Source organism: Chrysemys picta, chromosome 12, assembly GCF_011386835.1.
Source record: "Chrysemys picta bellii isolate R12L10 chromosome 12, ASM1138683v2, whole genome shotgun sequence".
In the NCBI taxonomy this organism is placed as follows: Eukaryota; Metazoa; Chordata; order Testudines; family Emydidae; genus Chrysemys; species Chrysemys picta.
This window is the reverse complement of record NC_088802.1, coordinates 20,989,451-21,061,539: the sequence shown is the minus strand read 5'-3', so window position 1 is coordinate 21,061,539 and position 72,089 is coordinate 20,989,451. Positions and strand designations below refer to the sequence as shown.

The 72,089-nt window shown below is 42.2% G+C and overlaps 3 protein-coding genes, 1 long non-coding RNA gene and 1 pseudogene across 4 annotated transcripts; 4 read left to right on the top strand and 1 right to left on the bottom strand.

Moving 5' to 3' along the window:
• The first annotated feature begins 19,730 nt into the window (after nt 1–19,730).
• LOC103307098 (olfactory receptor 10A7-like) lies at nt 19,731–20,684 on the top strand. The gene has a single exon (XM_024113676.1). The coding sequence runs from the start codon at nt 19,731–19,733 to the stop codon at nt 20,682–20,684; it is 954 nt and encodes a 317-aa protein (XP_023969444.1).
• Nucleotides 20,685–29,968: 9,284 nt separating this feature from the next.
• On the top strand, nt 29,969–30,922 carry LOC135974738 (olfactory receptor 10A2-like). Its single transcript, XM_065563252.1, has one exon. The coding sequence runs from the start codon at nt 29,969–29,971 to the stop codon at nt 30,920–30,922; it is 954 nt and encodes a 317-aa protein (XP_065419324.1).
• Nucleotides 30,923–38,215: 7,293 nt separating this feature from the next.
• On the top strand, nt 38,216–39,352 carry LOC103307094 (olfactory receptor 10A2-like; annotated as a pseudogene).
• Nucleotides 39,353–52,238: 12,886 nt separating this feature from the next.
• LOC135974737 (uncharacterized) lies at nt 52,239–56,289 on the top strand. The gene is made up of 2 exons (XR_010591842.1): nt 52,239–52,400; nt 54,391–56,289. It is a non-coding gene; the product is annotated as an uncharacterized LOC135974737 (long non-coding RNA).
• A 12,895-nt stretch (nt 56,290–69,184) lies between these two features.
• Nucleotides 69,185–70,153, bottom strand: LOC112061097 (olfactory receptor 10A7-like). Its single transcript, XM_024113675.2, has one exon. The coding sequence runs from the start codon at nt 70,148–70,150 to the stop codon at nt 69,185–69,187; it is 966 nt and encodes a 321-aa protein (XP_023969443.2). The 5' UTR covers nt 70,151–70,153.
• Nucleotides 70,154–72,089: the final 1,936 nt, after the last annotated feature.

The following is a 72,089-nucleotide window of genomic DNA, read 5'->3' as shown; positions in this document are numbered from 1 at the left end:
GGAATGAAAGTGTTTAGCATCCCCGCGGGCAGCAGGGTCAGTAACCAGGAGAACTTGTTCTTGGGACAGTTACCCAAAATGCTTGTCCTAGGGTTTGTGGATAACGATGCCTTTAGCTTAAATTACGCTAAAAATCCCTTTCATTTTAAACATTACGATATTAATTTTGTGGCCTTGTATGTGGATGGTGAACAGATACCGACCAAGCCTCTGCAACCGGACTTCGAGGCAGGACGCTGCGTGAGAGAATAGATGAATTTGGTACAGAGAACTGGTAAACACATGAAAGATCGTTCTCTGTTAATCGACCGTGAGGAGTTTGCACAGGGTTACACCTTGTTTGCCTTTGACCTGTCTCCCGACCAGGAATGCGCTGATCACTATTCCCTGATTAAAACCGGAAACCTGAGAGCAGAAATACGTTTTGGGAAGGCTTTAACGGTTACCGTCAATATGATTGTGTATGGGGTTTTTGACAATGTCATAGAAATAAATCAGAGGAGAAACGTTCTGTTTGACTACATATGAACATGGACACCGTGCAGCTCTCACGTGTCTTATCAACGGACCCTTACACGAAAAAGAATTTCTTAGATGTGTTCCCTTGCGATTGGCTCCCAGGAGGCAAGCTGTCTCAGAGGCCCCTAGGCTTGGTGGTGAACACGCATCCACACAACCAACCGGGTGAACACTGGCTCGCCTTGTATCTGGCGGAGTGTAACCGTGGAGAGTTTTTTGACTCATATGGGCACCCCCCGAACAGTGTGTTATTTCCTAAAAGCATTATGAAATTTTTAAACAAAAATGCCACAGACATGGTGTTTCACAATAGACAATTACAAGACCCCCGCTCCGTCGCCTGCGGCTATCACTGCGTGTTTTTCTTACATCATCGTAGCAAGGGTTTATCTTTTGATCGGATTTTAAATTTGTATTCTAACGACTTAGTGCAAAACGACCGGATGGTGATGATGTTTGTAAAAAGGAAATTTAAATTCTTGGGCATGCCTAGGCTTGCTCAAACCATGTTTCAACAAGCCCAGACATGTGTATCTTGCAATGATTTTCATAGCTGTGTTACCCAAAAAAGCACCCCAGATGTGGGGTTTAAAGACAAATTATGTTTGGTGTGGTTTTAAAACAAACAAACAAACAAACAAAAAACACAAAAAAAAACAATTGAGGAAAAAGTACACAGATTTTTTTTAAAAATTTTAGAAATGTTTTATTTAAAGCAAAACATTACCAGTTTTTTAAATTAGAATGTGAAAAATGTTACACACTGAGCCATTCGGCTCTTTTAGCCAATTTTTGTTTTTTAGACGACAAAAAAGGGGTCACAGTTTCTCGATTCACCCCGGTGTCAGCAGTCGAGGCCTTGAGGCATTCCAAAAGATCTCTGTTGGCCGCATAGCCAACGACGGAAGATGGTACGTTCAGTTCCGCCATGGCATTCATAAACACATCCCATCCTTTAGGTACATGTTTGCTAGGAACAGAGCGAGTCTGGGTGACGGCCCTGACTAAGTTGAGCATGTTAGAACCATTAACCACAGAGCCTTTGTACACAAAAGACCCTTTATCGTTCCATGAAGAGATATTTTTATCCTGGCCCAGCTTATTTAGCAATACTATTGCATTTTTCTTATTTACGTTATCCAACACCTCCTGAGCAACAGAGTCTGAGTTCTTTGGTGTTTCTGGGGGTTTGGAAGTCACACTTTGTTCCTGTTCCGGTAGAAACAGACTTATTTTTCCTTTATCCGCATCACTCTGCTTCACGTACATTAGGTACCTTTGAACCATGGCGCTGTAAAGTTTAGCCTTTTTGTATTCGGCCAACTCAGTTCTTTGAAGAACAGACTTCATTTCAGCATCCAGTAAGCGAGTTGCGGTTGTTCTGATATTTTCCTCTGCCGGAGGGGGAGCCCTTAATTGCTCCAACTGGTGGCTGGGCACCAGGAACATTTTTTCTGCATACTCCATTATCGATTAGTTAAAAGCCCCATTATCAGAGGGATAGCAAAACTTAACAGAGGTCCGATAAACCCCCCAGACTGCTTCACCAGATGCTTTTTTCTTTTAATTGAAACCCTTTTATTACACAAAGTTTTTATAAGCGTGCGTTTCTTTTTCAGCACACGCACTTGATTCTGTGTTAAAGGTACATTTCCTTTTAAAGGTATTGAGTGCTATTTCTGAGATGGCCGCTACTAGATCGTCAGAGGCCGAACACAGTATAGCCCTCCTTTGCTGTGGGGACGATTTGCTAAGTAATTTTAAAAGGCCCAGGTTTCTCTTAACACAGCTAGACATGTTTTCGGTCAGCAGCCCTGGCTGTTAAAAAGGGGCCTGCCGATAAGTCATCTTTTTATACCCGGCTGTTCTTTTCAAAGTATAAGCCGCCGGCCAGTCTGGAGGGAAAAGACCAGTTCTTAGTCTAGAAGCTTCTGGTGTGGAAGCATTTAAATCCACCACCAGGTAGCCATAAGGTCTTTCGGTAGCATCCTCAAAAGCTTCTAGAAAGAATTGAGCTTTGCCGGGGTACATTTGCCGAGCGAGTGTAGCAATTTGTAATTTATCCCTGGGGTTTTTGAACAGAACCATGTACTTTGTGTTTAGGTTAATTGTGCGACTCTTTTTTCCCTGACAAAATACGTTTTGAACTATATACATAATGCTCAGGTTTCTGTGATGCACGTACTTGGTAAAGGCTTTCTCGATTTCATCGCTTTCACAAGCCGAGTTCATCAGATCGTCTATGATAATCATGTTTATTTTATTAGTAGCAAACAAACTGTCATCGTCAAAAGCATCAGGCAGACCCTCCACAAATTTGATAAAGGGATATTTACAAAGCAGTTCTTTATACAGAGGTTGCCAACAACTGTAACACCACACGATATTCTCAGGCATAACAGACAGTGTGTGTTTGGCATTATCCAACACATTTTTTATAAAGTAACTTTTCCCGCAGTCGCTAGGCCCCGCGAGAATTGCAGAAAAGGGATGTTTCCACCTCGTATCCATTTTTCAAAAACCGTAGGGCAGGGTTTTAAAACCTTCTCCTAGGACACTCTTGTTGTAAACCACTTTTTGTGTCTTTTTAAGGGTTTTTGTCTCTATTTGCCACTGGTTTTTGTTTCTTACGATAGAGGGCTGCTGCACCTCTATCTTTTTTGAGGTGATTTCTTGCAGACCCGTGCAATAGTCCAAAACTAGATCTTTCAAACTGTCGAAGTTGATCTTTTCGCAGTTTGCTACGTTTAGTGTAATACCTTTGACTTTCATACAGGCCTTTCCACCTGACAGCTTATACTCATAGGTTTTCGGGCCTGCCGACACAAACTCGGTGATGTGTTGATCTGGCGGGATCTCGCTCGTGAGGTCCCCTAAATAATCCCCCAGAGGGGGATTCCAGTCACCCTCCCTTTTCACAAATATCACCGAGTCAGTGTTGTGGTACAGGCACTGCTCTTGCAAACCGTCTAGGAGGCTGTATAATTCTAAGCGGGCATAAGCGGTGGTGAAACAGGCTATGAAAACATTTGTATTGCCAGAGACAGAGTACCGTTCTTTTGCGTGCTTCCACGACACGCATGCTGTTTCATCATCGATAAACTCGCAGGATGAAACCTCATAATTGGGGGAGAACAGGTACTGCAAGAGTTCGTCAGGGTCTCTCACGATGCTGGTGTTGGGTAGGTTGGATCTTTGGCCGAATTTACCCCACAGAGAATTTAAAAACAGTTTAGCGATTTGGCGTTTAGCAGTATTTGATCTGATCTCGTGTTGGAGTAAATGCACGCCTTCTTTCTGGTAGAAATCGCTAATGTACTTATTTTGTTTTTCCTCGTCTGTGCACCAACTGGGATACCCTGAAGCCTCTTGTTTCTGAGAGAGGTGTAATTTTATGTACTCTGAAAAGAGTTTATCAGATTTTTCATTAAAATGCCAGATTTCATAGATATTAGCCACCGCGTACCCCTTTGCTATGGCCACGTTCAATTCCACCGTGCACCAAGTCCCCAGGATGGCCCGCTCCTCGTCAGTATGGGTGCATGTCTCCCGCTGCTCGGTTTCCGCACAGGTTCGGCATAGCGGGAACATAAGCTTGCCACCCACTCTGACAGGTAACAATGGGAAAAAGAGGCCTCCTGGGGGGTACACTAACTTTTGCAATTCCAAAATAATTTGCAAGGGGCCCAAATTTGTCATAGACTATATCGGGGTGTCCGATAGGGTATTCTTTGGTTTTGTTTACGAAAGGGTACAGGCTGGTAAAATCATAATAGTGGATTTCTTCCCTGGGGTTAGGCTTGTAATATAGGCGGATAGCGTTTGTCCTCCCCCCAAAAAGAGCATCCCTAGGCACAAGAGGCTGGGGTAACTGGGCTCGGTTTAAAAAGTCTGCAAGCTCCCTGTCTGTTTCTTTCATCACCTCCCACTGGTGCTCCCAAAGAGTCCTCACTACAAAACCAAGTCGTTTCAGATAGTCTGTCTTGAGCTAAGTCTTGTAATAAAGAAACCCAAAAGATGTCCCCGTCATAGGATTTTGTGCTTTTTCACAATAACAGGTGACGCAGCCGTGGAAAAAACACCCGTTAAACTCAAAGGCTGTGCGTACCCCATCAACATTGGCATAACTGTCTAAAAAGTAGGGGCCTACCTGTAGTTCCCCACCCTGTAAAGCGTGCCGTATTTGTATATTTTCTTTGTGAGAGATATACAACAGCCACTGAATAGATTGGGTTGAATATCTCTTTGTCTGCCTGTGATAGTTGTCTGGAAGGAGAAAAGCTACCGTGTTAGGCTCCAAAAACATAAACCTGTACATAGCCATGCAGACAGATGCCAGTGTTATGTACTGGAATGGATCCATACACAGTTTTATCTCAGTGAATTTACCAGGTTCTCTCTCTACTACATCTCCCTTCTCCGTCATTTTCATAATCTCTTTTCTGTATAGGATACAGGCCTGTCTCAAAATTTTTACATCCTGCTGACAGTAATATGCGAGCTCTTTCTGCAAGTCAAATGCCTCAGAGCTGTGGTCCCGATACCAGTCGAGAAACTCTGCTTTTTCTCTGGGCATCATGCTTTCTACACCATAGTGCTCCATACCGGGCATAGGCCCCGCATAATTTTGATTTTCTAACGTGTTAAAAAAGTGTGGAAAATACCCTTTGCACCCCTTCAAACCCCATCGCCTGCGGTAGCTTGCTAAGCTTCATGGGCAAGAAGTTTAAAGAGTCTATAAAACGAATGCCCAGGGCCTTAACTTCCACGCAGATTAGTTTACTACCCTGAGTGATCAGTTCTAGGCCCATCTTTTCCTTGAGTAACTGTCTAACAATAAAGTATGCATCATAACCTTTAGAATTATGTGCTAGGAACGTGTAGTCCCGAAACTCTTTGTCAATAAAGGTCTTCACAAACACAGAAAGACACTCATCGCCCTTAAATTCCCAGGATTTTTCTGGCTTTAGGGACATAGCAAAAATGTAATTGGGAGTGTGCACCCCGGTCTCCTGCGTGCATTCGAAATCATAAAAAAATATACTTTTCTGAAGATTCGGGCTTTCTAAGGCTGTCCATAAAACAGAGGTGACCGTCTACATCACCAACGATCAAACCCTGACACTGCTTACACCGTCTCCCTTTACACCTATGCCACTTGTTCACGTAAGACTGACACTTCTCACACAAAGTTTTAGACAGGCATTCAACTTGGTTTTTTGCTGCCCAGTCAATATGTCTTTCTAAACACTCTTTGGACCGACAATACAGTCTACAGCTGGGACACCGCTGCTGCACGCCCACGCTGTCTGAGCACGTTACGCTCAGGCAGAGGCGGCAACGATACCTGCAAGAGTGGTTGTGGCTGTACACCATGTGGCAAAACTCACAAACAACTTTGTTACATCAAAACCCCATAGTAATGCTCATCGTGCAACAGGATAAAATAAGTCTTGGGGTACACTGTACCCCCCCCCGTTTTAAAAAAGCCCCAGCCGCCTTTCGCCGTATACAGCACCACCTGTATGTTAACTCCTAAATGCTGTTCAAAACTTTGCTACGTCGCTGAGCATAACCTTTTTTTGATCTGACCACCCCAGTTTCTCATGTAACTTTCTCGCCTCCGCTAACAATTCCGCGTCCGTAGGTTTACGATCGGACATGACGGCCAAGAGCCCACCCGCAAAACACAAACTGGTACCGGTGTAAGTCAGGTCTACTAAACACTGTCTCTTTTTATGCATAATTTGACTATTAAGGATAGTATTTAAAACTCTACGAGCGCCCCCACCCTTATTTTTTACAACCGTCACAACAAGGCACAACATCCCATCGAGATGCAACTCTCTATTGCTCTGTAGCAGTTTTGAGGTCTGATTTAAGAAATCCTCAGCAGACAGCTCATCCCTAGTTCTTTTGACCGAAAACAAAGAGTTAGTTAAATTACGGCTCTCTAAACGTAACTGAACATAATCATCAGGGCCTACCCTACCATTAATGTCATCGAGCACTAACTGTATTCCACGGTGTATGGCTTCAACAACCTGCTGAGCTGAATTTATTTGCTCAAGATTAACAAAACGAAATTCCTCACAATACACCGACCCCCCAAATCTGGATACTTCACGTTGCCAACTTCTCACTCTCTCCATATACACCTCGGCATTTTCGGGGTTACTTGGGGGTTCCTCTACGGGATCATTAGCGGCATCTTCTACATCAGATGCTATTTGAGAGTCAGACTCTGAGACACCTCCATGAGGGTCATTGGAAGTAGAACGGGACCCGTCTAGAGAGCCCTCTGGGGAATTTGCTAAACCAGAGTCTGATTCCGCCTTCCCATTTTCAGACAAGCCAGTTTGAGAGCCTCCAGTAGGGGGCATCTCTTTTTGTTTTTGTTTTTTTTCCTCATTACCTCTTTAGCCCTTTTAAAAATTTTTACAACAACCCGGGCCTGGAACTTTTTGGCAGCCATCTGTTTATCCCCCAAGCGCTGTCCCCCCTTTTGTTTACACATGAGCTGATGTGTACCCTGGAGGGTGCCCCTTTTACCCAGGCCCCTTTTCACAACTAGTCCTGCCTGCTCAGAGCCACCCTTTCCAACCCTTATGTTTTTCATCATGGCTCTGAACCAGGCATAATATTTTTCCCATTTCTTTCTAGAATCCCATTCTTTTAGACTACCCGAGGATACATCCTCCACCACTATTCTGAGGGAAGCCTCAACCCCTTCCCAACTACTAGAATATGGGGGAGCTGGGACAAGCTTATGGTTTTGGGAGAATGGTTTGTCAGTTTTTGGTTTTTTTATTCACAACCCCTAGAGCGCATGCTCCGGGTTTGTGAATGTGGGTGTTTTCGCTCACAGTTTCCTCAGAGCTTGGTGTGGTGGTGGCCGCTGAGGAACTAGAGTGCTGGTTGTGTGATTGCAATACCTCAACATTGCAGAAGCTTTTAAGCCATGTTTTTTTAAACGCAACCCTTAGAGCACATGCTCCGGGTTTGCGCACATTCAGAACCCCTAGAGTGCGTGCTCTGGGTTTGTGAATGTGGGTGTTTTCGCTCAGTTTCCTCAGGGCTTGGTGTGGTGGTGTTTTGTCCTTGGGTTTGACGTATATGAGGTTTGGACTGCCCGGATGTTTCAGCTGCACTCTTGTGCTGTTTTGCGTTGTTAGTTAAAGGTCTCAAAGCAGAATCCTGGTTCGTTGGCAGTTCTGGAGGAGATGTCCTTGTATCTCTGACTACCGCATTGTCAGAAGAGTTGCCCAGGCCTATGACAGGGGAAAAAACAACATTTTACAAAAAAAACCCTGAACTTTACCACCCTCTCTCACCCACACCCATGTATTTACTTAAAATACAAAACCTCATAGAATAACCAAACCAATAAGCAAAATATATTTACAGGGCTTCATCCATCCATCAGTCACTGATGCTGGTGAATTTTCCTTTTCAGCGGTTTCTTTCCTTTTTCTTTTCAGCTTGTTTTCCCTCTGGTCTAAGGATCTCTCATGTTTTCACTGTACTGTGGAGCAAACAACATTGTTATAAAACACATGAAACCCTCTTATAAACAGACATCGCACACACCTCATTAGGGTGTTTTTCTATTTAAAAAGTCATAGCTTTACAACAAAATAATCCATTTCAGGCTGTACAACAAACAGGTTTTTAAATTATACTGCAAAAATGAGATGTAAAACCAAAAACTGCTTTTAAAATCCATTTTGCAGAGAAACCCTTGTTAGTTTAAAATACACATACCACCAGTTTAAAACCCACAGTTTGCAGCCATATACTTTTCAAAAACCCGCATGCATTTTAAAAGCCACATGCTTCTTTTACCCCACAGCCATGTGCCTTTGGGTTTAATTAGTAGCATTCATCCCATTTTAAAAACCCCTCACATTATGCAGAGTAAAAAAAAAAACCCTGTGCCAAGTACTTTTAAAAAAATAAATAAATAAAGTTACCTTTCACTATGGGATAAAGTGTTGCAGGCACATGCTTGTTTTGTTCCCCCTCATGTGTGCTTGGGCCTTCAGGTTCAAGAACAAGCAAAAATGTTAGTTAGTATTACCACCAAAGCCCTATACAGCCTGTGTAATACTTTTTTTTTTTAATTCAATGGTATTAAGCACAACTATAGTTAAAATGGTTTTTACCTTGGCCTGGTGGTGAAATGCAGTTTAAAGTTACTGGTTCCATGCTAAACAGATCACACTGCAATAAACATAGGCACCATTATTTACTAAGACAGCATGGGCAAAGAGTGGCCTTATATAATATATAGTTTCAGAGTTAAAGACAGCAAGTCTTACCTCTTTTTGCAGTCTAGCAGCTATCCAAGAAAGTTTTCTGTTAAAAGGACAAACTGCAGCATACCTAAGGTTTTTATACCCTCTTAGCCCATTGTTTCAAACATAGTTGCTAACAGGTTAATTTAATCACCCCTCCCATAGCATTCCCTTTTGTGATCTGGGGTAGTGAAGCCATTTTGTCTGGGTGTGTGTGGTTAAAACCCCATTCAGTCCAACAGCCTAAGGATAGCTCAGTGGTTTAAGCATTGGCCTGTTAAGCCCAGGGTTGCAAGTTCAAGCCTTGAGAGGGCCACTTAGGGCTCTGGAGCAAAATCAATATTTGGCCCTGCTAATAAAGGCAGCTCTATGAGATAAGTATATCTCCATATTAACTCTCTTGTACTCAGACACATGTCTGAACTAGCCTTGGTTGTTTTATTGTAAGCACATTTTTAGGATTTTTTCCCCTTCCCCACCACAACATACATTTCAGCTTTTTGCTATACACACACACACACAAACACAAGAGCTAATTCTCACAAACAATTTATTTTTTTGTATTTAAAAACATACAGCTTCTTGAAAACAAAACCAAGATGCTTCATTAAAACTTTTTAGCTCACTTAAAGGCTAAAGGCCTTCTAACAAAACACAATAGTCACAAACCCCCCTTTTAAAAAATTTTACAGCTACCAAGTTTTATATCACATGTTTGTCCCCTCGCCATTCTCTAACTTAATCCTTTTAGATTTCTTACAAATAGTTTTTTTCTTAAGCATGGTTCTGTAACTCTTTGTGCGGACTAGACGGTCAAGATAATGCTCTAAGCAGGCATCTTCCGGTTTGGTCATTTTCCTTAGAACACGGTCAGGGTCTGCACTGAATTGCACAGCATTTATCAAGGTCACCCCTTGCGCTAAATGTTCTTGGGTTAGGCACAAACATTGCATACCATAACCTATGGCAACAACAGTGTTTAATAAGCTTTCCAAACACAGCTCAGCACACAGGCCCCGGAGCTTGCAGTTTATATCCACTGAAGTCCAAGTCACACAATCATGGTGCCTTTGGCCTGGCGCATCTATGATACAGCCCTCACAATCTTCAAAAAGCTTTTCCCTAAGGCAGTGTTTAAGGATAGCATAAACAGCAATGCGTACAATAGTCCGCATGAATTTTTTACGCTCATGACGTGGCACTGGCTCAGTTAGTTCTATGCCAAGACGCCTCCTAAACTCCTCATAGCCATCATCCTCAGAGTCCTCTTCAACAACTCATATTGGCGTTGAGAAAAACATGGTGGGGCCAGTTCATCTTCGCTGCTTGATGAATCACTGTCCGGGTCCTCTAGAAAGGCATCGTCGAGCTGTTGAGAAATTTTCAGAAAAGAAAACATGTAAGCAACCCTCACTGCTTGTTTTTTAATTTACGCAAGCCCCGGTTCCTACCCCATTACCCACCCCCGTCCTTGACCGACGCTTCGTAATCATTCATTTTACCTGAGCGCCGTCTTTTCCGTTCGCCTTGTCCTGTTTCCTCTCAGCAGCCTTTCCACACTTTCTATGCAAAGCCTCTTAAACTCCTCATAGCTATCATCCTAAGAGTTACCAACCCCTCCTCGACCATCGCTTCTTAAGCATTCATTTACCTGAGCGCCGTCTTTTCCGTTCACCTTGTCCGCCGGTGACTCCCCCGAGCCGCGATCACCTTCCACCTCTGAGGGGGTGGACAAAGAGAGGCCGTCATGCTCATCGGGGTGTCTCACAAGGGTTTCGGGTTGGGTTCCAGCATATCCAGCAACGGCTGGGCCAAAGGGCTCCCCTCGGTCGCTCCCTCCTCCTCCTCGGAACTGTCGCTGATGTAACGCTTTCTCCGCGGATGGTCAAAGACCCTCGGGGCTAAAACAAAGTCCGAAGTTCTCACGGGGGTGGTAAAGGAGTCCATGTTTCCTCTCAGCAGCCTTTCTGTGCTTTCGAAAACACGTGTCCTTGGTAAGAAATGGCGGCCTCCTCTGTCTGGCGCTGGGCTTTATGGGGGTAATGGTGCTGCACTCTGATTGGCGGAGGGCCTTGGGAGGCATTCTTAATGGGGTCACACGACTCCCTTCCGGAGGGGTCACCCCAACCCAGAAGTCACCCTGGTTGGTCAACATCTCCTCTCAGGGCGGTCCTGTCGGCACGAAACCCCTCCTGATTGATAGAGGGTGGTGGTGGGAGTTCGTAGAGGGGTCACACGACCCACTTCCGGATGGGTCACCCCAACCCCGGAAGTCACCTTAATTGGTCAAAATATCCTTTCGGGGCGGTCCTATTGGAACAAAGCCCCTCCTGATTGGTAGAGGGTGGTGGGGGGAGTTCTTAGAGGGGTCACATGTACTACCTCTGGGTGGGTCACCCCGCCCCAGAAGTCATACTAATTGGTCAAAATCTCCTCTCAGGGCGGTCATATCGGGAAAAAACTCCTCCTGATTGGTAGAGGGTTGTGGGGGGAGTTCTTAGAGGGGTCACCTGACAAACCTTGCTTCCGGTCTGGAATAACCCCATGAATGGGAATTCCGGTGTCAGGTGGGAGGGACCAAGTGGTCAAGGGGAGGGGCTTCAGGGGTCAAGGGGCGGGGTTAGGGTTTGATTGACGGTAGGGCCCTTATACTACTAACATATCTGGATTCCTTTTAAGTGTAATCTCAATTTCCTAGATTGGCAAAGCTTTTTTGGTGAGTGGAGGGTGGATAATTATAATATACCTGTGATATTTTTATATTGAAGTTGCTGATATATATTCTTAGTGCTAACTGAATATTAAGTTATTATTATTTCAAATATTTATTTTTGAAATAGTTAGAAAATCAGTACTATCACTCATATTTTTACCCTTTCAGAACCTTTATTCCGCTGGAAAAAAGAGTAATTTAAGCACTTATGGAAAGTGACAAAAAAACTCTTTTCTCTATTCACTTAGTTTTTCCCACTGGAAAAAAAATTGTGAAAAAAACAGAATAATGAAAGAAAAGGTGAAGGAAAATCAGAGGTGAAAGTAAGCCGGTCCGGTTTGGTCCGGTCCGGCGTACTGGCAAGAGCCAGTACGCTGTACTGCACTGAACTTTCTTCCGTGGCGGTGATTTAAAGGGCCCAGGGCTCCAGCCGCTGCGGGGAGCCCCGGGCGCTTTAAATCCCCACCGGAGCCCTGCCACCCCGCCTCTGCAGCTGGTAGTTCCAAGGTGATTTAAAGGCCCTTGGGCTCCCAGCCACAGCCAGAGGCTACTGCTCAGGACTCCAGCGTACTGGTAAGGCCTTTAAGTTACTTTCACCCCCAGGGAAAATACTTTACTTTTGTTTGCTTCTCTCTACAGGAAAGATGCAAAACAAGTTTTAAAATGGGAGGGGAAAGATTTTCAATGACAATTGAATGAGTCATTCATGGCAATGAGTTCCAACTTTGCTGGTGTTGCTTTTGTTGTGTTTTGGTTTTTGAAACATTTGGATATTTGGAAATTTGGAATTCTCGTGTGCCCCTCTTTGTGACCTTGAGCACAGACACACACATTTATTCTTTTCCTTTCTCCACCCTGTAACTTGTCAAAATGTTTCTCAATTTGGCAAAGTTCAGAGGGAGCACCGCAGGATGAGCTATGTCCAACACTAATTCAGCTTGCGGTGCCTCAAAGGGCCTTGTGCACAGGGCTAGCTTCACGCGCCCGCCAAAATGCAGCCGCCTCTGGGTGGAGAATGGCAGCTGTTCTGGGACTGGAGGGGAAGGAGAATCCTGTGGCTCACTTAACCATTTCCCTGCCATTCTGGGAGCCTCGGGCATTGGTGCATCTCAGTCCCTCCTGTCCGCTGTCTGTGGCACATCATAGTCTAGTCTCCTGTGGGCTGTGATACTTTGGTCTCATTTTGGTTGTTGGGGTTAGTGTGAGGGTGCTGGGTGGTGCTGGTGGCCTGTGCTACACGGGAGGTCAGACTAGATGATCTGGTTCCCTTCTTGGTTCAAATACTGTGGCTCTATGACTGAATCCAAATGAAAAGATGGAGAGAGGGGGAAAGGAGGAGGAAGTTGACAGATCTGGGATTTGGCCAGACTTGAAACCTTCAGTACCAAGGGACATTGACGGTGGTATTTTTAAAAGACCCTCATGCCTCTAGGTGTCCAACAACCATCCAATTTCAGTGGGATTTAGGTGCCTTTCAAAATCAAAGCCATAGAACTTACAAGCTGAAGGGCATCAATGTAATTTTTCAGCCAAAAGACGGTGCATCCTGCAGTTCATCATCCCCTTGCCAAATCCAAGGACATTGCTATCAACAGTAGCAAAGAGGGGAAAGCGCCCCCTAAGGATCCGCCACCCCGGTCCCTGCAGCACAGCATGCACTAGCGCTGCACTGGGGCACTGGGACTAGCACTGACTGCTGGGGGGAGTGCCCTCTACTGAGCCCCCACCGCGGTCCTAGCCGCATAGCTAGGCATTGTGCTCAGCACCCAGTGGGAGAGCAGCACACCCCCTGTTTTGTCACCCACACCCACACCACCTCCTATGGCACAGTGCCCTCCATTGTCACACTGAGGTGAAGGGCAAGGTAGTGCTCTCTCTACTGAGCTTCCCACTCTGTTCTTTCCCATTGCACAGCTCAGCTATGGTTCATCTTTTCTCCTTCTCTCTAACCTGCCTCTGGGTAGCTAAGCTGCAGGGCTGGTGGGCTTTGGCCTCCATCCCCACAGAGGAAAAGTGTGTGGGGTGATGCTAGTGAGGATTTCATCCCGCCCCCACCCCTCTGCCATGGAGAATTCTTTGCTGGTGAATGTTCTTCTGTACGTTTAAGCTTAGTTTTTACATAAACCTCTGTTTTGGAAGTAGTGGTTAAGCTTATGTTTATAAGTTGCCCCCATTAGCTGAACTGTTGCGCTGCCACCTATTCACTAATCACAGTAATTGCGGTGAGTACTTTATTCTATTTCATTGTCATTGTATCTCACTATATTACTTGTAAGTAAAGCTATTCCTCATGCCAACTTGGGTGTTAATGCTTTCTGTAGAGCACTAAGTATCATTTGCCCTTATCTGCGAGGCCTATTGCTGGTTTAGGCTGGAGTTGTAACTGGAAGCTACCAAGGTACCCTAAGAGGTGTACAATGGATATCCAGGAGGAGACACCACCAACTGTTGTTCTTCCTATGAGTAGAGAGATGCTGCAGATGGGTGGATAGAAGCTTCCCACCTATCCAATACCACCTTTGGGACCACCCCAGTATCTCCATTATCCACAGTAACACGGGGTATCCAGAGAAGAGAGGGTTACACATTAAAAAACAAAGAAAAACCTGACAAATATTTTTATTTGGGGCAATCCAAAATTTTCACCAAAAAAAAAGAACCAAAAAAACCTGTTTTCTGATGATTTATTGTTTGTTTCTGATAAAGAACTAGACTTTTGGGAGGAAAGCAGATGAAACCCAATTTTTTGTCAGAAAAAAAAATTAGACCATTTTTGACCTGCCCTAAGTGTGAGTTTAAAGTCCCAGGCTCTGCTTGCAAAGCCAGTGGAAGGGTGAGGAGCTAATGGGGTTTCTTAGTCTCTGAACATAGCAGCTCTGCACTGTGTGTGTAAACAATGAGAGTGAGTCACTAGAACCTGTAAAGAAACAGAGTCAAGCAGATGGACTCTTCTTAGGACAGTGCTAATGTTCCTGTTTTGGATTTCAGCCAATAGGAGCTGCCCACATGCAGTTTTCTCTGGGGATAAAAGGAATGGACTTTGCCCAGGAAATCTGCAAGGAAGTGCACAATGCTTCTGGGAGAGGGGTGGCCTGAAGTCAGCATCCCTGACTCAAGGCTGAAGGATCCCCACCATCATACCTCTGTATTCAATGGCCCTTAGGGGCTGGATTGCATATTCAGTTTATCAGTCCGTGTCATAATTTACAGCCATGATGTAGAGGGTAATTGCATCTTCATTTCTGGCGACTCTAGCAGTGCAATCCTCCGTGTTACCAAAATGTGCCCGTGTTCCAGACAACCCACAAAGGGCAAGAGCCAGAAGAACTGAGTGCTTGGATTACCTCTACCACGTGCCTCCACACCCATGGTACACCCAGCGCTCTAGGAGACTCTAGGGACTGCTGTAGCACAGCACCCCCAGCCGCACCCTACCATGGGGTTGGTTATAATGCTTTCACATTAATAGATTTATTCACAGAGACCAGAACTGGATACAAAGCAATTGCTACCCCCAAATTACATGCAAATGCTGCATCCCCCAAGTGGGCAGAGTTAAGGCTGTGTAGGAATACAGGCCTACATTAGGCCTGAGTCAACTGTGGTTTTAAAATGAGTTTGGATGTTCTCATGCACGATAGGCCCAAAAAGCATGTGACCAAAAAGACCTGAGATCATGAGAAAAGAAAAGGCTTGTTTGTGTTAAACTAGTCGTGACCCTTGAAATACAGCGGTATCTTATTTAAGGGTTGGGTTCAGGTCATCAAAATAAAGAAAAAATGGTTAATTGGGTACCTGCTGCAGTCAATAATTAATACTATATGGTTTGTTTAAAAAGAAATGCTTTATCCAGTTGCTGGGAAGAAATATGGCTAAATAAGATAAGAAGAAAACCTTGACAAGAGAAGCCCCATCATTAATCTTGTCTTGACTGGGTCAGAAGACAGGGTTCAGTCCTAAATTCTTTATTATAGTGTATAAAAGACGAGGTATGTAGAGGTTTCTTTGTCAGAGCTTTTTCTTACCCCTGTGGAGTCACATCATGATGGGAAAGTATCTCCCGAGCCTGATCCTCTTTTGGGAATTTGGCCAATGCTTATAACTGAATTATTGCTAGGAGGTCGAGTATAAGTGGGCATATGCTTGTATTTGTATTTGGGATGTAATCAACACCGAGTGACCTTTGGATCAATAAAGGAATACTTGTGTGGAAACTGAGTCATGGTAAACTTTAATAAATGTAATAAGAGATTTTTTTCCCAACAGGCTGCATTACGCTACATTGCATAGGAGAGCAGTGGAGTGTGCAACTTCATCATTTCCTGAATGTTAAGGGCCTAACTCTGCAATTTCCCACACTTGGGTAGTTTATCTTTTGTTGTGGAATTTACAGTTACATCATCAGATCACATCACCTTCCATAAGAGACTGAGATAAAAAAAAGTGAGCCCAGGTTCTTGTGATGGCCTTGTCCTGACCCCAATTCTCCTATGGCTAGAATGCAGCTGCATTTATACTTTGAATGCAAGAAAAAGAGAGATTATTGGCATTGCTGCCAACATTACATACCTCTCACAGGCAGATCTGGGTGTAGATATATGAGGGGGTAAACAATCTTATGTAGTTGCATAGCAGGTATACAGTGGTAGAGCTTCAAACAGAACCAAGGCCCCAAATGTCTTGACTCCAGTGTCCTACCCCTAGACCATGCTGCCTATCAATATTTTCCTGATGGCTAGCTAGGTAGATGCAGCATGTCTCATAGGTAGAACATATGGTTCTATTCTTGGCTCACCCACTCACCTGCTGGCTGACCTTGGAACAAGTCATTTCTCCTCTCTGGGCCTCTGTTTCTCCACCTCCCCTCTACCTGCCTCACCTTTGTCTGTCTTGCCTCTTTAGATTTTAAGCCTTTGATGACTGCAAGTGTCTCTTCCAGTGTGTCTGTACAGTACCTAGCACAATGGGACACTAATCTTGGAGCCCTTCAATCTTCATGCTCATGTAAATCAGGAGCAAAGGAGTTAATTAACTGTTCTACAGTATGTTAAATAAGGCTTATGAAAAGTCAAACCAACTTATCTTCAAATCTCCAAACTGACCAGCAGTGGGATTTTGGGTCTGTTCTTATCTCATTGTTAGCACTTCCCAGAAAACTAACTGAGTTCTGATCTCATTCATTTTGTAGCAATCAGTAATAGTTAATGATTAAAAGACAATTTGAATTAATAATAATATATAATAATATACGCATGCACTGTTGTGAGAGTTTCCTTGCATACTGAGTGCAAGGAGCTCCCTTGCATACTGAATCAAAACATTACTTATGTTGTAAGGTGTTTGGGGTAGTGACTGTCTTTTTGCTGTGCGTTTATAGTGTGTGTAGGACAATGGGGGCTTGATCCATGATTAGAGCTCTTAGGTGTTACTGCATTACAAATCATTATCATTATCATGGAGTAATTCAGACTACGAAATGGTCAGGAGATCAGCTCCCAATGGGGACAGTGCAGATAAATAATAAAAACTGCCATCCTGCCTGATGAAGCAATGCATCCATTGGAGTGTGTGAAGAGATCACCACCCTCTGTTCCAGAAGTGCATGAGGAAGTGGTCCTTGGTGCAGCTAGTTGGTGAGGACTGTACAGAAACGCTCCCGAATTTCAGTAAGTGCAAAACTCTCCAATTTTAAGTTCACACTCTTATTCCAACTGTTTAATGCCACTTACTTCTAGGAGCATTTAAGCGTCAAGCCCTGCAATCCCTTACTTCAGAGGGCAGTGCTTACTGCCACAAGAAGCCTGCAGTGAGATTATTCATTCACCCACTCCCATAAAGATTTACACAGTTGTGTACGGAGAGGGTTATTCTGGAATAGTTTTTCCTGATTAACTCCCAGTCTGGATGCTCTTCTTCGGGAATAAAAGTGTCTGTGTTTTTATCTAAATTTTCCTCAGGGGAAAAAAATCTTCATATTAGCTTTGATTTGGAGTATGATACGCTGTGTCCCTTTCTCATAATCATCTGCTCCGGACCCACGGCTCATTGGATAGGTGGCATGATGTTGTCTCTGCCTTTCTCCCAGAGTTTGGGAACAGTTTTTCCACCTTGCTTTTGATAGGATGCCTTTTATGGTTCTTGATAGTTTGCAGAATCTCTTGCTCTATCTCATATTTGGTGCATTGGAGATGAAAGTGTCTCTCCATCACAATCTCTCATTTGTCACATTGGCTGCATAATCACTGCCAGAGCTGGGTGAATTTTTTTTTGATGAAACTTCTTCCCACTAAAAACTGTGTGTTAAAGGTCAAACAAAACAGTTCATTAATTCATATTGAATTTAGCAAATTGTTGTAGCTGAAAAAAAATCCTGAAAAATTGAAAACATTCTGTTTTGACATTTTCTAAATAAAACATTTTGATTTTTCAATTTGGAATGTCTTTTAAAACGGTAAAGAAGACTCCTCAAAAATGAAGTGAAATATTTCATTTTGGGTGAAACTAAATGTTTTGTTTGACCTTAATGAACGTTTTTGACTTTTTAATTTCACTGAAAAAATGGATTTTTTTTGTTTTGCTTTGGGTCAATCCAATTCCCCCCCACACACACCTAATTTTTCATCACTACTCTCTGTGTTTAAACTTTTTTGTGCCTTCCAGTTTCCACTTCTAGTTTGTGATCCCCAATTCTGTATTTGCTGAGAAGTCTACCTTAGCTTTGCACATGTGACTGTGGTAAGGAGTTTGCAAATGTGATCATTCCATGCAGAGATCTGTAGGGATCTGGATTGTTTCTGTTTTTGAGTTGTTCCTCCAGTGATTCATATATTGGTAATTTTTTTGTGCACAGCACCAAGCATTTTCAAGCAAGGTTAATTTGGAAGTGAGCGCCAATGTATCTCATGAATCCCTTAACCAAATGACTCCAGTTTTAGAACACTATTTCTAACCTAATCCAAGCATTTGGTCCTTAACAAATACATATAAAAAGAATAAGAATGTCAGGTCATTTTCCATAACAAAATTGCTGCTTTTTCAATCACTTGAAGATAGAGGGCAGTTGCAAAATTTTGATCTTAACTTGGATTTGAATTTCAGACACCTCAAATATGGGGGTGGTACGAGCTCATGTATAGATTGGGACAGAATGAATTAGGAATCATTTCAAACACATCATATCTTGGGCTTTTTGCAATCCAGGGTTTGATTCACATCCTTTTCTATTCAGGTCAGTGGTAATTTCTCTTTACGATATATCAGTTACTATGCATTGTGCAATCCATGCTTTATGAGCCCTGACCCAAATTACCACAGATATTGAGTGCCTCCAATTTTGGATGACCAGCTTGGGACAACTTAGCTTGATTTTCAGAAATCCTATAGGTCTTGATTACTTGTACTCGACTACACCAATTTTAGGACCATTGTAGCTCCTTTGAAATTCAAGCGTGGTGTAAATCCACATAGCTCCATTAACTGATTTACACCAGATGATTCTGGCCCATTGGACCTACATGGGCATAATGCTATAGAAACTCAGTGGCGAATCAGACCCAATGCAATTACATTTGCATTGAGCTCGTGACAGTGTGAAGAATCACACAAAATCACTGGTCACTTTTACAGTTTTGGCCTTATGGGACTGCGCCAAAGTTAATATTACATAGAGCTGTTTGTTTAAAAGGTGAGTTTTCACACTGTCCAACTTCCACATGCATAGGCAGACCTACTTGAAAATTGGATGGACTAGGTTAGAAATAGTGTTCTAAATCTGGAGTCATTTGTTTAAGGGATTCATGAGATACATTCCTGCTGACTCCCAAATTAACCTTGTTTGAAAATTTGCTGGATCTCATTATACATTTTAGTCACAAAAGTGTGTGTGTGGGGGGAAGGATCCATGGGTAAAAGCCACATAAAACATCCATCACTGAACTGCTCTAAGATCCAGCACAGAGTACCCAGAAATTCAAACTTTATGAGATATTCATTCGCGTTCTAAGAAGTGTTGCACAGGACAGCTCTGAGCATTAGTGAATTAGAGACACAGGTTGCAGCAAATTGTAAAAAAGACAAAATTCTTAGCTTCCTAAAATTCACAGGAAGACTCAGATTATCTGGAGAAATTGTCTGACAGTGGAGGATGGCAGAGTGGGGGACAGTATTCTGTGCCAACTTATTGTTTCCTTTTCTTTTTCAGGATGAAAAATAGCCAAGAAACAGTGGGAAGAAACAGCACGAGAATCAATGGATTCATTCTCCTGGGCTTTTCTGACATTCCCAGCCTGCAGCATTTATTTTTTTCAGTGTTTCTGATGACCTACATAGTCACCTTGGCTGGAAACCTTCTAATCATTGTCCTCACATTGGTTGACCCAGCCCTTCACACCCCCATGTACTTCTTCCTAAGGAACCTGTCCTTCTTGGAGATGTGCTATACATCCGTCAATGGCCCCAAGATGCTTGGGAATCTGTTCTCTGGGGTAAAAAACATCTCTTTCATTGGCTGTGCTGTGCAAACCTATTTCTCTTATTTCCTTGGTGGGTCAGAGTGTTTTCTCTTGGCTTCCATGGCCTATGATCGCTATGTTGCAATATGCAAGCCTCTGCATTACCCCGTGGTTATGAACAGGAAGGTGTCCACTGGACTGGCTGCTGGATCCTGGCTCAGTGGTCTCCTCATGTCCTTCGGTCACACCAGCATGGTATTCACCCTACCCTTCTGCAGATCCCATGAGATTAATCATTTCTTCTGTGACATCCCTCCACTGCTGAAGCTGGCCTGTGGAGACACCTCCCACAATGAAATGGCTGTCTTCATGGTGGTTCTGTTCTTTGTCACCTTCCCCTTCGTATTGATCCTCATGTCCTATGTCTGCATCATTTCCACCATCCTGAGGATGCCCTCGGGGGAGGGCAGGAGGAAGTCCTTCTCCACCTGCTCCTCACACCTCATGGTGGTGACAGTGTTCTATGGCTCCGCTTGTGTTATGTATCTGAATCCCAATTCCTCCTACTCACCAGACACAGACAAGTTTCTCTCTCTGTCCTACACGGTCATCACACCCTTGCTAAACCCCATCATCTATAGCCTGAGGAACAAGGAGGTGAAGGGTGCATTCTGGAGAATGGTGCGGAGAAGAAGGTTCCATTGAATAAAGGAATTTGATTGACTGTAAATGTCTCCAGCTCAATTATTTTAAGGTCTTTATATATATGTTAGGCCCTTATCTGGCCCCATTACCATGGTAGCTGAGCACCTCACAATCTTTATAATACAGAACACCACTAGCTGTCACCTTCAGCCCCCAACTAAAACCTCTCCAGCGCATCATCAGAGATCTACAACCTATCCTGAAAGATGATCCTTTACTCTCACAGATCTTGGGAGACAGACCTGTCCTCGCTTACAGACAACCCCCCAACCTAAAGCAAATACTCACCAGCAACCACACATCACTGAACAAAACCACTAACCCAGGAACCTATCCTTGTAACAAACCCCGATGCCAACTCTGTCCACATATCTATTCAAGTGACATCATCATAGGACCTAATCACATCAGCCATACCATCAGGGGCTCGTTCACCTGCACATCTACCAATGTGATATATGCCATCATGTGCCAGCAATGCCCCTCTGCCATGTACATTGGCCAAACCGGACAGTCTCTACGCAAAAGAATTAATGGACACAAATCTGACATCAGGAATCAAAATACTCAAAAACCAGTGGGAGAACACTTTAACCTGTCTGGTCATTCAGTGACAGACCTGCGGGTGGCTATATTACAACAGAAAAACTTCAAAAACAGACTCCAACGAGAGACTGCTGAGCTAGAATTGATATGCAAACTAGACACAGTCAACTCCGGTTTGAATAAGGACTGGGAATGGCTGAGCCATTACAAACATTGATTCTATCTCCCCTTGTAAGTATGCTCACACTTCTTATCAAACTGTCTGTACTGGGCTATCTTGATTATCACTTCAAAAGTTTTTTTTCTCTTAATTAATTGGCCTCTCAGAGTTGGTAAGACAACTCCCACCTGTTTATGCTCTCTGTATGTGTGTATATATATCCCCTCAATATATGTTCCATTCTATATGCATCCGAAGAAGTGGGCTGTAGTCCACGAAAGCTTATGCTCTAATAAATTTGTTAGTCTCTAAGGTGCCACAAGTACTCCTGTTCTTCTTTTTGCGGATACAGACTAACACGGCTGCTACTCTGAAACCTGTCACAATCTTTAATGGATTTAACCTCACACTGCCTCTGTGCAGTAGGAAAATGCTATAATTTAAGTTTTAAAGATGGAGCTGTGACAGGTTGAATCACAGAAACTGCCATCTGATGTGCTGAGACTACCCCTGACCTTGTTTCCCCTGGCAGCTAAGGACTTCAGTGCCCTGCCAGGTTTGAGCCAGACATGCTTGCCTGCTGCAAACAGAGACCCAGGTCTGAATAATGTCCCCGAAAAGCAGGCTTAACTGAAAACAGCTTAAGAAGTGTTCCTGTCTCCAACACTCAGATGTCCAACTCCCAATGGGGTCCAAACCCTAAACAAATCCGTTTTACCCTGTATAAAGCTTATACTTTAAACTCATAAATTGTTCGCTCTCTATAGCACTGATAGAGAGATATGCACAGCTGTTTGCCCCCTCCCCCCGCTCCCCAGGTATTAATACATAATCTGGGTTAATTAACAAGTAAAAAGTGATTTATTAAATACAAAAGTAGGATTTAAGTGGTTCCAAGTAATAACAGACAGTGAGTGAATTACCAAGCAAAATAAAATAAAACACGCAAGTCTATGCCTAATATAGAAAGAAAATGATTTACAGATGAAATTTCACCTTCAGAGATGTTCCAGTAAGCTTCTTTTACAGACTAGTCTCCTTCTAGTCTGGGTCCAGAAATCACTCACACCCCTTGTGGTTACTGTCCTTTGTTCCAGTTTCTTTCAGGTATCCTTTGGGGGTGGAGAGGCTATCTCTTGAGCCAGCTGAAGACAAAATGGAGGAATTTCCAGGGGTTTAAATAGACTTTCTCTCATGGCTGGTCCCCCTCCTTTCTCCTATCCAGAATTCAGCTCCAAGATGGAGTTTTAGAGACACAGTGGCAAGTCACATATCCATGCATGACTCAGAACTTACAGGTAGCGACCTTTGTTCACATGCTACCTTGAATGTCTTTAGGTAGACTTCTTATGTGGATTGGAGCCTTCCAAGATCCATTGTCCATTAAGTGTTTCTTGATTGTTAACTTGCAAATTCCTTTCTAAAGAAGCTGTCCAAATGCCTTACTAAGGCTACTTAAAATCAAACAAGTACACAGCCAATATTTATAACTTTGAATACAAAAATGATACATGCATACAAATAGGATGAATATATTCAGTAGATTATAACCTTTGCAGAGATATGTTACATAGCATATGTAGCTTAAAACATATTCCAGTTATTTCATATATACATTCATAAGCATATTCCCATAAAGCGTTATGGGGTGCAACGTCCCAAGAGCAATGAGGTACAATGGCCAGATTAGAAAAGGTGTGTAGGTGCCCCAGTATGCAGATAGGTGCCTAATGGGACTTTCAGAAATGTTTAAGCAGTTTAGGCACCTAACTCCCATTGACCTAGCTACATTTGTGAATCCCAGTAGGCATCCATCTGCATCCTTAGGTACCTAAATAAATACCTTTACAAATCTGTCCCTAAGATTGTTAAAGGTATGGATGATGCTGTGGTCAGCCTAACTGATTTAGGAGTCTAAGTCTCATTTTCAAAATGGAGTAAGGCACTTAGGAGCCTAAATCCCTCTGACTGTAAATGAGATTTTCTCTCCTAAGTGCCTAAATCTCTTTTGAAAATGAGACTTAGAGTCCTAAATCAGTTAGGTGTTGCAATTCTGAACATGCAGTGCCTAAATACTTTTAAAAATTGGGGCCTGATGTCCTTTTAAAATTTTTCTCAAGGGTCAAAATTTTTAAAGGTATTTAGGTGCCTAGTGGGATTTTCAAAAGTCCTTGGGAACCTAAAATCCATTGATTTCAATATCTAAATACCTTTCAAAACCTGGGCCGATGTTATTTGCCCATGGTCACATGAGAAATCTGTGTCAGAACAGGGAGTTGAATGCAGGTCTTCCGAGTCCCAGGATAACACCATAACCATTGCACCACACTTCCTTTCTGGTCCATCTTCTGAGCTCATGTAGACTTGTATAATTCTGGAGTAAGGCCACTGAAGTCAATTAGTGAAAGCAACGTAAATCTGGTGTGACACCACAGCTGTTGATCTGAAAGCTGGATAGTGATGCAACCACATTAAAAAATAAGTTGTAGAGACAAAAAGAGGGAATGCATTAATTCTGGAGATGCAGCATTGTGCATACCACCAGAGGTCACTCCTTCCCATTAATATGTACTCCATTCCAAGATTCAAGGAGACCCTGTGGGGTGAAATTTGGCTGCACAGGTTTTGAGAGTTGGTCTGGGACCTAGAGAGCCTTAAAGAACCACAGGATCCGTGTCCAGCAGACACACTTAGTATTCAGTTTTATATCCATTACCCCTGATCCCTGTCTCTTCTCTACTTATCACTGAGTGCAGAGTTAAAGTTGCACAGAGTGCCTTGCCTAAGAAGTCAGAATTAAGGCTACATATTCCTTATCACATAAGGGATCCGCACTCTATCACACAAGGTGGCAGAGTTAAGGTTACACAAGATCTATCATAGAAAATTTCATCCAGTCCAGGTTTATATGTCTTTACATTATGTGCTTACCTTCTACCCAAACAAAGAACAAGCAACAGGAGAATCTCAGAAAGAGTAAATATCTCCCATAATTCCCTTTCCCAAACTATTCTCTAGAAACAATTTTTTATACATCCGGAGGAGCACATGGTCAAGGAAAGAAAAGGTAACAATCTGCTTCCTAGCAAAGAGGACATTTCTTCTACAGCTACATACAAAGGTCCCAATACTGCAAGAAACAGATTGTTCTGGCTTCCTATTGATCTAACTAGTCCTGGCCTTTGGTAGGTTGACCAAGATCCAAACCAAAACTCTAATATCTCACCATCCCTACACATTGTCTGCTGTTTTTTGAAGGCTTTTCTTATTTCATCCCCACAAGTTCACACACACAAAGACTAATTAATTTTAACTAAGTCAACTGAAGGCAATGGTCCCTGATTCTTTTTTCAGTTGCACTGGTTTTTAATTACTAAATCTGCTGAAGTTAGTGGCTTAGTTTATCTTATGTGTCCATACTGTGATGGGCATAGGAAGGAAAGATGGCTGCAAGATGCTTTTATGGCTATCTGTTCTCTGGGCCAATTTGAAGCCTTATTCAGGCCTTGTTTCCACTTGGAGTACCCTCTGGGCTTCCCTAAATTGCACCAACATGATTATGGTGTCAAGAGGCCCTTCCAACAACCAGGGATCATTGATGTAAGTAGTCCTGGCCTTTGGTAAGTTGACAAGATCCAAACCAAAACTCCAATATCTCAACATCCCTACAAGTTGTCTGCTTTGGAACTCTTTCCTGGGCTTCAAGCCACAATAGGTGAGGCAAGTGTTCTTCCTGCGTTCCTCAGAGTAGAGCTGAGGATCTGGCCCCAGCAAAATCTGCATTGTAAACCAAGGTAACTCTGCTGGGTTCAATGGAGCTAATTACCTCTCCTCATCCCAATGTGAATCAGGAGTAACTACAATGGAATCAGTGGACCTGATTCTTCTCACACTCAGTTGGGTGAGAATCAGGAATAGCTTAATTAAAATCAAAAGGAGTGTTGCTATGCTCATTCATCCGAAAGTAAATCAGCTCAAAAACTCAATCGAACGCAATGATCCTTATTCTTTTTTCAGTTACACTAGTTTTTAATTAGGCTAAATCTGCTGAAGTTAGTGGCCTAGTTTATCTCCATACATAGCACAGTAACTTGGTGGGAGGAAGGAAAGATCACTGCAAGCTGCTGCCAGATGCTTTTATGACTCTCTGTTCTCTAGGCCGATTTGAAGTCTTATTCACCTGGTTTCCACTTAGAGTACCCTCTGGGCTTCCCTAAATTGCACTAACGTGATTATGGTGTCAAGAGGCCCTTCCAACAACCAGGAATCATTGGGGGTAAAAAAACTCATGGCCAAGCCAGCTGTCTCTAGTTTCTTCTACACCCAGGTCTGGCATTCATCCTATGCTTGGGAAATACACAGTAGGCTGATTAAACTGGTTTAATGGACCCTTTTTACTGCTGGAGTGTTGAAAAAGTGTTGGAGTGGGGCTAAAATATGGCCAAATTGAGTTACTCTGATTTAAATCTGGTGTAAATGAGAGATGGCTCATGCCCAAAGAAAAGTAACCCCAAGTTTCCAACCTGACCTCAGTTTGAAGTGTTTTTTGCAGGCTTTTCTTATTTCATCCCTACGAGTTCACACACACAAACACAAGACTAATTAATTTTAGCTCTCATTCATCTTGTGAGGATTAGTAATAATTAATAATGAATTAAAATGCATGCTCTGCTACCAGATGACACCCACATACTGCATCAAAGCAGAATAATCACAGAGCTGCCTATTCCATCAATTACTAGTCACAATATGAAATGCTTCAGCGACTGTCTCCCAAGGGATACAATGCAGATAAATAAAACACTCTCATCCTATCAGATAGACACATGCACCCTTTGGAGTCAATGAAGACGTTCCAGATACAGATTTGGAATCTTGGATCTGCAGTGAAATTTGAAAGCATTCAATCTCTATGTGCCTATAACCTGATATTTCAGTAAGTACCACTCTGTAGTTAATTGCCTTCTTCACATTTGTTAATAGTGTGATCCTATTTCTAGGAACATTTGAAGGTTCCAATCCTGCAAACACTTTTTGGTGTGTTTATACTGCAGCAAGAAGTGAAATTTTGAACTTGGACAAATGTACCCGCTCTAGCTTTGATCAAGCTAGTGCACAAAAAATAGCAGTGTAGTGGCAGCTGCATGGTTGGCAGGATGGACTAACTTCCTGAATCCATACCTTGGTTTACAGATGGGATGGGACTCAGGATGGGTAGCTCGTCTCACTGTTTGTGCAGCTATGGCTAAAATGCTATTTACAAAATGTAACTTTCTAAACGTTACAGCGGGTATGTCTACCTGAGCTGGAAATTACTCCTCCAGCTCCAGTGTAGACATACCCCAGGTAAGCAAAATTAGGGGTGTTCCTAACTCAGGTAGGCTAAACCATGATCACTAACTTGGTTTAAAATAGCAGTGAAGACACAGCAACTGGGCATTTAACTCAGATTAGGAGCTTGAGTTATAGCCTATAAGTGAGCCTGGGGTTGGATTTGAATTGCTAACCTAAGTTAAAAGCTGAGTTGCCATATCTGCTACTTTAAATCAAGCTCACTAATAATGGTTAGCTAACCTGAGTTAAGAACACATTTTGAGCATGTGTTTGTGTTTTTAACAATCCCATTATGTGACAACGTTCAAAGATTCTAAGTTTGTGTTCAGAACTGGAATAAAAACTAAATCTTTCCAACGTTTTCACAAAAGGAAGGAACAATCTGTTGCACACATACAAGATGGGAAATGACTGCCTAGGAAGGAGTACTGCAGAAAGGAATCTGGGGATCTGCAGTTATAGTGGATCACAAGCTAAATATGAGTCAACTGTGTAACTCTGTTGCAAAAAAATCAAACATCATTCTGGGATGTATTAGCAGGAGGTTGTAAACAAGACACAAGAAGTAATTCTTCTGCTCTACTCTGTGCTGATTAGACCTCAACTGGAGTATTGTGGCCAGTTCTGGGTGCCACATTTCAGGAAAGATGTGGACAAATTGGAGAAAGTCCAGAGAAGAGCAACAAAAATCATTAAAGGTCTAGAAAACATGGCCTATGAGGGAAGATTGAAAAAATGGGTTTGTTTAGTCTGGGGAAGAGAAGACAGCGGGGGGGACACAATAACAGTTTTCAAGTACATAAAACATTGTTAGAAGAAGGAGGAAGATAAATTGTTCTCACTAACCTGTAATGATAGGACAAGAAGGAATGGGCTTAAGTTGCATCAAGGGCGGTTTAGTTTGGACATTAGCGAAAATCTTCCTGTCAGGGTAGTTAAGCGCTGGAATAAATTTCCTATGGAGATTGTGGAATCTCTGTCATTGGAGATTTTTAAGAGCAGATTAGAGAAGCACCCATCAGGGATGGTCTAGATTATACTTAGTCCTGCCATGAGTGCATGGGACTGGACTTGATGACCTCTCGAGGTCCCTTCCAGTTCTACAATTCTATGAAAATGGAATTGTGTTGAAATGGCTGGTTTCAGATTGAAAAGGTCAGAGTTTGAATTCTGGTCTCTCTCTCTCTCTCTGGTACCAGAAGTGACCAGAGAGCTCTGTTCCTCAAAATCCTTTGTGATGAAAACTCTGTCAACTGCCCTTGCAAACTGGTTTTGAGAAAACACCAGATTTTGACAACATTTCATTTACTAACAACTGCCCCGAATAGTTTGTCAGATTGTGCCCCATAAATGTAAAGTTACTCACAAGCATAAATGGTGTCAGAACAGGGCTCAAAAGCTGGGCCATAGCATGGCATTATTAATTATTATTATTATTTATCCGGTATGAGTGAGAAGCAGTAATTTTCTCATTGAAATCATTGGCAGAGATCTGCTAAAAACAGATTCTCTGCTGGAAACAACTTAAGCCATCCACTCTGAAAACATTTACCTATGTAGTTTAATTCATATTAGCAGCCTTTGGAAACCAGGGCCAGATTTTTAAAGATATTTAGGCACCTAAAGGTGCAGATAGGCACCCAGATACATCAGATAACCAGTTTAAGTACAATTACTTAAGTGTTTGCAGGAATAAGGATATGAATAAGAACCTGATTAGTGTATGGCATCTACACTGGAGAGTTAAAGTTGTTTGGTTGCTCTAATTGAATTTCCATGCCTTAGGATATCTTTTTAAGTGTAATCTCAGTTTCCTAGGTTTGCAATTCTTTTTTGCGGGGGAGGGTGGATAATTATAATATACCTGTGGTGTTTTTTATGCTTAAGTTGTTGATATATATTCTTAGTGGTAACTGCATATTAAGTTATTATTATTTCAAATATTTGATTTTGAAATAGTGAGAAAATTTGCACTATCATTCATATTTTTACCCTTTCACCACCTTTTATTCCACTGGAAAAAGGAGGGGAATTTAAGCACTTATGAAAAGTGACAAAAAAACCACAACCTTTTCTCTATTCACTTACTTTTTCCCATTAGAAAAAAAACTTGGGGAAAAAATAGAATAATGAAAGAAAAGATGAGGGAAAATAGTTTACTTTTGTTTGCTTCTCTCTACAGGAAAGTTGTGAATCAAGTTTTAAAATGGAAGGGAAAATATTTTTCCCTATCACTTTCTCTATTTTCAATTTCCCTCAGATTCCTAACTGGAAAAAAAGGTGAAAAAATATATTGGAAAAGGGGTGAAAAAATTGGAAATTTGAAATGAACATTTTTCCATCGAAAAACAGGATAGGTGAAGAATTTTGAATGAAGTGAAAATGGCTCATTTTATTTCTTATTTATTTGGAGAGAATATACATAAATAAATAAATAAATAAGTGAACCCCCAATGGAATCCACACTTTTTTTTACCAGCATTTTTTATACATCTCCTTGAATATTTGGAAGATTCTCTCTCTCTTTCTCCCTCTATTTGGTGTTCCAAATAGCATGTCACCATGTGTAGGATTCTGGAAAGAATTAACCCTCTGATTTCACATTACTGAATGTCTTCACATACATACTTTTACCATGAGAGGTTAAAATTTACTATTATTAATTATTATTATTATTAAATATTGTTATTGTTATTGCTATTGGTGTTGATTTCATTATAATACAATATTAATAACTATAATATCCTCAGAGCATAAATTGTCCCAGGACCTTTACAAGACATAAAAGGAACAGAGGGTCATCTCCTCAGTCGGTGTAAATTGGAATCAATAAGCCACGTCCTCACCTGGTGCAAAACCAGCCATCTCTCCACTGGAATCAATGGGTCAGATCCCCAGCTGGTGTAAGTCAGCCATAGCTCCATTGGAGTCAATGGGGCCAGATCTGCTGCTGATGTAAATCGGCTGTAGCTCCTTTCAAGTGAATGAGAGAGATGACCAGTTGCTGTACATCAGCCAGCTGGCAGTCTGGCCTCATTCAATTGCTTTCACACTAGTTGAGTATCTGGGCCAATTAAAAGAATGCAGAGTTCCTTACCTAGTTAGTAGTAAAGGGGAGTCAGGAAGAACCTGAATCAAAACCAAGGATTCAAACTTTGGAATGTTTAAAATCCAAACCAGAATTCAGATCAGTATTTTTTAACCTTTTGCCCTATTGGGGTTGTTTCCTCCCTTTTTCTGCAGGATGGAGTATGGGAAAGGAATGGCAGGAGGAAACCACACAGTACAGACCAAATTCATTCTCCTGGGATTTTCCACCCTTCCCAAACTGCAACACTTGCTATTCTCCGTGTTTTTATTGAGCTACTTGATCACCGTGACTGGAAATCTCCTCATCATTCTCCTCACATTGGCTGACCCTGCCCTTCACACCCCCATGTACTTCTTCCTCAGGAACCTCTCCTTCCTGGAGATCTGCTACACATCAGTTACCATCCCTAAAATGTTGGCCAACCTCCTCTCGGAAGATAAGACCATCTCTTTCATTGGCTGTGCGGTGCAAACCTATTTCTCTTTTTTCCTTGGTGGGTCAGAGTGTTTTCTCCTAGTGTCTATGGCCTACGATCGCTATGTTGCAATATGCAAGCCTCTGCATTACTCTGTGGTTATGAACAGGAAGGTGTCCACTGGACTGGCTGCTGGATGCTGGCTCACTGGTCTCCTCTTGTCCTTCAGTCACACCAGCGTGGTATTCACCCTACCCTTCTGCAGATCCCATGAGATTAATCATTTCTTCTGTGACATCCCTCCACTGCTGAAGCTGGCCTGTGGAGACACCTCCCGCAATGAAATTGCTGTCTTCATGGTGGCTCTGTTCTTTGTCTCCTTCCCCTTTGTGCTAATCCTCATGTCCTACATCAGCATAATCTCCACCATCTTGAAGATGCCCTCACGGGTGGGCAGGAGGAAGTCCTTTTCCACCTGCTCCTCGCACCTCATGGTGGTGATGCTGTTCTATGGCTCTGGTGCCATTATGTATCTGAAGCCTAATTCCTCCTACTCACCAGACACAGACAAGTTTCTCTCTCTGTCCTACACGGTCCTCACACCCATGCTAAACCCCATTATCTATAGTCTGAGGAACAAGGAGGTGAAGGGCGCCTTCTGGAGAATCATGGGGAGAAAAAGGTTTTCTTGAATTATAGAAATGTCGGCCTGGAATGGACATTGACAGGACATCCAGTCCAGTCTCCTGCATTGGGGCAGGATTAAGTATTCTCTAGATTATCCCTGACACATGTTTGTCTAACCTGTTCTCAACCCCCTTACCTCACCATGACAGAGAGTCCACAACCTCCCTAGATAATTTGTTCCAGTGCCTAACTACTCTTACAGTTAGGATGTTTTTCCTAATGTCCAACCTAAATCTCCCTTGCTATAATTTACGCCATTACTTCTTGTTTTGTCCTCAGTGATTAAGGAGAACAATTTATCACCCTCCTCTTTATAACAACTTTTTACATACTTGAAGACTGTTATCATGTCCCCACTCCATCTTCTCTTCTCCAGACTAATCAAACACAGTTTTTTCAATCTTTTCTTTCAGGCTGTGTTTTCTAGACTTTTAATCATTTTTGTTGCTTTCCTCTGGACTTTCTCCAATTTGTCCACATCTTTCTTGACATGCGGTGTCCAGAATTGGACACAATACTCCAGCTAAGGCCTTATCAGTGCTGAGTAGAATGGAATAATTAATTCTTGCGTCTTGCTTACAATACTCTTGCTAATACATCCGAGAATGGTGTTCACTTTTTTTGCAGCAGTATTACATAAATTGATTTATTGTAAATATGTCTGGCTCAATTCTTTCTCTTCAGCAATGAAACTCATTTAGGTTCAGCTTCTGATCATATGTATATGAGTTTAATTCTGGAGTAATACAGTATCACCAAAGTTAATGTAGTTACTAGAGCAGGGTAGGAAATGCTTTTCCCATTCCACAAAATTATTTGAAATTTAAAAAAAAAATCCATCCTGAAACAGAATGAAAAGTTGAAACCTCAAAAATTTTGTGAACTACTACTACTACTACTACTACTAAATAATAATAAAAATAAAATTGATTGTGTTATTTGAAACATTTCATTTTGATAACTTCAAAAATATTTTGATATTGACATTTTTTATGTTTGTAACTGTTATTTTTGTATGGATTAACTAAAGTTTCTAAATAAAAAGAAGAAGTATTTTTGAAGCAGAAAATTAAGTTTTCATTTAAAAAATGTCAAAATGGGACATTCTGACATTTTTAAAACTTTTCTTTCAAGTTTGTTTGAATCAGGAGTTCTGTCAAAACTACCCCTTCCCTGAAAACAGTTTTGGTTTTAACAAATAGGCATCTTCTGACAGAAAGTTTTGTTGTCAGATTCCTGTCCATCTCTAGGAGATACACTGGGGTAAATCTGGAGGGACAGTAGTAACAAGAATGCACTCGAAAGTCTTCCCACAGGCTTTAGCTCTTTGATGCAGATGGAAGTTCAACAGCTAAAGGCTGTGGGGATACTTGAGGTGCATTATTGTAACAATAAAATAGGTTGAGTCTTCTAAGTAATTAAGGGAGGGAATGTTTAAGTATTGGTGTTGCATTGGTTAGTAATTTAATTGATTATTAGAGCTGGGCAATTTTGGGGGGACAAATAGTTTATTTGCCAAAACATGAAGCTTCAGTCAACCAGAAACTAGTCGTGAATTTGACAAAATACTTGAATAGTCATTGGGTGATGGGGATGCTATTGCCTGGTGGTTAAGCTTGGGAGCTGGGAAAGTCAAGTCAAGTCCATGTCCCTGCTTCAAGGGCTCTTTATTTATTTATACATTTTGGAACAGCATCAACATGAGAGATTGAAAGGCCCTGTTTTATGGATATTGAACATAAAGGCCCAAAGAGCTAACCGTGTTTATAAATTCTTTCACTGTCCAACATTAAACAGTAATAGACAGATTCAGGGTTATTTTTAAATAGAAGCCTTGGTTTTACTTCATTACATGGCAAACACCCAAAAGCATTCATTCAAACTGAAAGTTTATTGATTAAATATGAGAAAGAACAAGAAATTATTACTAGCCTTCATATTAAAACTGCGGTTGAGTGATTATGCAAAACAAACTTGGTCAAACCTGATCAAAGTCTCTCTCCTTATGAAGTCAAAATATCAGAGTTCCTTATTTTCAGAACAACCTTTCTTTGATAAAAAGGAAAAGGTTAATTTTACTCTCAGTCCTGATGGGAATGGCATTCCCTTATCCTATTCTTAGCAAACAGACAGACACAAGGTGGAGGAGAGATGGGATAGAAAAGATGAGTAAAATATGGCTTTTGTTGATGTTTTTGGAACCCTGGACCTCTGGTTAGTTACTAGTGGGTGCTTTGACTGACAAGCTGACCAGGACACCTGATGCTTGGACCCTGGTTAGTTACGATCTAGTCTGGGCCATCATCTGGTTGGATCCTTTCTCTTTAGACCAGGCAGGTTTGGATAGATGCAATATGATTGACTTCAGGATTCAATTACAAGCCAAGAGAATGAGACAGGATAGGAGGAAAGAAACAGTGGGCAGAAAAGAACTCAAGGGAAGGGAACATAATACAGGATCTTATATGCCTTTGTGGTGCTGGTAATTAGATATCCACACTGGCGGGCTGGAGACTGGATGTCATGATAATGTGCTGACTTTCAGCACACACAGATGAGAAACAAGTTCTTTAAACAAGAACAAGACCAACCGGCCTTCCTCTCAGGAAGAAAGTCTTTTAGATGAGTCAAGATGAGATGAGACGAGACGAGCTGGAAACCCCCACAGGGGGGGAATGGGTGGCATAGTTCACCCCCCCCTCATTATTTTGTCCACCAGTTTTGGTCTATGAGCTTCTGGTTCCACATTTTCTGTTTTTAACAAATATAATTTCAACAGCTCTTCGATTATATCAACATGGCCTTTTTGGTTTAGACTAATCCAGTTTCTCTGTCTCATTCTCTTTCACCTGTTTATAACATACACAGTTTTCCATAGTTATTGTAACATCTTATGAACTTTCACATACTTTTTAACATTTGAAGTCACAATAGGGGTGCGCTTTATAGCCTAATAGTCACAACAGGCTCCACAGTAGTGTATCCTGTAGACCAGTGGCTAGGTCATTCTTCTAAGATCACCAAATTCAAATCCCTGGTCCCCATCGGGCAGAGGGGGAAATGAACACAAGTCTCTCATAGCTCAGGTGGGTGCACTAACCACTGGGATAAAAATTAAGCACTTGGCATGCTCTATCCATTTTGTGAATCTAGCCCTTCATTTCCTTTGCTTTTATGTGAAAAGATGCCCAAAAATACAATACAATATGTTTTTTTTTGGTTGAATGAAATAGTTTTCAAACTTTTGACACAAACCGATTTTAAAAAATGGAATTGCCAGTGAACAGAAAAATCAGTTATTCATCCTGCTGTTTTCATGTTGTTATTTTCGTTTTGTTTCATTTGTCCTTCTTTCCTGCCTTCTTTTCCTTCTTAATCTTATCACTTCCTTTCCAGGAATATATCATTGCTTATCCTTATCTGTTAGTCCTTGATTTTCTGTAATGTCCTAGATGTCATAGGGGATGTATATTAGTTTATGTACCCAGTCACTAAGAGGCGGTATCCAGCACAAATAACCCAGACATCACTGGTCCTAAGGTGGTTCACTAAGCCCATAAAGAGGGAGGAATAAAGAACTCCACCACCCTTTGGGATCAGCTTGCTACAAGAAAGGTTACATTTTAATTTAGACAAAAAACTTTATTTTCCATCAAAAAAAAGTTTTCAGCTAGTCCTAATCAGGAGCCAAATTATCTTTGTGCATCCTCCAGTTTTTGACCAGTATAACTCCAATGACTCCTCTGGAGTTTCTAATGATATACATTATTGTAAAAGAGGAGACTCAAACCATATACCCCATTTGGGACCAGAACCTGAACTGGTAGAAATCAGTGTTGCTTCATTGGAGGCAATGACCCAGATCCCGAGATGGTATAAATGAGCCACAGCCCTACTGGAGTCAGAGGACTCAATCCCCAGTTGGTGTAAATTAGTGTAGCTCCATTATAGTGATTGAAGTTAGGCCAGTGTGCAACAGCTGAAAATCTAGCGCAGAATATTCAAACACACCACTAACACAACCTCTGCCCTCATCTGTCACTGATGGAAGAAACAAAGAAAGAATTTAGAAGGAAACAGAGGGAGGAAGAGAAGAGTCTTGTCAGTCATAATTCCCCTGATCAAAATGGCTTTATCACAGCAAACCAAACTCTGCTTGCAAATCCAGCAGGAACTCCATTCACTTCCGTAATGAAGTGTGATTGAGACCAAGTTTCCTTGATACTCTTAGGATAAGATTCTACCACATTGACTGGCTGAGTCAGATACCCAGGTGGAGTAAATCATTGTAGTCCCAGTGAAGTTAATGCATACACTTTTATTTCCACTAACTGTCTGGTCCAAAGGGGCTTCATGTGGAGTGTGGCAGTAGTCATTGTGAACAGAGCTAGTTGGGAAATTTTTTATACCTGTGCTAAACCTTGACAAAAACAAAAAAAGTATTTATTTTCAACAATTTTTTCTTCAAATGTCTCCATGCTCTTTGACCAAAATGTATTGGGTTTTGTGCTTTAATATATTTTTCATTATAAAAATCCCCGCAAAATCTCTGACAACAGACATTTTGCTCATTTTCATCTAAAAATGTTTCTAGCAAAAGATCTCCACCAACCAATAAAGGTTGAAAACTGGCCCATCAGGAAACCACCAGTTTTACACTGATGTAACTTCATTTATTTCAGTGGAGTAACTCCTGATTTATTCCCGTGAGTGCAGAATCTGTCTGATTCAAAGTAGGTCTAGAATTTTTCCTCTCTTATACTCATCTTACATAGGTGTGAATGTCTGTACTAGGTACTAGGGAGGAGACAGCCAGTGCTCATCCCCTCTCTTCTTCCACTGGAACACTTTGTATGAGCTGGGATTCGAGAAAGTGATTCTGCATACCCCACTTTGCCCATATGGATTATGGGGTTCAGTTCATCATGCAGGATAGCTCCTCCCTACAGCAGTCAAGAGACACCTGGGTTGCCTCTTTCCCTGTAAACCCCTCAGACCCCAAATAATATTTGACTAGAAATCCCATAGGCCAATTACATCTAGTTCTGTTCCCTTTCTTGTGAATGCTAAGATACATGCTGATAAACAAGAGAGAGAGACAGACAGACAGAGATGATGTATGGAGAGATAGACTAACCATCTGTATAACATACCAAGAAGCACATCCATGTTACTTTGTATTCTGTGCTTGGTTCATAGTTTGACATGCTAATGAGGTCTGTCATGAAAATACAGGGAAGGGTAGCCACTTCCTTACCTGTAAGGGTTTAAGTAGTTCAAATAGCCTAATTGGCACCTGACCAGAAGGACCAATGAGAAAAGAAGATACTTTCAAATCTGGGGTTGGGGGAGGGTTTGTTTGTTGTTCTCTTTTGTTGTTCCCTCTCCAGACAGAGGGAGAAACCAAGTAGGTACATCTCTTGAAAATATATGTGGAATAATCCATCTAAAACCACAAAAATTGTAAATAGGGCAAGGAAATGCGTTAGGTTATCTTTTGTTTTCGCTTGTGAATTTTCCTATGCTACAGAGGTAGTTGTATTCATATTTTTGTAAGTTTAAAGCTGAGCCCAGACGGGAATCCTCTGTGTTTTAAATGTTTTATTACCCTATAAAGTACCTTCCATCCTGATTTTGCAGGTGTGATTCTTTTATTTTTTTTTCTTTATAAATAAAGTTCTTCTTTTAAGGACCTGATTGATTTCAGTGTCCTGAAGACAAGGGGTCTGGTCTGTGCTCATATTGCTAAGGCAATTGATTGGGATATTATTCTCAAGCCTCTCCCGGAAAGGGGGTGAAGGGGCTTGGGAGGATATTTTGGGGGGTTAGGGATTCCAAGTGACCCTTCCCTGAATTTTTGTGTAAATCAATTGGTGGTGGCAGCAATACCATCCAAGGACAAGGAAAGGTATTTGTGCCTTGGGGAAGTTTTAACTTAAGTTGGTAAAATATAAACTTGAGGGGTCTTCCATGTGGGTTCCCACATCTGTACCCCAGAGTTCAGAATGTGGTGGGCAATCCTGACAAGGTCACAAGGGGGCACTGAATTTAAAAAAAAATCTGCTCATTCTGCACACAGACATTTATCCTCAAAGAGGCCAGTCCACATGCTCCAGAAGAAGGTGAGGCAGATCTGCATTTCAAGAGGGCTATGGACAATTCTAGTGCCAAGTTCCTTTCTTGTTGAAGTGAAAAGGAACATTCTTGGTGTGCCAAATTCTGTTCTGAGTTACACTGCTACAGCAGTGTAAATTTTTTGTATCTTCATAGACATTAGTACAGTTACTCCAGATGAACACTGCTATTACTCTGCTACCTTGAATACTCCTGATTTACACCATTGGAACTACATTCTCTTCAGTGGACTGATTTTTTCCCCAGACAGAAGTTAGCATCTCTTGCAGTCATTGAGAAGCCCACAGTTGCAGTCACTAGCCCATGCAAAAGGAGCAAGGAAGAGACCATATTTTGAAGAAAGTCTTAGGCCGCTCATTCTATTGAGTTTATCAAAATGTGACTTGATCATAGTCTACAAGTCTACTCGGTGTACAGGGGGAGAAGATATATCTGATGCTACAGGTCTCTTTAATCTAGCAGATAAAGTTATAACAAAATCTAATGGCTGGAAGGTGAAATAATAAAAGTTCAACCTGTAAATAAGACATAAAATTTTAATAATGGAGGGCATTTAACTCTTGGAACAACTTCCTTATGGATTCTCTATGACCTCGAGTTTTTAATTCAAGAATGGATGTCTTTCAAAGTGATGTGAGCTAGCTCATCCAGAAGTTATGGGCTTGATGCAGCTATTTCCGGGTAAAAGTAAATGGCCTGTTATACAGGAGGTCAGACTAGATGATAATAATGATTTTTCTGGACTTAAAATCTATGGACTCATGAGTTTAGGAATATGTAGCTTCACTTTAGTTTCCAGACAGATGGTCATATCACAGAGCAATAGATGTTAGAGAAGAGAAAATGTGCTGTAAGAAACAAATCTTAGGCCTGGAGGGTTCATTGGTAAATTCAAACAATTTGATTCCTTTCTCATGTATTCCTTACTGCTGGAGGAAAATATCATTCAGTATGAGTAAAGACACCAGAATTTGGTCTGATGCTACCTGCAGGTAAGAGGTGCAGGGGATGAAATTTGAGGTAGGACAATTTCTAGGCTAAACAGTGTTCAGGATCTACCTTCTTTACCATGGATCATTGAAAAGAATTGGAAACCCACACGTTATGCAGCCTCACATCTTTATTTAGCTATTTTTTTCCTCAGGACAGAGTCTATTACAAGAATGACCACAGGGAATCACATCTTGGTGACCCATTTCATCCTGTTGAGATTTGCCAGCCACCCTGAGTTAAGCTGTGTGCTATTTGTGGTTTTTCTATCTAGTTATCTCATTGCTCTGACTGGGAATCTTCTGATGATCATCCTCATCACTATGGCCGACACTGCCCTTTGCACTCCCATGTATTTCTTTCTCAGGAGCTTGTCCTTCCTGGAGATCTCTTACACCTTGGTAACCCTGCCCAAGATACTGGCCAACCCCCTCTCAGAGGATAAAACCATCTTCTTCCTCGGCTGTTTCACACAGACATATTTCCTCCTCTTCCTAAGGGGGCTGGAGTGTCATCTCCTTGCTGTGATGGCCTATGATCGATATGTTACTATATGCCACCCACTGCCTTACCCAGTCCTTACGAACAGGAGGGCCTATGTGGGGCTTGTGGCTGCTTCCTGAGACACCAGCCTCCTGGTGTTAATGGGTCACATTGCGAACATATTCACCTTACCCTTCCACAGCTCTAATGAAATCACCCATTTCTTATGTGATGTTCCCCCAGTGATGGAAATGGCCTAGGGGGACACCCATAGGACTGAAACCACAATTCTCCTGGTTGCCCTCTTCTTTGTCCTGCTCCCGTTCATGCTCATCCTTGTGTCCTACGCTCATATCATCTCGACCATCCTGAAGATGCCATCAACTGATGGTGGGCAGAAAACTTTCTCCAGCTTCTCTTCACACTTATTGGAGGTGACTCTTTTCTATGGGACGGCCTGCACCATGTACATGAAAGCCAGATTAAGCCACTCACCAAATGATGAAAAACTTATTGCTCTGGTGTGGAGCATCATGACCCTATGCTAAACCCCATCATCTACAGCCTGAGGAACAAAGAGGTGAAAGGGATGCTCAGGAGATTAACTCAAAAAAACCCCTATACTCAGGCACCAAGATTTTCTTCTACATTTATGGAGGTTTTTCTATTTTTCTAAATTAGAAAGGCACCGTTCAGTGACGCAGATTGTGATGGGGTGTATCTACCCCGCACTAGAGATTCAGCTAATCCCACATTATGGACGGAGGAAGTCGGGCATACTCCAGCTGCTGCCATTGTACAAAAGGGAGCAGCCCAGTTCATTCTAGGCTGACCGTCGAGCATGAAGGAAGCCTGGTGGACTCATCTCAGCCTGCGACTGGGAGAACCACAGACCCAGAGAACCTAGGAGGAGCCCCAGAGCCTATGGCTGCCTACCCAGGAGCTGCCCATGCTGAGGGACCAGAAGACCCTGCTGAACCATGGACTGCCACCACAGGAGATGGGGTAGGAAGTAGCCCATGGAAGGAGATTAGCCCCAACTCCTAGGCTGAGTTAGCGTGTTGTGGTAGAATCCCCGCTGACCCAGTGGTGAACCCACTCGCCACTGACAGGGCCCTGGGCTGGGAACTGGTGGAGTAGGGAGGGTCGGGGTTCCCCGTATCCCCGCTGTTGCCCCCTTGGTGGTGGCCCTCCAATGCTGGCTTTTATGCCTTATTTCCCCGAACCCTTGAGCAGTGCTACTGACTCTGGCCATTGGGCCTTACTGCCCCAACCCTTGGGCAGTGCTGCTGACTATGGCCATTGGGCCTTACTACCCCGAACTCCCGCGCAGTGCTACTGACTCTGGCCATTGGGCTGTACTGCCTCAATCCCTGGGCAGTGCTATTGACTCTGGCCGTTGGGCTGTACTGTCTGACTCTCAGGACAGAGATAGTGACTCTAGCCTTTAGGCCACACTGTGGAAGCCTAAGGGCTGACCCCTAGACATCGACTGTTGGATGCCACAGCCCCGCTCCACTCCAAAGAGTGACTGGGTGTGTCTACCCTGCAACACAGATCCTGATCTCAGTTACATTAAGGTAAATCCAGAGTCACTCCACTGATGTTAAAGGAGCTACTCCAGCACAATTTTGTGGATTCTCTCTGCCCTGCAGGGGAAATTCCTCTGAGCACCATTGAGATCCTCTAAAAATAAAATAAAGTAAGGGTACTGTGGCTGAGCTAATAGGAACTGGGAAACCAAATCCCTTACAGAGCTTGGAAAATCTCAGCCTCCATTTCTGAAAGGATGGTTGGGGTTATAAGATTATTCTAAGATAAGTTATGCTAAAAAAAACCTTACTCTGGAAAATGTCCTATTGGAGCCAAGAGGCCCCTTTCCCTGGGCCAGCTTGTGTCATGATTATACAGTAGTGTAAGGGAGAAAGGGGGATGTGCACTTCAGGTCATGGAGTAAAGAGAACATAACCTCAGTGGGGCTGCTACATTACATATCTCCCATGGGTAAGTGGTAGGATCTGGCTACCACAGCTATTCCATCACTCCAAGGGAAGTACATTGTATGAGGTATAGACTTAGCACGGCGTTGGTCCCCCTTGGAACAAGGAATAACCCACAAGGAAGATTGTGACTAGGGCTGTCAAACGATTTAAAAAAATAATTGCAAGATTAAAAAAATGATTTGCGATTAATCGCAGTTTAAATCACACTGTTAAATAATAGAAAAATACCAATTCAAATTTATTATACATATTTTTGGATGTTTTTAAACATTTTCAAATATATTGATTTCAATTACAACACAGAATACAAAGTGTAGAGTGCTTGAGTTAACTGTGGTTAATTGACAGCCCTAATTGTGCCTCTTCAAATCATAAATTGAGCTGATCAAAAAAATTTGAGTAGACCTATTGAAATCAGTGGGCCTAGTCACAGAGTAAGGTACTACTCCATGTGAGTAAGGAAGGAAGAATTGGGCCTTTAAATTCTCAGAGGTTGGAGTGCTAAGTAAAGGCAACATGGTGAATCCTTCACTCGTACTGGCAAACAATTACTGTCACTAACACTGGTCTACAATTTTTGAGAAGTCGTCTGTTTCAGAGATAAAATGTGCTATTTATTCTGTATTTTGATGTGCTGAATTCAAATATGACAATTAAAACAACTGATTGGCTACTGTTTCTAAGATATTTAAGTTTTTACATTTTATGTCTACGTATATTGTGGAGATAGTAGAGTTTTAATCATAAATTGTAAGCCTAGGTCTTTTCATGTATTTATGGTTGCTTTACATGATAATATTTCACCTGTCCTGTCTATGTAACACTTTACAAATCAGCAAAAGGGTTATATAAATAAATTTTATTATGAAACAAAAGGCAAAAAACTATTATGTACATAGTTTAGTCCTATTCAGTGTCTACTCGGCGCTTCTTGGCTTGTCTCTTGTATTCATTAAATGAAGCATCTCTTGTCATTGTCCAGCAATAGTCTGCAAGCATTGATGGGCTCCATTTGCCCTGATAGCGTTTCTCCATTGTTGCAATGTCCTGGTGAAATCGCTCGCCGTGCTCGTCGCTCACTGCTCCGCAGTTCGGTGGAAAAAAATCTAGATGAGAGTGCAAAAAATGTATCTTTAGTGACATGTTGCAACCAAAGCTTTTGTATGCCTTGAGGAGGTTTTTCACCAACAACCTGTAGTTGTCTGCCTTGTTTCTGAGAAAATTTATTGCCACTAACTGGAAGGCTTTCCATGCCGTCTTTTCTTTGCCACGCAGTGCATGGTCAAATGCATCATCTCGAAGAAGTTCACGAATCTGAGGACCAACAAAGACACCTTCCTTTATCTTAGCTTCACTTAACCTTGGAAATTTTCCATGGAGGTACTTGAAAGCTGCTTGTGTTTTGTCAATGGCCTTGACAAAGTTCTTCATCAGACCCAGCTTGATGTGTAAGGGTGGTAACAAAATTTTCCTTGATTCAACAAGTGGTGGATGCTGAACACTTTTCCTTCCAGGCTCCAATGACTGTCAGAGTGGCCAATCTTTCTTGACATAGTGGGAATCTCTTGCACGACTATCCCATTTGCAGAGAAAACAGCAGTACTTTGTGTATGCAGTCTGCAGACCAAGCAAGAGAGCAACAACCTTCAAATCACCACAAAGCTGCCACTGATGTTGGTCATCGTTTATACACCTCAAAAGTTGTTTCATGTTGTTATAGGTTTCCTTCATATGGACTGCATGACCAACTAGAATTGATGGCAAAAACATTGCCATTATGCAGTAAAACAGCTTTAAGACTCGTCTTCGATGAATCAATGAACAGTCTCCACTCATCTGGATCGTGAACAATGTTGAGGGCTGCCATCACACCATCGATGTTGTTGCAGGCTACAAGATCACCTTCCATGAAGAAGAACAGGACAAGATCCTTTTGACGGTCACGGAACGTAGAAATCCTAAGATTCCACTGTTGTAGTCTGGAGCCCAACAGCTCTGCCTTACTCTTGGGTAGTTCCAAATCCCTGACAAGGTCATTCAGTTCACCTTGTGTTATGAGGTGTGGTTCAGAGGAGGAGGGTGGGAGAAAATGTGGGTCCTGTGACATTGATGGTTCAGGACCAGAAGTTTCATCCTCTTCCTCTTCCTCGTCTGACTCAAGTGAGAATGATTCTGGTGCATCAGGGGCCTGCAGTCCTTCTCCGTGGGGTACTGGGCGTATAGCTGATGGAATGTTTGGATAATGCACAGTCCACTTTTTCTTCTTTGACACACCTTTCCCAACTGGAGGCACCATGCAGAAGTAACAATTGCTGGTATGATCTGTTGGCTCTCTCCAAATCATTGGCACTGCAAAAGGCATAGATTTCCTTTTCCTGTTCAATCACTGGCGAAGATTTGTTGCACAAGTGTTGCAGCATATGTGTGGGGCCCACCTCTTGTCCTGATCTCCAATTTTGCAGCCAAAATAAAAGTGATAGGCTTTCTTAACCATCGTGGTTATACTGCACTTTTGTGATGCAAAAGTCACTTCACCACAAACATAGCAGAAGTTATCTGCACTGTTCACACAAGTACGAGGCATCTCTGCTCACTTTGGCTAAACAGAAATGTGTCCCTTTGCAAAATCAAACACTGACAAATAAGAGAGCACGACACTGTATGATTTCTAGAGCTGATCTAGGGCAATTTGTTCAGCAGAGTGATGTAAGCTTCGTTATGATTGCATCATCCATGACTTCTAGGAATAACATGATGCAATTCATATCATGTATGACACAGTACCAGCTTCAGATTGCATCATTCATTGTTTTGCCTAAAAAGCAAGTACTGTCCAAACCCAGTCATAGATTTATTCATAGATCCAGTCAAAGATGTATTTTAGTCATTTATGGTTTAAATTGAGATCCCTTCCCTTTATAACTCACTTATCCTCCGCCATTCCCAAGTCAAGGGTCGTATATACTGACCCAATAGCATATCTTGAAAACTAGAGCCAATCAACAATTTTAAGCATCATTTTTGTTCTCAGTGACCCAGAATTAGTAAAGTTTCACTACATTTATTTCAGAAGCATTTTGGCTGTAGAGCAGTGTAATAGCTTCATTAACTTCAGTGGAACTATTCGTGTGTGCGACTATTCACTAATGTGACCAAGGGGTTCATAACAGGATCCTTAGTTAGCACCCAGAACTGGTCACTAGGACCCGAGATGACAGATTTTAACTAGTGTGACATAGACTTGAAAAACAATCTGCATCCCTGAGCTGTGCAGCACTTAATTGTTCTGATGGTTTTGCTAATAGCATGTAGACCATACTTACCCATGGTGTAATTCCACTGCCTAGAGTGGAGTTCATCCAGGAACAAATCTGGCCCCCTGATGTTTACACAGAACTAGCTGGATTCCCCTTGTTACCCTTTGGAGTTAATAGCTGTTTTGTTTCTACTGAGGAAAAATTGCCTTGGCCCCAAAGACATTTCCATCACTTGCTATTCTGGGACCCAAGGGGGATGAGTGTTGGAGCATATTCCTCTTGTGAGAATGACGTCATGCATCAATTCTGCTGCACATAATTGGACCGGATCCCCAGCTGGTGAAAAATAACATAGTTCTATTGATTTGCGTGAGTCAATGCCAATTTACACCAGCTGAGGATATGGCCTAGCAAGTTTTGTTCCTCCTGTTTGGTCCATCCTGCAAGGTCTCCTTTAGTTGCTATAATTTAACATTAATTTCATATTAGCCTTAACCACCACTGAGAAGTCCTTAAGCACTTCCCATCTCTAGGCATTGAATGAAATGGGCCAAATTCATCCTGAATGTAATGCTGTCAATTCCAGTGTTGCTACACCAAATTTGCCCAGTGAATTTTTACAATCCTCTCTGCAGCCTGTTTGAAGTTGAAACTCTTTTTCATGATCATGGCAAAGACTTTTTAATAATGCCCAGTGGGACCCATTAATAGTAACATCCTTTCATTGTTCACTACTGAGCAGTGCTTAATTTTGAAGGGATAAATTGATACAAGTTATAGCTCAATAACATTATTATAATAAAAGTTGTAGCAGATCGCTGACTTCCCACCACAAAGCCTCCTGCAGGTCAGTCCGGGAATTAGCTCTTTTCCAGCCCCAGAGCGCCTCCTGCTGGCCGGTGTCTCATCTGCTACAGGCCCTTGTATCCCTCCCAGACCCCAGCACCCCTTTCGCTCTGGGGCTCCCTTCCCAGGGGAACCCCTTCCCCCTATGCCCACCTTGCCTCAGTGGCTACTGCCAGTCATCATCTAGCCCCCTTTCTCTGGGGCAGACTGCAGTCTGTAATTGGCCACTCATCATTAGCAAGGGGGATGGGCCAGCTGCCTCTGCCTATCCCCAGGCTGCACCTCTGCAGCCCCACTACCTGCTTAGGCCTTTACCAAGGCCTCAGCCTGGGGAGTTGCCAGGCTGGAGCTCCCCAGCACTGCTCTGCTTCTGGTACCCTGCGCTACCAGGGAGATAGGCCTTTCTCACTCCAGAGCTGGAATGAGTCTCCTTTCAGCTCCTGGCCCCCCAGCCCTCTTATCAGGGCCAGCTAGGCCCTAACTGAGCTGGCCACACCTGTGGTCAGCTACTCCCTCAGCTGCTCTCACTCTTACTCCCTCTCCAGGGCTGCTTTTAACCCCTGTTCTGCTGAACTGGAGCAGCCGCCAGTGGTGTAGACAGGTTCTAAGAACAGGGGGAGCAAACATTAAAAAGGCACCCCCCCTTGGCTCCTCCTCTGGCCACGCCCCCTTGGCTCCTCCTCCAGCCACTCCACACTCCCCCCCTTGACTGGCTCCTCCGGCCGCGACGCGCTCCCTCCCCATGGCTCCTCCAGCCGTGCCCCCCCCATGGCTCCTCTGGCTGTACCACCCCCCGCCTTGCCTGCAGGAGCCCAGCGCCGGCCCAGCAGGCCAAGCTTCAGAGCGGAGCATGGGGCTCACCTGCTGGCGCCATGGTAACCCCTAACTAAAGCCCCACTTTTGGAAAATGTGCTGAGGGGAAGTGGCTGCTTCCCCTGCACCCCCCTAGCTATGCTACTGGCAGCCAACCCACTACAAAATCCATATGGGCAGTAGATCAGGTAGCGATCAAGGTACTTAGATACCAAGGTGTTGGGCACCAGAGATACATGTTTCCCCACTATGTTGATCCCAGTTTTAAGCTGACCGCAGAACTAAATTTGATTGTTGCTTGCAGTGTTGTTGTAGCTGTTGCAGGATATTAGAAAGACAAGGTGGGTGAGGTAATATTTTGTAGTGGATGAACTTCTGTTGATGACAGACAAACTTTCGAGCTACACAGAGCACTTGTTCAGATCTGGAAAAGGTGCTCAGAGTGTCACAGCTAAATACAAGGTGCAACAGATTCTTTAGTTTAAGTAGTTAACACACATTCAAGGGGACTATTCAAGGTGAAGTGTCCCATTAACACGTCTGCAATCATAGGACAAATACGGGGGGTTAGTGTGTTGCAAATTGTCATAATAAGCCATAAATCCAGTGTCTTTATTAAGATTATGATTTTTAGTGTCTAGCCAAGTTAAGAATTGATGCTCCCCAGCTTGTCTTTGAAGGTGCTGTGCAGCTTCCCTTGGAGGATGAGGACTGAAAGATCAGATATGGAATGATTGTTTGTGAAAAGTGTTTGCCAATGGGTGATACAGTGTTCTTATTTTTAGTCATTTAATCTACAGTGAGATTGCAAAACTTGAAGATGATACAAAAGAACCCAAGATTGTTAAGTCCAAAGCTGACTGCAAAGGGATTTCATTAAACTGGTGACTGGGAGACAAAATGTCAAATGAAATTCAGTGTTGATAAATGCAAAGTAATGCACGCTGGAAAAAATAATCCCACCTATATTTCCAAAATGATGGGGTCTACATTAGCTGTTTCCACTCAAGAAAGGGATCTTGAAGTCATTGTGGATAGTTCCAATAAAATATCCACTCAGTGTGCAGTATCAGTCAAAAAAGCAAACAGAATGTTAGAAACCATTAGGAAAAGGATAGATAAGACAGAAAATATCATAATGCTACTATGTAAATCCATGGTATGCCCACATCTTGAATAGCTCAGAAAGTTCTGATTGCCTCATGTCAAAAAAATATATATTAGAATCAGAAAAGGTGCAGAGAAGGGCAACAAAAATGATTAGGGGTATGGAACAGTTTCCATACAAGGAGAGATTAAAAAGACTGGAACTGTTCAATTTAGAAAAGAGATGACTAAGGGGGGTATGATAGAGGTCTATAAAATCATGAATGGTATGGAGAAAGTGAGTAAGGAAGTCTGATTTACTCCTTCACATAACACAAGAACTAGGGGGCACTCAATGAAGTTAATAGGTTGTAAAAAGAACAGGAGTACTAGTGGTACCTTAGAGACTAACAAATTTATTTGAGCATAAGCTTTTGTGGCCCACGAAAGCTTATGCTCAAATAAATTTGTTAGTCTCTAAGGTGCCACAAGTACTCCTGTTCTTTTTGCAGATACAGACTAACATGGCTGCTACTCTGAAACCTGTCATTAATAGGCTGTGGGTTTAAACAAAAAAGAGGAAGTACTTTTCCACAGAATGCAATCAGTCTGTGGAACTCATAACCATGGGATGTTGTAAAGGCCAGTAATATAACTTGTTTAAAAAAAGAATTGGATAAGTTCATGGAAGATAGGTCCATCAAAGGCTATTAGCCAGATGGTCAGTGACAACTCCAAGCTCTGGCTGTCCCTAAACCTCCAACTGCCAAAAGTTGGGACTGGAAGACAGGGGATGGCTCACTCAAAATTGCCTTGTTCTCTTCATTCCCTCTGAAGAATCTGGCATTGACAGGATATGTGTCTAAATGGACCATTGTTCTGACCCAGTATGTTCTTACTTCTACCACTCTAGTTCATAGATTCTAAGGCCAGAAGGGAACACTGTGATCATCTAGTCTGACCTCCTGTTTAACACAGGCCAGAGAATGTCCCCAACATAATTCCTAGAGCAGATCTTTTAGAAAAAGTCCAATCTTGATTTCAAAATTGTCAGTGATAGAAAATCCACCATGACCCTTGGCAAATTGTTCCAATGGTTAATTATGCTTATCGTTAACAATTTAGGCCTTATTTCCAGCTTGAATTTGTCTGGTTAAAGAAGTAGTGTCATTAACTGATAGCATTAGCAGACCTCCTGACCTCTCTAGAATTCTCTCTATAGCTCAGGGCTATAGAGGAAGATTGACACAGGCAGCCAATGTGTTATAAGGGCTGAGAATAAAAAACAGAGTAATTCGTTTAGGATTTACCACATTGATTTTAATGGGAGCTTTGCCCGAGTAAGTTCTGAGGCCCTGATATTGACCTCAATTACACTGGAATAGATTAGAAGTAATTCCACTGAAACCAATGGGGCTGATTATCTTCTCACTCATCCCAGGGTAAATCAGGGGTAATTCCATTGGTCAATGGGGTTGATTCACCTTTCAATCATTCTAGTGTGAAACTGAGTAATGACACTGTAAACAAATGAGGGTTATCCTCTTCTCATTTGCACTAGTGTGAATCAAGAGTACACAACTCTTTGGAGACAGATGGCGTAGCAATGGTTTAGAGCCAATGTAAGGGATCCACATTGGACAAACTACTGCTATTGACATGGATGAGAACTGCAAATTTCTCAATACACCCAAAGCCAGTAGTCAATGGGAGCTGAGCGTGCTCATAGACAGTACTCAGCACTGCAGGTGCTAATTATCCTTCCTTTTGCCCAAAGATAAACATCCAAGATCAACAAAAGCCCTTCATTCTCAGGTACTCAGAGTTAAGATTTGGGTAGCCCCTACATAGGGGCACAAAGAGTGGATATGTCTTACTCCATCATATTCCCGTTCCTTACTGAATAAGGTTTAGGAATAATGCAATGCTAAAGGAGAAACCGGGGAGGGTTTGGAGGTTGTGTCTCCAGGGTACCTAAGGAAACCTGAAATACTCCTCAACCCAACCATCCCTAAATGAATTGGAGTCAGTGAAGGAAAAACTCCTGGTTCCAGACGTAGGTAAGAATCTTGTTCTAAAGTCAATGCTTTCTTTCTTTTACAGTATGGACAGGTAAAATTATTAACACATTAAAACTACCAACAGCTAGCTAGATAGATAGATAACTTCTTAGTTTGTAGACAGTGTGATTTACTAGATTATATCTGGACATGGAAGTAAATGGCATTAAGGCTGAGATTTTTCAAAGTAGCCTAAGAAAAATAGGTTTCAGAGTAGCAGCCATGTTAGTCTGTATCCAGAAAAAGAACAGGAGTACTTGTTGCACCTTCGAGACTAACAGATTTATTAGAGATAAGCTTTAATGCATCCGAAGAAGTGGGCTGTAGTCCACGAAAGCTTATGCTCTAATAAATCTGTTAGTCTCTCAGGTGCCACAAGTACTCCTGTTCTTTTTTCTAAGAAAAATAGGTACCCAATTTCACAGCAAAATACAATGGTATCTGGATGCATTAATATATTAAACTCTTGTGAACATCCCAGTTTGAATTCTTATAAAAGATTTCATCCTGATGTCTAGGCTTGGCAGAATCCATTTTTATTTTTTGTTATAATTTTGACAGGTAACATTGATGCTTATTTTTAATCTTTTTTTCATTTTTTATTGATTTAAACATTCACTGTTCACATAAGGGGGAGGGGTCAGACAATAACTATTTAATACTGACATTACAGCATGCTTTATACACATTAAAGTGGGACTCTAATAAGTTCTGAATCAGCATTTTTCTAACTTTGCCTATTTGTACATTTCAATTATTATTGATGGAAATCTACGTTTATCCACATTTACTGATAAAAAAGATCCTTCCAAACCTACTTTGTCTTGTGGGAAATTGACCACGTTTCTGATCTGCAGTTTCCTCATCTGTAAATCAAATTTGGGGGAATGATATTGACTGATTTTATAGGAGCATTGTAGGGCAAAATTCATTTGTGGGTATAAAGTGTAATGATAACTGAGGACCCTCAGTAACATAGGCAGGACAGGAATTCAAGACCTTTTATTTCAGGCAATTCCTGAAATGCATCCTTCTATTAGTCAAAAAATTGTATGTAGAAACTTTTTTAGTGAAAGGGTTTCTTGTGTTTTCCCTGTAAAAATATATATATCTCCCAGGCTGTTTTTTTAAAAATGCAGATTTAATTGTATGCAAAACATGAGCTCATTCCAGCTTCTCCATGTTAGCTATCGCTGTAGTATCCATTTATTAATGTCTATCACATCATAGACATTAATCAATTAATCCTCACAACACTACATAATGTTGTTGTGACAGAATGGACCCCTGTGTCCACACCCTACACACTACTGTAAAAATCTCTGTACAAAGTATGCCCTGTAAGGTATCATTTCAAAACTCATAATTTGCTGGTCATTATCATCCTGATAAAATATATGTGGGAACATTGTATGTGAAGTTATAGATTTACCTGTATGATGTTATTAACATATTCCAACCCACAGCCCTACCCAAACAGGAGTTGACAAACAGGTCAGTCCTAAACAAAGGAAGGTGTGCTCTGCTTACTTTGTATTTAAGCAGTAAACAGAGTCATCAAGCAGGAAGGGGAGACAAAGGAAGTTCAAACAGGAGGAAAAAACAAGCAGGGAACATCCTTCTACATAGACTCTTTGTCTCCTGAATCTCAGCAGGACATATTTTTCAAGAGGGGGACTGACACTATAAAAAGGAGGGACAAACATCCATAGGCACCCCTCTCTCTCTCCCTGCCCACCACATTCTCTTCACCTGAAGCATCAAAGGAAGCCTTCATTAGATCTGGGAGATGTGGTCCTGACCTAGAGAATTTGGTCAATAAGACTGCTGAAAGCATATGGTGAGAAACTGCTTGAATCTGATATAGCAAAGATATATTATGACCAAGATAATAAGAGATGTATTTATTCCATTCAGTGGTGAGAGTAATGGTGCACTAACACAAGGGTATTTACACACATATCAATTACTGAATTAAGAAGTGGCACGATTAGCTGATAGCAATAGTAGGTTGTTATCCTACGTGTGGAGTAGCCAGTAGAAAGGGAAGTATAATCTTTAGCCAGCATTTACACTGATAGTGAGCAGGAGTTTGGTGCCTAACTACAGACAAAGGTTATGAAAATGTCCTCTTCAGTAATAAAAAAACAAACAAAGAAAACCACCATATCATGAAATCATCACTCCATAGCTCACCTCTTAGTCTTCTTCCTTAAAGGAAACCTGCACAACAGCTTCAAGGTGAGCCTGGGAGCTTAAATTCAGAATCCCCCCCCCCCCCCAGAACAGTTTTCTATGGCAAAATGCTTTTTTAACAAAATCAAAACATTTTATATGGGAACATATCAATTTCATCTAAATATTCAATGAGAAATTATCAAAACATTTCTGCAGTAATATAATAATATTCAAAATGATAACGTGAAACAAAATTATTCAACCTCATAAAAATTAAACGATTTGCCCTAATTAAAACAAAATTTTCTGCCCTTATCAAAATAAAATGGGTTGATGAGGTTGAAGAGAAATATTTTCAGAATTTTGTGCTTTGTGAAAAATTCCTAGATTTTTGCATTTTTGTTCCAATTTGAGGTGAAATGAAATGTCAAAATCTCATCATTTCCCATGATGTGTAAATTCCATTTTTTTTTCAACCAGATGTGGTTAATAGTATGACGCAAGCATATGAATGGTTTGATTCCAATCTCACTTTCACACAAATGTAATATCCCCATTGACTTCAGTGAAGTGATTTTTACAGCAGATGAAGATCTGACAGGTGAGATGTACAGCCTGACTCACCACAGCATTATTTCTGATTTACACTGGTGTAACTGCACTGATCTCATACATTGACTAAGACATTTGGGAAACTGACAAAATATTCATTATATAATGATTCAGGATGGGATTTTCACAGGAACAGGGGACTGGAAGGGACCTTATCAAGCTCAGTCCCTGCTACCACAGGCAATCTTTTCATAAAAACCTGATCATATATTTATCAAGTACTGTCTTTAAACTAGTTAGGCTGTTTGCCCCACAATACTACTATATGGATGTGTCACAAGGTCCACTCACTGCTAGGGCGCCTCCTCCTGGTTGTTCCGGGGATTAGTTCTTTCCAGGTTTGACAACCCCTCTCTTCTCTCATTCTCTGGGACTCAGTGTGCTCCCTTTTCATGTCTTGGCCGTTCGGCTAGGTCACTAGGTGTGTTTCTCCCTTTCGGGGTATCAAAGTCCCAGAGGACAAACCATCCCTGGCAGTCTCCAAATCCACTGCCCTGACTGTACCACTTCCCCAGTGGCTGGTAGAGGAACCCAGGCCTCTCCACTAGTCTGGGTTCCAGCTCAGGGACCCCACAACCTGTAGGGACGCATAGCTCCTGAATCGCTAGCCCACAGGCGCGGCAAACTGCTCCCATGGCTACGAGGCAGGAGTGACCTTCAATCCAGCATTTGTGTTTGGGAAACTTATTTGGCTGATTTGATTGTACCCTCGCAGCTGGTGTTCACGCGCTCAAGAGATGGGTTTGTTATCTTATGTGCATGTATACTGCCTGGCTTTTCTATGCGCAAGAATGTAACCACTAAGAAGAGTTGTAAACAAAGTAAGGAGAGAAATAAAAACCTCAGGAAAGTTTTCCTGGGAGGCTTTTTGCAGGAGGCTTGTAAAGCTCTCTGGCTACCAACAAACCTGGCGTTCTGTTTCCTGCGTCGTCACCACAGCTGGTGACCCCGACGTGATACCCCTCTACTCACCGGCTGGATACGCCGAGCGCGCCCGCAGCTGTTTGCCGCCCCTTATTCGTGAGTATGGGGGGGAAACTTTCCAGTGCCCAGAAGGAGCACGCAAGAGAGTTACAAAAGATTATAAGGCAGCGATCATGTGTCGTTGTCTCGGTCGCTCATATTGAGGACCTTCTAAGGGAAATAGATCGCCAGTGCCCCTGGTATCCGGACTGCGGGTCTTTACAGCTTTTTGATTGGATACGGATTGGGATCACCTTGTATAGTGAACCCCGTGCCCCAGTTCAGCACCTGCTGCTCTGGCAGCATTGTAAGGAGGTGCTGGAGGGGTTCGGCCCTGACGGCCTTAAGCCGGTTTCCCCTTTGCCCCCAGGTGATGGGCCACCCCCCTCCTGCCCGCAGCCGACCCCCCCTGCGCTGCCGCCCGTGGCGGCGCCCCCATGCCTACCGGTCGGGCAGGGGGGCGCTGTCGCCGCGGCGGTGCAGCCGGTGCGCAAGGCTGGTCTCTTGACCGACAAGGAATCCAAGTGTGGGTTCGAGGCGTTCCCCATCTCTAAGCGAAATAATGGAAACGGGGGGCGAGTAGTGGACTGGGAGGCTCTCCCCTACTCGGTTCTGCACGAGCTCCGGGGGATCTTGAAAGGTGTGTCAAACGGTTATCACTTGCTCCCCCAAGATTGGAAAGACATATGTCGCATGGTGCTGTCTCCCGTGCAATACGTTGTGTGGGATAGCGAGTACCAGCGAGAGGCCCTTGCAGCAGCAGCACAAGGTGGGGGGGCCTATCTTGCTGAGCAGTTATATGGCACAGGGCAGTTTTCGGGCATCCCTGAGCAGGCGGTGGGCACACCCCAGGTAGCTTTTCCCATCATTGGCCAGTGTGCCCGTCGCGCGTTTCGCAGGGTCCCCGCTGCGAGCGAGTCCTCGAAGTCCTTCGACCCTGGCGGAGTTGCTGCAGGCGTGTACTGATGTAGGCACTCAAACCCATCCGATGGCCCTGCTGGCAGCTGCCCTGCACAAGGGGCAAAAGCCTCAGGGGAACTGCTTTAACTGCCATCATCCATATTGATGATTAGGCGTACGGCCCTCCCCCTCCGTTGGCTCACTGACGAGCCCGTATGGGTTGTGCAGTGGCCGCTTTTCCCCAGAATATGTGCAGTGTATATTGTAGCAGAGGTAAAGGAAATGCAAACCTACCAATATAGGTTGTGTTGTCTTGTTCAGATCACTGTGTGTTTGAAAGCAGGAGTTAGAAGTAAAAGGCAATCAAAAGACTGGGATAGTTAATTGTGTCCCTTTTAAGTAAAAATCTTTAAGCTGTGGATAGCTTTGGACTTGGAAGCAAGCCAGAAAGCATTTGTATTAATGCAAGTTTCTAACTAATAAGGTAGAAGCCACTGAAATCTGGGCTGCCTATGAACAAATACAAGGAAACATTTTAAGCAATGACTGACTGCCCAGAAGGGGTAGACCTCTGTTCTTTTGTTTTTCAGATTATCAGAGAAAACGGATGCCAGCTGAACAGCATTCAATGTACCATGCATTTACTGGCACAATAGGGATTATTTTTGTGTTTTATGGTAAAAATTGTTGTTAAATTTTGCATACCAACAGTCTTTGGAAGCAAGGACATGGAAGGTTAACCCACTCCCCATATTGCCCATGGGATCCTTCTGGCTACCTCAGATTTCTAGCCAGAGGGCTGGGGAGGGAGGAAAGCAATTAGACACCTGAGGTTGTACCAAGTGCACTCCTCAAACGTGGGTGTGCTTGTCCCGGTTTGTTGCTCCAAAGCTCTGTAATAAAGTTATTTTACTGGAAGAGTGAAGGTTTCCTTTGTAGGTTAAAAGAAGCCGAGAAAGGGAGAAGAGGAAAAAGCACAGAATGAGTTAACTAAGAGGAAAATACAGCTTGCAGGCTCATCCAAGGCCACAGCCAAAACTTGGCTGACCCCCAAGACAAGGGGGGGCTTAAATGTGCCCGAGCAACAATGAAATCTGCAAAACACTGCCAGGCATTAATGAAATGTGTTAGGTTTCTTTTCTCACAGGTAGAGAAGTGCTACCCAAAGACCCTAGCACCCCTGCCATTCATTGAAACCAGGAGACTGAGTCTATGTAAAGTCCATCAATGAAAGACTGCTTTGGCTCCATGCTGGAAAGGCCCTTTCCAAGTCCTGTTAACCACCAACACCGCTGTGAAGTGCCAAGGTCTGATTGCCTGGACCCATGCTTTTCACTGCAAAAAGACCCCTCCACCTCGGGAGGACTCTTTGACTAATGATAAGCTTATTTCTCCTTCTAGTTCTGCTGTGCCTTCTGGACAGCAGGAAAACGGAAAAAAAGACAAGGTGAAGTGCTAGTAACCTCTCCCTTGTCCACTGACAAACCTACTGTTGCTTTGAATTTTTCTAAAAGACACAAAACCATTACAGGGTGATGTGCTAGTAACCTCTCCCCTGTATGATGCTGAACCACACTGTTTCAGGAAAAGAGAAGAAGGAACACTTGCTTCCTTGAAACCACAAAGTCCAGGAATTCCTGACTACAAGAGACATTAAGAACTGACCCTGGTGAAGAAACAAAAAATTATAACCTGGAAAAAAAGAAACTTGTGGGACCCATGCTTGGGAACGTGGTATTGATTGGATTTTGGGGTTTATTCTACAGGCTGCGCCCTGTGTTTTGAATAAGTCCTTCAGTATGTATTGCCTTCCCTAATTGGATTTTAAATGATAAGTACCAAAGGCACCTTGTTGCCATTGCCCCTGCCATCTCCTCTACTACATTATTACCCCTGTAACACATCAAAATACAGACAATGACCCAGAAGTTGCTGACAGAGATGGTATTGAATATCACTGAGGCTGGGAAGGCATTGCAGTGGGATCTAGCATGTTCAGGCTTGGCCCACTGCCCTTACAGACACATCAGGAGTACCATCTGATCTGCGGCCATGGAGACATACTTGGAGACTTTCTGGGTAAAAGTGCAAACGTTCTCAATGCTCCTTCCAAGCATATGGACCGGTTGAGGGGGTGTGGCCTCCCACATACCAAATCCTGCCGGGTCCATGGGGAGGATGCATGTGGGATTGAGTAATTCACCAAAACATCTGGGAAATTAGACTACCTGGTATGCCCAGTTAATTTTAGTCAGTGCTCCTGGGATTACACCTGACAGGACGCTTACTTTTTCAAGTTAATGACAGCTATGTGTATGTTAATGACACCATATTACAAGACATGCAAGGTCTGTTAAGTACCTGCCTTGTTCCTGTCTGTAAACCACCCAGCAACATCTGGGATGTGAGACAGTGAAAGAAATGTGCTGTTTTAAGCTTACTGATAATAGTTTTGCATGTAATAGCAAATTGATATGCTAAAATGTTATGCTTAAGCCATCCGCCAGGAAGTTTTTCCTTTTTGGTGGGATTATATCTAGTTATAGCCACCCTTAGAGTGGATGAAGACCCTTTTATAGTATGGGGTCCTAGTTTTGATTTTTGGCGTTTTACTTTGCTGCTTTGTTTAATGTATACCCAATCTAGTGGCATTGTGTATGCTACCCTGCGAGAGTGTTTTGTTTAAACACCGCATCTATAAAATAAAACAGGGGGGGATGTAGGGACGCATAGCTCCCGAATCGCTAGCCCACAGGCGCGGCAAACTGCTCCCATGGCTACGAGGCAGGAGTGACCTTCAATCCAGCATTTGTGTTTGGGAAACTTATTTGGCTGATTTGATTGTACCCTCGCAGCTGGTGTTCACGCGCTCAAGAGATGGGTTTGTTATCTTATGTGCATGTATACTGCCTGGCTTTTCTATGCGCAAGAATGTAACCACTAAGAAGAGTTGTAAACAAAGTAAGGAGAGAAATAAAAACCTCAGGAAAGTTTTCCTGGGAGGCTTTTTGCAGGAGGCTTGTAAAGCTCTCTGGCTACTAACAAACCTGGCATTCTGTTTCCTGCGTCGTCACCACAACAACCAGCAGCCATGGTCTCCACAGCCCCAAACCTTGCTACTGTTTGCCTGGGCTCCTCCTACTTTGCCTCTATGAGTCTCGTTCTTCACCCTATTCAGGGCCAGGACCCCAGGACTTCTATTCTCCCCATGGTTTCCTCCTTTCCCTTTCTATGGCCATACCATTGTTTCACCAGCTCTACTTCAGGGACATCTCAGTTTTACAGAGATACATCATAGGTCAAGTCATTTTTATCATTCTACATGTCCAGAGACCTAAAAAGCGTTCATCCAACTAGCTTTCCCCCCCCACCCCCCCAGGAGCTCATTATTATGCAAGGGACAATCTTTTCACTCTCATGTGTTTTTCTCCTTTGTGCACATGTACACCAGTTGATGGTAATTTAGGTACCTTTGAAATGGATGGGAGTTGAGCATATAAATGCCTTTAAAAATCTGGCTCTAAGTGCCTAAGTCACGTGGTACTTAAGTAATTTTGAAAATGTTACCTCTGTAGACCCAGGCCCTGAAACTAGCTGCTGTGGTTTTTTGTTTTGTTTTGTTTTTTTGAAGTGTAGACATACCCTTCACTCTTGTGAAGGTGACATTTATTGAAAGTAGTATGGCTTCAATCCCGCAGTTGTGGTGTGATGTGAAGAGTCTGTCATTTTCCCTCAGTGGGAATTGTGCGAACTCAATGAAAGTTTTCTGGAGACATACTGCATTTGGGCCAAACCTTGAGGTCCCTATTTAGTTATGTGGGGTGGAATTTTGAGCTGTGCTCAAGTGACTTAGGAGCTAAGTGCCACTGAATATCTAAGGGACTAGGGGCCTGATTTTTAAAGGCATATAGATGCTTGACTCCCATGGACTTTCACTGTCACTTAGCCTCCCAATTGACTAGTGGATTTGGGTGGTCAGTTTTTCATGACCAACTTGAAACACCTTCAAGGGTCCCAATTTCCAGAGGGTTGGAACTTTCTGAAAATCAGGCACCTTGATCACATCTCAGATTGGACACTCCAAAAATGAGGCACTCAAAATCACCATTCACTTATGAAAATCTTGGTTTTAGGCTGAAAATCGCAACCAAGAGCTTTGCCTGAGTAAGGACTGAGCAAAATCTGAATGAGGCCCTCAGTATTGCCCCATAGACTTCAATGTGAATCTGAGTAACTCAACAAGGAATAAACTTGAATAAGGAACTGAAAATGGGATGAGATTGCTGAGATTTTTGAAGTTACTATTTTTTTTAAATCCCTCAGGTGGCTTTTAAAATCTCTGCTAATATTTGCAAATTAGTAGGGAAATTATAATTTGTTGGTCAGACCCTCAGCTCATGTAAATTGTTGTATGTGACGGATTCAAAGGAGTTACATTAATTTATACCAGCTGAGGATCTCGGTCCATTGCTTTGGATTAAACATTACCACAGATTAAACTTGTCCCTTTATACCAATAATATTTTATTTTCTTTTTTATTGTAAAAGGTTTAGTGAATGTCAGCACAATCCTGTTCAAATATATATAGCTTAAATGAACAAAAAATCATTTATGTTATATTACTGAAGAACAACCTTACTGGAAGACTCAATATTATTGCAGCAAAATTGGAGCATGCTGAAAGAAAGAAAGAAGAAGAAACTAGAGAAAAATCTATCAATATAGCTGACAAAGCCATTTTTCTTTACAACGTATGTGAGCCTGTTCATATAATCTATCAATGCAGTCTCACATTTGTACTCCAAGTATCATCACAGTATCTAAATGCCTGAAACAAAAATAAAATTGCCACAAAATACACAAACTCTTTGATTCAGGAGCTACTAGAAGATGTTTCTTCTTCTTACTTTATCTTCTTCCTCCTTATCTCCTTCTTCCTTCTCACCCTTCTTCCTCATTATCATCTGTCCAGTTAGGAATGACTCTTGTCTACTTCATCTACTCATTCTATGTAATGAGTACATACATATAGATTGCATAGTTATCAGAAGGCACTGAATCTCCTCTTTTGGGACCAAATCCCCCACCCCACAAAAGCAAACTCTATTAGTTCTTCTGAAAGGGAAACTCCATTATCTGTATCCAGTGTTGTTGTAGCCATATTGGTCACACAAAGCTCTGTGTAAGCTCAAAAGCTTGTCTCTCTCACCAACAGAAGTTGGTCCAATAAAATATGTGACCTCACCCACCTTGTCTCTCTAATCTCCATTAGCTGTCAGTCATTAGCAGCTAGTTATAGTAATAAGGATTATCTACTAGAGAGCTACATAATCATGTCTTTTAAGACCACATATATAACATGAAAGATGGGTAGGCTTGGGAAATTCAATTTTTATTTTTTGAGAATTTTGATAGATATTGTTGCTTATTTTGAACCTTTTAAAAAATATGTGTATCAAATTAAATTTTAATAGTTCCCCAACATTATGTGATCCAAGCATTTTTCCTGTTATTTATTTAAATTTTCACAGTGGTAGGAAATTATGGGGGTGGGTCAGACAATGGTGGGGGCGGGTGTCACACAATGATTATTTAATGACAATAGATGTTGAGATTCAAAAAGTTAAAGCTTAATAACTGTTAAATCCCAAATTATCAACATCACATCAAAATAAAAAAGTAAATATCGTTAAATCATGCTCTAATAATTTCTCAACAGCATTTTTCTTACTTTGCCTGTCTGTAAATTTTGAATATTATCAATGGAAATATTTTCTCATCGGTGTGTGTGTATATGGTGAAATCAATGTTTATTGACATTTACCGATAAAAAACTAATCCTTCCATGCCTAAGAATAGATTATTCATAAATCGTGTTTGGAATAATTTTGAAAATCATGGTCTTGTGTTGGGACAGTTAACAGAGAAAAAGAAATATATTGAATAAATAATTCAGTACAGCATTCCTAGCTCTCCTTTCCTTCTGGGATGAGCCAGAGGACCAGAGAAAGGGATCACCCAGATTCTACTTCTCTAATTCGTGATAGCTCCATTTTGTTTCAACCTAACCAAATAGTGTAGGGTTATTCAAATTCTTTTCAAAGTCATAAGCCTACTGTAGCTTTTCTCAGGGCTTCTTTTACCTCTCAGACTGTATATGAGGGGATTGATCAGTGGAGTCATGACCGTGTAGAAAACAGAGATCTTTGTTTAGGTCTCTAAAGGTGCTGATTTTTGGTAACATATAAGCAATAGTTAGAGTCCTGTAGACGACTGTCACCATGATGAGGTGAGAAAATGCTTTTTTCCTGCCACTAGTGGAAGGGATTCTCATTATGTTGGAGATAATAAAAACATAGGATGTCACAGTCAGTAGAAATGGAGGTAGGGTGAATATAAAGGCCAGTAGTGAAGCTACAAGTTACACAATAAAAGTGTCACTGCAGGAGAGGTCTATCACTGGGGTATAGTCGCAAAAGAAACGGTCAATTTTGATGAGGTTGCAGAAAGTGAACTACATGATCAAAAGAGTAATAAGAAAGTAGCTAGCAGTCTGATGATCCAAGAGCCAGCTGCTAGTTAGAAGCAAAACCTGCCATTCATAAGGGCTGCTTAATACAATGGTTTACATATCATCAAATAACGATCATAAGACATCACAGATAAGAGACATTCTGTAGCTACTAAGTAACCAAAGAAAAAAAATTGCACAAGGCAGCCATTGTATGAAATGGTTCTGTTCCCAGTCAGGAAACGGGCCAGCATCCTGGGCAGGATAGTTGAAGTGTAGCAGGTCTCCAAGCAGGACAAGTTCCCCAGGAAGAAGTACATAGGGGTGTGAAGATGCTGATCAGCCACAACTAATGCAACAGTAAAGACGTTCCCAACCATGGTCACAATGTAGATCACTAGAAACAGCATGAAGAGAAGAAAGTGCACTTCCTGGAGATTCCCAAATCCCAGGAGGATGAATTCCATGATGAACATTTGATTTCCCTGTTCTGTCTTTTCCATCGGAATTACCCAAATTAAGTAAAACAAATTCTGTAATATACTTACAAAAATAAAGTTAACTGGCAATGCAGTGTAATTAACTGGATTTCATACCTTTCAAATTACATCTTTCCTAGGTGGTTATAGACCTAAAAAATTGTGTTGCTCTAACACATTCTTCACCCACTAAAGGGAAGTTTTGCCACTGATTTTAATGAGAGCAAGTTTTTACACTTAAGGCTTGGAATTTCAGTGCTGGCTAAGGGAGTTAGGTGCCCAGCTCCATGGGATTTGGACATCTAATTTTCTTTCTCTTTCTTATATATATATATATATATATATATATATATATATATATATATATATATATATATATATATATATATATATATATATATATATGAAATTGGATAACAGGAAAGGTCCTCTCATGGATCAGTAATCGGTTAAAAGACAGGAAACAAAGGGTAGGAATAAATGGTCAATTTTCAGAATGGAGAGAGGTAAATAGCGGGGTCCCCCAAGGATCTGTACTGGGATCTATGCTGTTCAACACATTCATAAATGATCTGGGAAAAGGGGTAAACAGTGAGGTGGCAAAATTTACAGACTATACAAAATTACCAAAGATAAATAAGTCCAAAGATGACTGTGAAGAGATACAAAGGTATCTCACAAAATGGGGTGACTGGGCAAGAACACGGAAGATGAAATTCAACATTGATAAAAGCAAAGTAAGGCACATTGGAAAAGGTAATCCCAACTACACATATATAATGATGGGTCTAAATTTGTTCTTACCACTCAAGAAAGAGATTTTGGAATCACAATGGATAGTTATCTGAAAACTTCAGCTCAATGATCAACAGTGGTCAAAAAGGCTAACAGAATGTTAGGACCTATTAGAAAAGAGAATTAGAAAATATCAATGCCATTTTATAAATCCATGATACACCCACACCTTGAATACTGGTCAACCCATCTCAAAAAAAGGATATGTTACAACTGGAAAAAGTTAAGAGAAGGGCAACAAAGATGATCAAGGGTATGGAACAGCTTCCATATGAGGAGAGACTAAAAAGATTAGGGCTTTTCAGCTTAGAAAAGAGACAAAACGGGAAAAGGACAGATGTGTAAAATCATGAATGGTGTGGAAAAATTGAATTAAGAAGTGTTATTTATCCTTTCCCTCAATACAAATACCAGGGGTCACCCAATGAAATTAATAGGCAGCAGGAAATGGAAACGTGGGCCACAGGAAAGCAAGGTCAAAGAATCAGGGTGAGAGACTGCAAGAGGGAGAGGTCACTCAGCATGGAGCAGCCTCAGGGGGAAGGGGGAGAAGGGTCCTGCCCACTTTGCTGAGCCCAGATGGCCCCAAGAGCTGTGGACAACCCAAGGGACTCCGACCCCAGCCCAAAGAATGTTCTGGAGTGGTGAGGAAACTGCATTTAGTGTTTATTGTTTTGTATGAGCTGTACTCACTGTGCTTTGACATGATTAAGTATAAAAGAGCATAAAGGTGTCAGACTCTATACCAAGTGTGTGAGCACTGACTGTTTCACCAATGCTGTGTGCCCCTAAGAGATCTAAAGTGTAAATCAGAAGCTTCACCCCTTTGGGAAGGTGTGCTGGGAGAGGGGTGTGTTTACGTAACTGAGGTATCTTGGGGATCAGCACTGGTCCTGGAGGCCTAGGGCAGGTGGGCTGAGGACCCCACTGAGAGTTGGCATCCAGGAAATATTCTAGAGAGGCCAAGGGAGGAACCAATGCTGCAGATTGCTGAGGATCTAGATGCTTAACACAGTCCAAGGGATCCGGCACAGCAGAGGCTCGGATGAGCCTCACAGCAGTCCTAGTGGCTGGCTGGCAGGAGCACTTACTAAGGTCTGTGACAGGTCCCCAGATCTGACCATCCCCGTGCTCATACATCTAATTTCTATATCCGAGATCTACACACCCACTGTTTTAAAAGTCTGTATCTGACCTGTGAAGCTCAGACTTACATCTTCCTGATACATACATGACACCTGCCATCTCATCTGTGAGAGACAGAGTCATGACAAATAATGAGACAGAGTGGACTTTGAGCTTACTGGCCATGAGTCAACACCTTGCTGCAAGGATTTTAATGGGGTTACATCAGTATAAAATCACAGACAGTTATGGTTTGTGCTCACTGTATGAAGGTGTGTAAAAGTAATATGACTGGTGAAGTTTATTATGTGGACTTCCCTATTGAGACTCAATGCCCCCAGGAGCTCAGTCCATATCAACCCCTACTGCTGCCTCTGTGTTATTACCAGAATTGGTCACTCCCACTGAGATTTCCATAGGCTTCTAAGTGAGTTATATGCCCAGTGCTCAGACTTCCAAAGGGAATTGGCACCTAACTCCCCTAAGCCCCTTCAAAAACTACAACCTCAGTGAGTATCAAATAGATAAATTCAGATGTCATAGGGGGAAACAGTATTCACATTACAGAAGTGGAGAACTAGGGCATAAAGTTTATAGCCAAAATGTGCAGACTTCATAAATGAATGCTGAGGAGCTTGATGCCTTTGGAAATCAGACTTTGTTTATTTAGGCCTTTCAGCAGTTATTTAAGTGCCAATGCTTAGCACCCAAAGGTGTGGAAAAGTTACTGTTTCATCAGAAAACTAGGGATAGCAATATTCCTGCTTCTGTGTGTAGAGCTGATGATGCTGTACAATGTTAGGCAAGTGTTATACCCCTTCTATAAAACCATCTCCATTATATTTGAGGCCCTGAGAGGAGTGAAAAATATTAAGGTAATTCAAAAGAAGAGATGGGAATCCAACTCAGACATTTCCTCCCTTCCAAACACTCTAGTGAGGCCACTGGGGCCAGATTTTTAAAGGTATTTAAGTGCCGAGTGAGATTTTCAAAAGCACCTGGACTCCTAAAACTCACTGATTTCAATGGGAGGTGCTTTTGAAAATACCACTAGATGCCTAAATGCCTTTAAAAATCTGGCCTTTGGCCTTCCAGCTCATGAGTAACATTGGGTACCAAACTATAGTAAATAATTCCTCACCAGTCTTGGACAATGGACGATTTGGGTGAGAGGAATGTAGCAAATATCTTCTGATCCCTACTGTTCCAAATGATCAATTAATAATGTTTGAGCACTCATCCCATATTAAACCAACTTCTTACCGTACGGGGTGAACGGGGATTTTCTGCTTAGAATCCTAGAATATCAGGGTTGGAAGGGATCTCAGGAGGTCATCTAGTCCAAACCTCTGCTCAAAGCAGGACCAATCCCTAACTAAATCATCCCAGCCAGGGCTTTGTCAAGCTTGACCTTAAAAACCTCTAAGGAAGGAGATTCTGCAGACTAAATAATCCCAGTTCCCTTAGCCTCTCCTCATAAATAATGTGCTCCAGCCCCCTAATCATTTTTGTTGCCCTCTGCAGGACTCTTCCCAATTTTTCCACATCCTTCTTGTAGTGTGGGGCTCAAAACTGGACACAGTACTCCAGATGAGGCCTCACCAATGTCGAATAGAGAGGAATGATCACGTCCTCGATGTGCTGGCAATGTTCCTACTTATACAGCCCCAAATGCTGTTAGCCTTCTTGGCAACAAGGGCACACTGTTGACTCATAACTGAATAGCTCATGTTATTCCACAATTGCCTTCTGCAGTTTTGTTTGTAGAACTGGTTGGAAATATTTTTTTCCTCAATGTAAAATTGACTTTTTTGTGAAAAATCAGAAACTGAAATATTTTGGCTGAAAACCAAAACAGTTCAGTTCAGAAATGTTGCCATAGTGCCTCATGGGAGTTGAGGCTCAGGTGCTTCATGCACCCATTCTACTGCATGGGTTACATTCCCTGGACAGATTACATCTCCCATGACACACCATAGTCTCTCTCCTGTTGAGAGGAGTTGGTGCAGCATGGCAGCTGTAGTCCAGCTCTGGAGCCCAAAACTTAGAGAGGAATGGGGTCATAAGGCAACTAAACTCCACCTCCCATGAGGCATCCATGGTAGCATTTCCAAATTAAAATATTTTTTGATTTTGGCCATTTGGGGGGAAGGGGGGTTAGAAGTTTGACTCTATTTAACACCATTGTTCATATGGTCTAAAAATAAATATGCTATTAACATTCCCCTCTCATTGATTTACAATGCCAATCATCAGAGGTGCCTAGGGAGATTCACTTTCTCTTCTAAATGTGAAACAATGACATGGTATTGTGATTGAATAGATCCATGTGTTCTAGGTTAGAATAGAATATAATCTGTTCTAGAATAGAATAGACCTTTCTGTTCTAGTTAATAGACTAGAATGGACCCACCTATTCTAATTAGAATAGAAAAATAGAATAGAACAGACCCATATGATCACATCTGGTCACACTCAGCAATGGCAAAAGCAGAAAAAATGTTTGAAATAGTCTTCAAGTCAATGTGCCCCTTTTGCTAATCAAAATTCTTTTCTGTTATAATTGCAACCTCACAAATCTCTATTGTGAGCTTTCTAAAAAAATGGAAAATTAACTATGTATGTAGACAGTTTGCTGTTTTTAAATACTTTTATCTTAATGCTTTGGTCCAACTGTTAAATAAAAGTAAGCATTTGGTCACTATATCACTGGTTACAGATTTCAGAAGGGAGAAAACACAGGTGCCCAAAACCCAAAAGTGTGGAGTAGTATTCCCAGGTTCTCATATAAAAATGGAAAAATTGGGAAATTTCACCCCCAGAAAAGTAAGGCCAACAGACCTATCACCTGCAAGGGTGCTCTCAAAAAAAACTGGAAAGTGGATAACTGTGCAGCTGGCCCTATAATCGTGACTCTTAGTTTTAGCTCAAATGCCCAAGCACATCATGGAGAAAAGCTCTCTGTTAAATATTCAAAAACTTTCAAATAAGGGTTGAGAAAGCTCACAGTGCACATCTCCGGATCCAGTAAGGGATCTCTAACAAAAAAAAGAAAGATTTGCGTTTACACCTTGATATCAAATTTCTAAAGTATATATTAATAAACTAAACTAAAAAACTAAACTAAAACTTCTCAAAGGGAAAGCAACAACAGTAAATCTTTCAGGGTTTCTGTATATAACACATCCCCCTTCAACATCTTCCCCATCTTTACTGACACACACACACACACACACACACAGAGAGAAAGGATTCAAACCCAATTTTATTTCTATTCCACCTTTAATACTAATAATTAATATGAGCTATATCTTGGTCCCCATTCCGGGAGGAAATAAATATGCATAAAATCAAATGTGCAAAAGTGGAAAACTTGCAATTGAATATTTTATTATATTTTATTTTATTTGCACACCCATCAACCTCCACTGAAGAAAGGATGAGCTTCCCGAAATTTAGACAATAAAATACTTATGAAAATATTGGGTGAAAGAACAGTGCATCAGGAAAAATCTTGAGCCATGGTTCTGTGGGACCAAGAATATGTATCCCCTTTCTACATCACCATTAACAAAGTTCCACTACAGCAGGCCAGTTGGCAACCTTTGATTGGGCCAGGGTGAAAGGTTTGCATAGGGGTGTTTCACTGAGTCAGTCATTCTCCTCTGCCCAGGTCACAAGAGATGGAGAGGAAGAGTAGGTAACCATGGGAACAATTCTCCATCACTTGGAGTCTAAGTCAAGACTGGACATTTCTTCCTAGAAGATACAACTGGAAGCCATATGCTTAATGCAGGAATCATGGGGTGAGAATCTCTGGTCTGTGCTGTGCATAGGGTTGGCAAAATTCATTTTTCTAAATAATTTTGATGGATAATATCAATGCTTTTTTTAAAGTTTTTATTGATTTAAATTTTCATGGTTGTGTGAAATTATGGGGGGAAGTATTTAATGACAATAGACATTGAAGTTCTAAGAGCTAAAGTTTATAAACCATTAAAACAAATTGTCAACATCCCATGTCAAAATATATAATGAATATCCTTCAATCAACAAATCATACCTGTTTTTACAATTTGTGTGCTTGTAATGAGCCTAATTCACAAGTCTCAGTCACTGGATTTTGACTCTGAAGTTTTTTAAGCAGCATTTTTCTTACTTTGCCTATCTATAATTATTATCAATTAAAATGTTTTTTTCTCAGTTTGTATTTGTGTGGCAAAATTGATGTTTACTGATATTTGATGAAAATCAAATCCTCCCAAGTCTAGTTGCGCAGGAGGTCAGACTCTATGATCAAATGGCCCCTTCTTGTCTTAAAATCTATGAATCTCTGAATTATTGGATCTGTAAAAACTTGCAGCAGAATTGCTGTAGCAGAGAGAGAAAAAAACAAAAATGGATCCTCTGAACTACATACTCTCACCCAAACACACACAGATCCTTCTGAGTTTCCTGAGAGGGCTTCCCCTTTGTTATCCTTATGGAAAGATGTTCAGATAATGGACAGTTCTGCCTTCCGACTATAGCATTGGATGGTGTCGTTAAGGCATAGCCAATAGTAAGGGGCAGTGTAGACAATCACCACCATTAGACCTGGTTGAAATTTCTCCAGTGGAACAGCTTTCCATTTAAAAACCCTGATTCAATGTAACTGAAGTGTTTTGTGGGAATGTATTGATTTACTTGAAATTGTTGAGGGGGAATTATTGAAATGTTTTGTTTTGACTTTATTGTAATGACTATTATATTAATTATATTATATTATATAAAAGTTGAAAAGTTTTGGCTGCTATATAATATAATTGTAAGAGTATCTGGACTCACCCCTGCGGCGCCTCCTGCTGGTCATCCAGGGAATTAGCTCACCCGCCTCTAGAGCACCCTCTGCAGGCAAGTGATCCGCCTGTCCTCTTCCTCAGGCTCCTGTGTCCCTCCCAGGGGTGCCTTGCTCTGGGTGCTGCCCCCTGGCAGTACCCACACACACTAGGTCTCCCCTCCCAGGGGAACCCTCACCCACTAACTCCACCTTGCCTCAGCACTAGGCCACTGCCAGTCACCAACTAGCCCCCACTCCCTGGGGCAGACTGCACTATAGGCCACTCGTCACTGGCAAGGAGGGTTTGGACCTGCTGCCTTGGCCTAGCCCTGGGTTGCCCTCTGCTACCCCGAGTAGCACTTGGCCTATTACCAGGCCGCAGTCTGGGGCTATACAGGCTAGAGCTCCCCAGCCTTTCCCCAGCCCTGTCTCACTCCCTGCAGCCAGGCCCTTCTCTCTCTGGAGACAGAGAGAGACTCCTGAGTTCCTGGCTCCCAGCCTTCTTATACAGGCCAGCTGGGGCCTGATTGGGGCATGGCCCAGCTGTGGCTACTTCCCCAATCAGCCCAGTAGCTTTTCCCTTTTCCCCAGCCCTCTGCCAGGGCTGTTTTAAACCCCTCAGGCAGGAGCGGGGTAGCCACCCCGCTACAATAATATAATATAATATAATATAATATAATATAATAATTAATTAATTAATCAGAACAAAAGTGAAAATGAGAACTGAGCAGTCAATGACACTATTCCTAGGCCAGATCAAAAAGGATGCTGCCATTATGGAGACAACTTATGATGGAGTCAAACATCTTGCTCTGCCAGACAGCAATGGGGGGAAAGGGTTATCTCATGTGCCACTAGGAGATTCTAAAGCTCAACACTCAGAGGCAGGAATAGAAGTGCTTGTGGTGGTGGGGGACAGGAATCGGGAGTCCTGAGGTTAACTTCTGGTTTATGTCTTATGTTCCTTAAAGTTCACGTTTCAGGATTTCAGCTGGCCACCTGCAGGGGTCAGGAAGGGATTTTTTTTGTACCCTGATGTATTATTTTTCTCTTCTTCCTCTGAAGCATCAGGGATGGCCATGGATGGAGATAGGACATTGGCGGAGAGGTCCAGCGCTCTAAGGGGGCACCAGGCATTCTCTCCCAGGTTGTGGGCTGGCTGATTCTTGCTCACATGACCAGGGTCTTACTGATCACCACATGTGGGATTGGGAAGAATTTTCCACTGGTGAGACTGGCAGTGACCTGGGGGGTCACTTTCTTTTGCAGGGTGGGGGGTATGGGTCACTTGCCAGGATTATCTGGGTGTATCTCACTTAATCATCTCCCTGCCATTGTGGGGGCCTCAGGCACTGGTGCCCCTCGGTCTCTCCTGTTCTCTGCCTGTGGCACATCCTAGTCTCGTCTCCTGAGGGCTGTGATACTTTGGTCTCCTTTTGGTTGTTGGGTTTAGTGTGTGGGTGCTGGGGGGTGTCGGTGCCCTGTGCTATACAGGGAGTTGAACGCGATGATCTGGCCATCCTTTCTGGCCTTAAATTGTATTAGTTCATCTACACTGCAATAAAAATCCCATGGCACCGAGTCTCAGAGCCTGAGTCATTTGACTCGAGCTCACAGGGCTTGGGCTGAGGGGCTAAATATAGCCATGTAAATGTCTGGGCTTTGACTGCAGCCGGGGCTCTGAAACCCACCCGCATCACAGGGTTTCAGAGCCCATGCTCCAGCCCGAGCCCAAATGTCTACACTGCCATTTTTAGCCCTTCGGCCCAAGCACCACGAGTCCAAGTCAGATGAACTGGGCCAGCAACAGTCTTGCCGTGGGCCTTTTTATTTCAATGTAGACATGAGCCCTGATCCCACAAGCCAGGGTGTGGTTTCCACTGGCTAGCAAGGCACTAGAAGTTAGGCCTTGCAATGCCTAAGTCCCTTTGTGGACCCAGCCCTAAGTCATTATTTTACATTCTTACTTTGTTTTAGTCTATGGAATTCACCAAAATATCTACTCACAATCAACAAGGAAAATAAAGTTCAATTTTATTTTGAACACAAAGATCCTGGTTCTGATTGATCTTACGGTTTCAAATCTTTGCACATCCTCAAGCGTTACAAGTTCACACTACCAAAGACCTAGAATGAAGTAAGGGCTACGCCACCTCTGAGCTTTAAAGTGTAAATCAGCTGCACTCATCATTATTTTCTCTTTCAAAAAATTCAGTAGCATTTCTGAATTCTTATAAAATCTACACATTTACTGACCATTTTTCTCAGAGCCTCTTTCACCTCTTTGTTTCTCAGGCTGTATATGAAGGGATTGGCCATAGGAGTCAGAATTGTGTAGAAGACAGAGAACACTTTGTTGAGGTCTCTGAGTGTGTTGGTTTTTGGTAGCAGATACACAATGATCAGAGTCCCGTAGAAAATTGTCACCACAATGAGGTGAGAGGAGCAAGTAGAAAAGGCCTTTTGCCTCCCAGTGGTGGAAGGGATTCGCAGGATAGTGGAGATGATACAAATGTAGGATGTCCCAGTTAAAGCAAATGGGGGCAGGGTAAATAAAGCAGCCGCAATGGTGATTACAAGCTTCACCTGGTAGATGTCATTGCAGTAGAGATTTATTATTTGTGTAGATTCACAGAAGAAATGATCAATTTCATTGGCGCCACAGAAAGTTAATTGTAACATAAGAGAAACTACTATGATAATAGCTAGAAATCCATTTATCCAAGACCCAGCTGCTAGCTGGAGGCAGAAACTGCCATTCATAAGGGTTGCATAGTGCAGTGGTTTGCATATCGCTAGATATCGATCATAAGACATCGCTGCCAGGAGATAACACTCCGTGGCTGCAAGGAAACCAACAAAGTAAAATTGTGTGATGCAGCTACCAATAGAAATGGTTCTGTCCCCAGTCAGGAAACTTGCCAGCATCCTGGGCAGGATGGTGGAGGTATAGCAGGTCTCCAAGCAGGACAAGTTCCCCAGGAAGAAGTACATGGGGGTGTGAAGGTGCAGATCAGCCATAACTAGCACAACAATGAGGATGTTCCCGGCCATGGTCACAATGTAAATCACAAGGAACAGAAGAAAGAGAAGGATCTGCAGTTTGGGGACAGTCCCAAATCCCAGGAGGATGAATTCTGTGAGGGAGGTTTGATTTCCCTGTTCTCTGTCTGCCATGGCGGAAATGAAGCAAACACTACAATAAATCAAGAACAGCATTTGTTAAACGTGAGTATCACATTATTAATTTAAAAGCATTAATGTTCAAGTGTTCCCTTTCCTTCATGTCACCTGCCCAAGTACTGGGCTGTGCACATAGGCTGATAGGCTGGGAGTGAGACAATGGAGGCTGAGGATATCTGAGAGTGAGTGAGAAAAACTGACACACAAACATGCTGCTAAAGCAAGCTCAGATTTATGTAAAGACCCTAATTTGTTTAACAATAGATTAAGCCTTGCTCCCTTCATTCTGCTCCAAAAAGCTGACACTAGTGGTGTGTAGTGAGGAAACCAGTTCACCAGGAGGAGTCTGGCAAATGAAGGTGTAGGCACTGGATTCCCTGAATTCAGAGGTTTCAGAGTAGCAGCCGTGTTAGTCTGTATCCGCAAAAAGAAGAACAGGAGGACTTGTGGCACCTTAGAGACTAACAAATTTATTAGAGCATAAGCTTTCGTGGACTATAGCCCACTTCTTCGGATGCATCCGAAGAAGTGGGCTATAGTCCACGAAAGCTTATGCTCTAATAAATTTGTTAGTCTCTAAGGTGCCACAAGTCCTCCTGTTCTTCTTTTTTCCTGAATTCAGACAGACTCATTTGGGCTCGTAACACACCTCACAATTTTACTGGCTGAGAATCGGCTTGTTTGGACTTCAGAAACTTCCTTTGTCCCTGACAGAAACCAACGCTCCATGTATGTGGTTGTGGTGCCAGTCCAAGCCCTCACCTGCTAAGCCTTTTTAGGTAGTCAATGTGAGAGTTCATTTATACTCTACCATGTAGATCAGTTTTTATGCTGCTTTGTGATCATCACATATTAACTTTTGGATTTCTTTACCAAGGAATATTGTTGATTCAAACTGCTTAGTGAGATTCTGAATATTGAATGATCAAAATCCCCATTGTCAGCTACATTAACAAAGCTGTACATTTACAAGAGATATAAACTCACATGATTCAGAAAATATGCCATCCATCATGTCTGAGGTATTTTATTTTTTGTTCACGATTCCTTTTTATCTTTTTTTTTTCCATTTCCCACTCTGAACTTCCACAACTTTGAAAAAGTTACTGAGAGTTAAAAGGAAAAATGAAAGTCTGATACTTTGCCATTCGGTAATTTTTAAAAAGATGAGGATTTATTTTTAAATGTATTGCATGGCAAAAAGAAAAAAAGAATAAAAGCAGGGGAAGATATGGGTGGGGTGGGGGGGAATGTCACTATTCATTTTATTGCGCCCAGTGATAAATGGGAAAAAAAAGAGGAAAAAAACTCAAAAAGTTTAAATGTTTTCTTGTATTGAAAAAAGAAGACTTACAGGGGATTTGATAGTCTTCAAATATGTAAAGGGCTGTTATAAAGAGGATGGTGATCAATTGTTCTCCACGTCCACTGAAGGTAGGATAAGAAGTCTGAGCTTACTCTGCAGCAAGAGAGATTTAGGTTAGATATTTGGGGGGGAAAAACTATTTATAAGGATAGTTCAACATTGGAACAAGTTACCAAGGTGATCTGTGGAATCCCCGTCACTGGAAGTGTTTAGAACAGGTTGGACAAACAGCAGCCAGGGATGGTCTAGGTATAATTGGTACTGACTCAGCACTGGGGGATGGACTAGACGACCTCTCAAGGACCCTTGCAGCTCTACATTTCTATGATTCTATCTGGAGTTTAACAATAGTTCTGGAAGGGATCTTATACATTGGAGTTAACGGTTTAAGCCCATCTCTAACTATTAGAGATCAGGATGAGATCTGATGTGGGGGGCACATCATTCCACAAGTGTTACTGCAGCTTTATTACACATTCCTCTGCAGTCTCTGGAGCTGCCACTGTCAGAGACAGGAGACTGGGATCAATGGACCTGGGATCTGGTCCAGTCTGGAAATCCCTATGT

What these genes read in the sequence shown, in the direction of transcription:
- LOC112061097 (XM_024113675.2), bottom strand. Translation starts at nt 70,150, where the DNA reads ATGGCAGACAGAGAACAGGGAAATCAAACCTCCCTCACAGAATTCATC.
- LOC103307098 (XM_024113676.1), top strand. Translation starts at nt 19,731, where the DNA reads ATGAAAAATAGCCAAGAAACAGTGGGAAGAAACAGCACGAGAATCAAT.
- LOC135974738 (XM_065563252.1), top strand. Translation starts at nt 29,969, where the DNA reads ATGGAGTATGGGAAAGGAATGGCAGGAGGAAACCACACAGTACAGACC.